Source organism: Capsicum annuum, chromosome 7 (genome assembly GCF_002878395.1).
Source record: "Capsicum annuum cultivar UCD-10X-F1 chromosome 7, UCD10Xv1.1, whole genome shotgun sequence".
In the NCBI taxonomy this organism is placed as follows: Eukaryota; Viridiplantae; Streptophyta; class Magnoliopsida; order Solanales; family Solanaceae; genus Capsicum; species Capsicum annuum.
The window spans coordinates 29,306,024-29,378,112 of NC_061117.1; the positions used below are offsets into that span (position 1 = coordinate 29,306,024).

General features: G+C 32.9%; 3 protein-coding genes across 3 annotated transcripts; 2 read left to right on the plus strand and 1 right to left on the minus strand.

The window, feature by feature from the left end:
• Positions 1-26,437: 26,437 nt before the first annotated feature.
• LOC107876401 lies at positions 26,438-27,707 on the minus strand. The gene is made up of 4 exons (XM_047393944.1): positions 27,453-27,707; positions 27,155-27,210; positions 26,783-27,037; positions 26,438-26,528 (listed from the first exon to the last, which is right to left on the minus strand). The coding sequence occupies exons 1-4, from the start codon at positions 27,705-27,707 to the stop codon at positions 26,438-26,440; spliced, it is 657 nt and encodes a 218-aa protein (XP_047249900.1).
• A 19,128-nt stretch (positions 27,708-46,835) lies between these two features.
• On the plus strand, positions 46,836-48,128 carry LOC124885695. Its single transcript, XM_047393945.1, has 2 exons — positions 46,836-47,630; positions 47,784-48,128. Exons 1-2 carry the CDS (start codon positions 46,836-46,838, stop codon positions 48,126-48,128), a joined length of 1,140 nt encoding a protein of 379 aa, XP_047249901.1.
• A 466-nt stretch (positions 48,129-48,594) lies between these two features.
• Positions 48,595-50,529, plus strand: LOC107877750 ((S)-8-oxocitronellyl enol synthase ISY1). Its single transcript, XM_016724453.2, has 2 exons — positions 48,595-48,768; positions 49,305-50,529. Exons 1-2 carry the CDS (start codon positions 48,730-48,732, stop codon positions 50,427-50,429), a joined length of 1,164 nt encoding a protein of 387 aa, XP_016579939.2. The 5' UTR covers positions 48,595-48,729; the 3' UTR covers positions 50,430-50,529.
• Positions 50,530-72,089: the final 21,560 nt, after the last annotated feature.

Consider the following 72,089-nt stretch of genomic DNA (forward strand, 5'->3'; position numbering starts at 1 on the left):
AAATTTATCAATTTATCACTAAGGGTATGTTTGGTATGAAGGAAAACATTTTCTGGAAAAAAGTTTTCCAATTTTCTCATATTTGGTTGGCTTAAAGGTTTTGGAAAATGTTTTTCAAATTAACTTATTTTCTCAAATCTAAGGAAAATGACTTCTCTTTAAAAAGTAAGGAAAACATTTTTCAAAACTCTCTTTCAACCTCAAAATCACTCACCCTTACTCCGACCTCCAATCTTCTACCCCCCACCCCACCCCCTATTACTCTATTCAAAAAAAATATTTCAAATTTTTTTCTTGCCTTATTCCCCTACCCTAAACCCAAACCCCTAGTCCTCCCCCCCTCCCCTTAAAAAAAATATATATAATTTTTTTAAAAAACTTCAAACGTTTTCTTAACCCCTACCCGACTCCACACCCCTACCAACCCTTCCCTCACCTCCAAAAGAAAATTAATTTTTTGAATTTTTTAAAATTTTTCCTTACCTCACCCTCACTCCCCTACCCCCACATCCTACCATCCTTCATTAAAAAAACCATTTTAATTTTTTATTACCTTATCCAATAATCCAAAACTCAAACCCTTACTCCTTTAAAAAATATTTAATTTTTTAAAAAATATTTAAACTTTTTTCTTTCTCGCTACCCAATCCAATACGACCCGACCGGGGACTTTGTCATAATGGGCATCTCAAATCCGACCAGGACCGGAGACCACCCCCGTTACTCAACCCCAACCTTCAGCCACCTACCCTGAGTTAGCTGAATTCCAAACATATAACAAGATAGATTTATTGTTCATGCTAAGACTCTGGGATAGGATCACAACTGTGACCGACCCAACCAAATCCAATCATCCTATACCAACCGTCCAACCATACCAAACCAAACTAATACCAAAACAAGGGCCATAAACCAGACAATTACCAACTAAATTTCAAAACATAATATGATTTAATCCCAAAATAAAATGCGATGGAACAACCAACAATACCGTCCAAGGGTGTAAACCCCAACACCAATACCAAAGCCGAGGATAACACCCATACTGATTCTGTCTATTTCAACCAATAGCAGTTTTATAAAGCTTCTAACCAAAAGAGTAATAAAATTTGGTTGGGACATGCCCCAAACCATAGCCAAAACCATAGTCCAGAAATAAATAAAAATGCCTAAAAACTTTCATAGCATGAAATAAAGCCTTCCGAAAAGATGGAAGCTCTCTACTTCAATCCAAATGATGTCCCCAAGTCAATCACTATGTAGGAGGAGTAGAACGGCTGGTTCCAACATAACGTGGGTATACAACCGCTAGTAGATGGGTTAGGGGTGAACGCTAGCATGATCTCAAGATAAGGATAAAATAATGCCATTTATAAAAGTCAAGTGAAACCATCCATATGCATATAACCATACATATATATAACCATATCGAGAAAGGGGATCGGGTTGAGCATTCCATTAAAACCTTTACCTGGGTTGCGTAGCTTTTCCGTCCTAAACCATCCACGGGCTATATGGGTTCAGCTCTCCCTGCTGAAAGTGCCCCAGTGCGTGTAGCCGTACGACCATAGAAGATACCCTGGAATGACTAGTACATCCCTCAAAATAAAGTGTGACATTATGCACAAGGTCACCAAGAACAAACCTCATACTGGAAAATATGAGTTTCCAATTTTAGTCTCCTCGGGACCTCCACCTTTCATGGCTTTCTACACATCCCGCCATTAATGTCCAATTAAAACCATTTTTCAAATAACCAAACCATTAACCAATTATTAACCAAAGCCATTGATATTGATATCGTCATACCATCCCTTACTTACAAGTATCATCCATAGCCAACCATTTATAGGTTTAAGAGGACTTTCAAGTGGCCTTTCTAATTACCATATTAAACCTCTTGGGGGATTTCCATGTATCCCACAAGCATAACCATTTAGCCATTTACCTTTTCAAGCTATTTAAACCATGCATAATTCCTTTATCAAATTTTAAAACAAGCAAGAGTTCCACTAAAGTACTCAATGCAATGAAAATATCATTATAGGCATTTTGTCAAACACATTAGGGCATAATATAACCAAAACCAAATCCAATTACCATTAAACCATTTTCATGTAATTCAATTATCCAAAACCACTATTGATGCATGTAAAGCATAAATTAAACCATGAAAAATCATAACCAACCATTTAATATCAAAACCCCCAATTCATATTTGAAAACCAAAATCATACAATCATAAAACCATGAAAACATTATGTAAAAACATGCCTTTATTTAAAATTAACAACGAAGGAAGAAAACATGCCTTAAACCAAGATGGTGATGGAAAGAAATCACTAAGAAAAGTCCCAAATTGACCCTCTAGTTGAAACCCTAACTTTCTTGCCCCAAAAGCTCTTGAGAGAATTATGGAGTATTTAGGAAGAGTTTCTAAGTATTAATGAATAGAATATTAGGGTAAATAACCTTCTAAGTGCCATATAACTCGTAGGACCTTATTTGGATAAGTGGAAAAATGTCCAGATTATCCTCACTTAAATTGCATAAATTCTGTCACAAGGATACGACTGACCCTTACTGAGTCGTATCCTCCCTATACGAGTGGTACCCACCACTCGTACCCTTGATCTTAACCCTTGGAATCAACACTTTCTAGTATATGACTCATCTAAATCAAGTCGTATCAAAAGCATACAATTCGTACCCTTCATCCATACCCCTGACAGAATCAAATACCAAGAGGATTGAACACTGACCACCATATGAGTCCGGGGTATGACTCGTACCCTAGCTTACAGCTCCAGGTGAGCCAATTGTACTCATATCAAACCTAAGTAACCAAATCGAAGATTAGGTTAAGAAACCAAACGATCTGTACCCACCAATATGACTCGTACCCCTAAGTCATATCCATTTCAGTGACCAAAATTTATCCCATCAACCAACACTGGTCAGTATACGACTGGACCATACCATTCGTACCCCTTAGTCGTATTGGGTCTAGAGACCAGAATTCCAGGAAATTTCTAAGGTCTAGAAACCTAGGTGTTTCATAACCCTACCTCTACCAACCTTCCTCTCTCCCTCCTAAAAAAAATAATTTTTTTCTTACCCTACTCTTGCTCTCCTACCCCAACCCCTACCCCTACTAGCCCCCTCTCCCCCTTAAAAAACAAAATGAATTTATTTAAAAAATTTAAAACTTTTTCTTACCCCAACCTTGCTACCTATTTTGACAACCTCAACCCCTTCCCCCCAAAGAATTATTTTTTTATTTGTTTTTTTTTAATTCAAAACATTTTTTTATCTCACTCTTCTTATCCTATCTGTTCTCACTATTTTTGTTAAATATATACAAATACTTTTAGAAAATATATACTTACTCAATTTGCATAACGAACACAAGAATATAATTAAGAAACAACTTATTTTTCTAGAAAATATTTTTCCTTCTTCATATCGAACATACCCTTAAAAAGGTATTTTTCAGGATCAAAAATTATTTTTCTAAAATGTAATTTTTACTCTTTAGCTAAACACTAAAATGAATTTTCTAAAAAAAAAAAAAATTTCATTCACCAACCAAATACTAAAAATATTTTTCATCCACCAACCAAACATAAGAAAATAAGTAAGAAATCAACTCATTTTTTAGGAAAATATTTTCTAGAAAAATATTTTTGTGGAAAAACATTTTCCTTCGTACCAAACACACCCTAAGAGTAGCATCTTGTTCAATTGATGTTCAAACTTGAATCCACCTTGTTGTCAATCCATAAGTACACCAAGAATCTAAAGACATCATAATGCATAAATAAATTATCACAAAAAATAGAAACACATATAATAAATATGAGCATTTATTTTAATTAAATGACAATATAAAATTAGTAACAAAAAGAGTCAATTTGACTTCTCAACTAAAGGTGGTTTTATTTGTTTATTTATGTAGTTGAATGTATTTGTTGTTATTATAAAAAATCAAACCAACAAAATCATAATAAAAATTATTACTTACTTGAATTTAGACCTGTATATAATAGAAAAATAGATTAACATGCAATTTGATCATCACTCATATGCATCTAAAAATTGAAAATGTTAAAATAAAGTTTCTAAGAAAAGTGAACAATAAGGAGAATGGAGTAAATTATTCATGAAGAAAGTTGATGATCAATATAAAATACTAACTTAAAAAAAGGAGAAAGATTAGGATTGCATATCATTATAGTATATATAGGATAAGTTAAGAAGTTAGAAATTTATTCCAACTCAAATTTTATTTAAATTTGAATTCAAAAAACAAACTGATTTGGATAAATATAAATTTAAAAAATAAAGTAAAACATAAAGGAGCAAAAACTTATAGTTGCTAATAAGAATGACCTAAAAAGGATTACAATTTTTCTGCCACAAAAATATACTATTAAAAAAGAGAAGTCACAACCAACTGATTTTCAATTCAAATTTAATAGTAATCTTTAGGCAAGGGACGTGTAGGTTATTTTTTTAAAATTATTATTATTATTGTTATTGTGATATATAAACTTTGTTCAAAGTTTTTCCTGTTCTTTGATCTTCTTTTTCTTTTATTTTTTTGTTAAAAATCATATTTTTTTTATAAAAGTTAATAACGATTTGAAAATATGAATTCTATTAACAAATTTAAAATAATTGGAAGTAGGGGGGTTTGAGTCCACGCTACAAATCAATATTTATTTAAATATATAAATAATTGTAAATAGATATTATTATTGTTGTTGTTGTTTTCATAGTAAGAGTTCATTTATAACTCTTCATGTTATAAGCAAATGATTTTTAAGTAAATGGTCCTTTTAAAAGGATAATGTATTTTCAAATTCAAATAATATATATATAGATTATTATTATTATTATTATTATTATTATTATTATTATTATTATTATTATTTAATACTAAAATATATTTTATAATACCAAAAGGGATAAGTAATGAATAGTTAGAGTTCTTTTAAAACTCTTCAATATTAAGTTCCTAATTTCAAGCTAATGATAATTTTTTTATTATAAAATATAATATTTTTAAATTTAAATATCTAAATATATTTAATTTTTTAATTAGAAATATTTATTACAATATTTATAACTTTATCCTAAAACTGTCACATGGTTTTCTATTATACTGCCACTTGGTTTCTTCTGCTGATTTCACTTTTGCTTTATATATATACAAGTATAAGTACCCGTGCGATGCGCGGATAATATTAAAATATTATTTTTAATCGCTTTATATTGAAATGTCTCGTTCGGCCATGTTAAATCATATTACTCGCATTACTTTAAAAAAAAAGCTCAACTATCACATTATTTTTAAATGAAATTTGAAAAAAAAAGTATTATACCCCCACCTCCACCTCCATTCCCCCATCCCCCTCCAATCTTAATTTTTAAAAATAAAAAATAAGATCAAAATTCTAACCTCCTCCCTACCCAAACCCCCAACTAAGTTGTACGAAAAATATAATTATGTAACTGCAAAAAAATTTAAGTTGCATATTTCACTTTATTATACCATCACAACTAAAAAATATTAGGTTGTTAATACCACCCCCCCCCTCCTCACCTCTAACTAAATCTATATGAGTAAAAACAATATATATTATGCTTATTGTAAAATAAAAAATATTTTAACAAATGGATAAAGCCATAAAGATCATTAATTGTTATACATTATTTCCTCCTTTTCAGAATAATTAGCAGAATTAAGATTGCATAATTTTTAAAGAATAATTAATTAAAAATGTGATTTAATTAATATATTGCTTATTAATTTTTTGACCTTCGTTAATTTTAGAATAGTTAATGATAAGGTAGAGTTGAAAAAAATAGTTAATTATTTTTTGTCTTTTAAACTGACAACTATTTTGAGACAAATATTTTTAGTAAAGGTGTCAACTATTTTCTTTTGATAACCGTAATGTTCAGGCTTGCTTTCGCACGTAAACATGCCAGCTATTTTGAGAAACGGAAAGTAGTATATTTTGAATGATGTGTAACGATTATAATATTAATATTTAACTTTTAATTAGCATGTCACTTGACTTAATATAATTATCCACTACTTTTCTTTAATACATCATAAATTCTTATTCCTTATATATGTCCTTTTTGTTATTTATTTTCACAATTCTTAAAATTTCTAAATTTTTTTAATAATATTTTTGAATAACATTTATTTACTTTATTTTATTTTTAAATTAAACTTAAATATCCTCGTCATACATCTACCCACCTCCTTTTTGTACATAGGTCATAAATTTGCTATTTTTAATTAATATCTTACTAACTTATCACCTTGCTTAATTTTGAAATATAATTTTATATTGAAAAATGAAATGTTGATTTAATATTATCTAAACAATTTATTAAATTTCACAGTTACATCATCAGTATATGAAGTCTCAATAGTTAATTGTTTTTGTGTCAAAATTCATCTTCAATATGTATTTATTTAATTGTGTGAAACAGCAAATTAACATGTACATATTACATTACTTATATAATTAATCTATACAAACACATTAAAACAATTTTAGATAGAATTCAAACACATATACAAAAATCTAATATGCCAATAAGAATAGTTTTACCTTAATATATAAATAATTTATATGTCAACTACTAAACAATTCGATCTTAATTTCAAATATATATTAAATATTGCTATGATGATAAGGAAAGACAAAACAAATCAAATTAATTAAATATATTATTTTTCAGTTTGCATACTTTCCAATCATAATTTTAAAAATGTTCATTTCAAATAAAATACTTATATTTATTAAACATATTATATTTTTGTATAAAGTAAATAAATAAAATAATAATTAATTTTTTTTTTACATTTCTAGATTTTACCAAGTATCACTATTATTCTTGGTGTTAGTGTTACTGCGAAAAATATTAATGATTTTTTTTTGAAAATTAAATTTATGAGTAAAATAAAAAAAAATCTTGAAAAAAATAAGCATCAAGAATAAATATACTACATCAACATCATAAGAAAAATTCCACCACCAACAACTAAAATTAGAGAAAAAGTGATGAGGATAATTAATACAATTTATCTCTTTGTATTTGTTTTTGTCAAAATCAAACGAACAAAATCATAATAGAAAATATTACTTACCTGAATTCAAGCTAGATAAATAGATTAGCATGTAATACCACCATCATTCATCTGCATATAAAAAGTAAAATTGTTAAAACAAAAACAACATCTAAAACTATAGAATATGAAGAATTCAGTAAATAAATTCATGAATAAATTCAACGATCAATAATAAATAATAAAACAACAAAAAAGAAATCTTGACATTATAAATAATTGTAGAAGTATATATAGAAAAAGTTAAGTAGTAGAACTTCATTTCAATTTAAATTTTATTTACATTTAAATTCAATAAGATAACTGATTAGTATATTGATTAGGATAAATATAATTTTAAAAAATAGAGGAGAAAAATTTTATAGTTGCTATAAAAACGGAGAATTAACAACCAAACAACTGATTTTTAATTTAAATTTAATAATAATCTTTACAAATAGAATAATTGGAGGTATTTTTAATTTATATTTAAATTAAACCATTACTGCTTCTACTACATATGCAGTCGTTATTGTTTATTTATTTATTTATTATTATTACTATTATTATTGTTATTGTTATTGTTATTATTACTTACTATCACTACTACTATTATTTATTTATATATTTATTATTATTATTATTATTATTATTATTATTATTATTATTATTATTATTATTATTATTACACATACGACGCACTATGCACTACTACTTTTACAATTATTATTAGTATATTTATTTAGTATTAGTATTATTATTATATTTTTATATTTTATTTAATATTTAAATAAATTATAGTTAGATAATTTTATAGCATTCATTTGAATTTTTAAAAAGATAAATAAATGAAAGAGTAAAAGTCCATTTAGAACTCGTTAACCATGAGTTTATATTTTAAGTTAATGAGAATTGTTTTTCTAATAAAGGATAATATATTTTTCAAATTTAAATATTTCTAATGTTTTAACTCATTATTAATATTAATATAGAAGATATAGATATAAATATAGAAGATATGGAATAAACATATTTAATATTATTTTTAAAAAAAATTATAAGTTTATCTCCAATTGAAATTCAAAAAAAAAAATAATAGAAAGACAACAACCAACAATAATAGTCAAATTAGAACTCTCTAGTATGATAACTAAATATTTCTAATATGTAATTTTATTTTATAATGAATTTTAATTTGAAATTAATAATTTATTACTCTTAATTATTTTTTAGTAGTTTTCCTTTTTTTTTCCTCATTTTTTATTTTCTTTTTCTTTTCTCTACTTTCTTTTTTTCTTTTGTTTGTTTGTTAATTTTTTTTATAAACAATAATTGACAATTTAGATATATAAAGGTATTTCAAGTAGTTATATATGTTGAATTTAATTATTAAATTTTAATTTATATTTAAAATTTTAAAATAATCGCAAGTAAGGATAAGTTTTAGACACACACCACAAATATATATTATTTATACTTATCAATAATAATAATAATAATAATAATAATAATAATAATAATAATATATTTATCATTATACTTGATATAGATAAGTTTATGAAATATAAGAGTTCATTTAGAACTCTTCAGGAAGTTAGTCTGGCAGGCGGCGCGGTACACCCCCACCTGACAAGATCTTGCTTTTATGGTATCAGAGCCCAGGAACTTTCATAGTAATCAAAGTAATTGATGTGAAGTATTCAACATAGGTATGAAGGTTTAATATAAATGGATATGGGAGAAGTTAGTACGAAAAGTACTAAACTTGAAGAGGTAGACTTACCTCAAAATATGGATTTATTAAATAAATGGACAATTTCAAAAGTAGATATAAAAAACATTTATGAATATGACTTTCTTGATAAATTTAAATATAAGCAGATTATAAAAACCACTGAGAAATCTATTGCTTTCATGCTGAAGAACAGACTATAAAATTACTAAAATAAGATATTGATATGTTTAAAAATCAATATAATTTTATGCATATTTTTTTTATTGCAAATTGCTTTTAAACCTTTAACTTTGAAAGGTCTTCCAGAAACATTTCTAGCTGCACTACGCGATGCTAGAAATTTAAATTTCAGACAGTTTTTGATGGGATCTATTGAATCTACTCTCGCATATGGTCCTGTATATTTTAAAACTCGATAAAATTTACAATTATCTTTGACTGATGTGAATATCCTTGATGCTTTGGCATTAAATGTAAAAACCCATGGTTATAATTATATGTCTGGATCCGAACTAATATGTTTATCCTATCGCATTTATTATCGTTTATTAGCTACAATGAATCCTCAATGTAAATTAATTGATGATGCTTCTGATTATACTATGCTTATTGAAACAAATTTTGCAAAATCCAAGGTCACTACCAGGAGACCTATAAGATGGGATGAAATTAGTTTTTCAAAAACATGGATTTTAAACTCAGTCATTTATCCAAAACGACTTGCGGAGGATGTGACAAACTCAAAGTTAACTCATGTAACTCAAAATACTTTGTCTTCAATTTGATGATAATTCTACCATTTATAATTGAAATTCTTTTTCTATGCCTAGAATATTGCCTGCTATGCATCACATCTCTCTAGTTGAACCAGTATATGGTCCAGCTAGAAACCGTGCTGAATCATTACATACTCTAAGTTCTGCAGATTTGCATACTCCACTTAGATGTATTGAAAAGATTAAAATCAATCCTAAAATAAATATTGTTCAAGATAATGATAATGTCCCATATAGAGATAACCCCACTCTCTCTAAAATGGAGTTTGATATTAATTCTTGTTAAATCACGATTCCACATCTTGTTGATTTTAGTCCTGATTCACAGGCAAGAAATTATATTTAAAAAGAATTTTTTGGTGAAAAATGAAAAATATTTAGGACATGGTTTTTCGAAACTTATAGTCCTGATGAAATAAAAAATATTTCTGAAGAATTCTATGAAATGTGTGCATTAAATAATCAAATTATTTATTTTGTGCCATGGTTTATATCGGTATACCTTCCTTTATATGTAAGAATTATTGAAAGATCATACCAAAATTCAAATGGTACTATTACTCACGCTATTTACCCTCCTCAATCATCTTTTATACTACCTAATAATACCGGTATAACTTTTTCTACTTTTCAAAAATTCATTGATAATGAAGTTGAAAAAATAACTATTTCTGAAATAAATAGTTTAATTGCTCAAAATAATTATTTGAGTCTGTATGTTAAAGTTCTTGGAGAACATATTTCTTATCTTGATAAAAAACTCGATACTATGACAACTTTGATTAAGAAGCTAAGCGATAGTCAAAAGTCATCTGATATTGCTTCCACATCGGAAAGCAAAACAGAAGATTTGACAGCTAAGCCTCATATTCAAAGACCTCTTGATATTCAAGGATTTGGAAAATCCTCTGATTTAGAACAACTTGAAAAGAAATTTTCTGGTTTAAATATAAAGCCCATAGATCTATCTAATGCTTTTGCTGATAACCTTGTGTCTACTCCAATTACAGACATAGGTGTTGAAATCCACTCAGAGTTAAATAAACTCAGAGGTTCGGTAAGAAAATAACCAGGAAAAAAATATATTGATATTCCCTGTATGCAAACTGCTTATTACCCAAGACCAACTCCTCAAGATGTTCTGATAGAGGAAAGAGATTGGTCTTTGACAAACACGTCATATAGTGGAGATCATATTTATGAATGGAATTTAGATGGATTATCAGAAAGACAATTATCTATTTTAGTCCATCGTATGTTAATGTATTCTACTATTGCCAAAGTCACTAGCCCAAAAGATAGTGAAGGCAATCCTGTTCGAAAAGATGCCACTATATGTAAAATAATTGTTGCAGGTTTTACTGACCAACTTCGTGGCTGGTGGGACAACTTTCTTTCTAACGACGAAAGAAATAAAATTTTTGAGGCTAAGAATATGGTGCCTGGTATTGACAACCTAGGTAGACAACTACCAGAAGGTAGAGAAGATATTGTTTATACCCTTATACTCACCATTATTCAACAATTTGGGGGTAGATTTACCAACCAATATGAAAATACTCATACCCTCTTAAATGGCCTTAGATGTAAACATTTAGGAGAATTCAGATGGTACAAGGATACCTTCATTAGTAGAGTTATGGATCTATCCGAATCCAGGTTAGAACATTGGAAAGCTAAATTCATAGATGGACTTCCACTTCTTTTTGCAGAAAGGGTTAAAAAATCTATTAAGGGACAATATGGTGCAATTCCTTGGACAAATTTTACTTATGGTCATCTTATTGCAGCTTGTACTCAAGAAGGTCTCAATCTTTGTAATGAGTTGAAATTGTCTAGACAAATTAAGCTGGATAGGCTTAAAGAAAAAACCCAATTAGGTGATTTTTGTGGACAATTTGGTATGAAAAATCCTATTTCTACTTCTAAGAAAAAGAGCCATAGGTATGTTGTTGTTAGAACTAATGACCCAGATAATCCTTATAGGATAAAAAAAATCCAGACATAGATCCAAAGAAGAGCGTGAAGCCAGAAAAACCCATCGTAAGTTTACTAGATTTATGAAAAATAGGTCTAAGAGAGATTTAGCAAAAATCAAGTGTTATAATTGTGGTTAATTTGGTCATATTGGTTCAAATTGTAAACATCAAAAACTCAAGTCCTTAGGACTTTCTGATGAGGTTCATGATAAGGTTTATTGTTTATTATATACTTCAGGTTCTGAATCTGATTATGAATATGAATCTGAATCCGACACTGAGGTTGAATTATTTGATTTAACTGATAATGAAAATCATGCCAATAAAAAAGCCTGCACTGATTGTAATAATAATTCTTGCGATTGTGATGACACTTTCTATAAATTGCAATCCCAGTTTGAAGTTTAGATTTAAATATTCAAACAATCACTGCTGATAGCGCTTTAGAATTATTAAAAGAAGTTACTGATGAAAAGCTTCAACAAAAAATTATTGATCTTACTTCTTCCCAAATCGGTACTTCTAAGCTTGTAGATAATAAACATGTAAAGAAAAATACTGATTCTATTATTGATATTATACCTTATTCTCTAACCGAAGTTAATAGACGCCTTGCCATTAGTCAAACACCTGGTAAAGACACGTCTTTCAATTATTTGAAGTTAGAAGTTGAAAATTTAAAAAGAGAAATTGTTTATTTAAAACAAAATCAAATGATTTCAGATCATAGAATTTCAAAAATTGAACAGGATATTCTCAAAATGATATTGTCTTTGGTTCCAAAGGGAAAGAAAAAATTGTGGAAAATTTTGAAAATTCTAACAATAATATTATTTCTAATCTAGATGTAGCAAATGATTATTTTTTGGGTATGATGCAAATAGTTACAGCCCATAAATGGTATATAAACTGTACTATTTTGATTGATAAGGAATTTTCTGTAACTAATGTGGCTATGATTGATAGTGGTGCTGATGTTAGTTGCATTCAGGAAGGATTAATTCCAACTAGATATTTTCATAAAACCACGCATATAGTCAAATCTGCATCCAGTCATTCTCTTGATATTAATTATAAACTACCTAATGCACATATTTGTAGAAATAAGATTTGCATTCCTCATTTCTTTTTCTTAGTAAAAAATCAGTTATATCCTCCTATTATTTTAGGAACGTCTTTTATAAATGTTATTTATCCTTACATGCATATTGATGCGAATGGTTTCAAGACTACTCATAAAAATCAAGAAATTTCCTACCCTTTTGTTACAGATCCAGTAACAAGGGATAAAAATACTTTAATTGAAATGAAGCATCGACAGGTAAATTTCTTACAGTTTGAAATGATGAGTATGAATGTTCATAATACAATGAATTCTGTAAAAATTCAAGAAACAATGAAAATGATCTAAGAACAAATGATTGTTGATATTTGTGCTGACCACCCAAATGATTTTTGAAATCGCAAAGAGCATATTACTACTCTTCTTTATGAAGATGATTTTAGTGAAGATAAAATCTCAACTAAATCTTGACCCTGCCAAATGAGCACAGAGTTAGTTGAATTCTATAAAACGGAGATTGATAATCTCCTACAAAAGGGTCTTATAAAACCTTCAAAATCCCCTTAGTCGTGTACTGCATTTTATGTTAATAAGGCTACTGAAAAAGGCCGTGGTATGCCAAGACTTGTAATTAATTATAAACCTCTTAATAAAATTTTGAAATGGGCTAGGTATCCAATACCTAATAAAAAAAATTTGTTATCTAGATTATATGATGCTAATATATTTTCAAAATTTGATTGAAAATCTGGTTATTGGCAAATTCAGATTTTTAAAGAGCACACATATAAAACTTCTTTTAATGTTTCTTTTGGACAATATGAGTGGAATGTAATGTCGTTTGGTCTGAAAAATGCTCCTTCCGAATTTCAAAAAATCATGAATGATATATTCAATCCATATATAGATTTTATAATTATTTATATTGATGACATTTTTGTATTTTCAAAAATATTAGAATTGCATTTTAAACATTTGAATATATTCAAGCAAATTGTGTTACAAAATAGTTTGGTCATTTCTAAACCCAAAATGTGCTTATTTCAAACTAATGTTCGATTTTTAGGTCATACTATTTTCCAAGGAAAAATCAAACCCATACAAAGGGCTTTGGACTTTGCTAAAAAGTTCCCTGATGTTATAACTGATAAAACTCAATTGCAAAGGTTCTTAGGCAGTCTTAATTATATTTCTCCTTTTTATCAGAATCTGTCTCATGATTTAGCCCCGTTATATGATAGGCTAAAAAGGATTACAAAGGACCATGGACTAATACTCACACTAATTTGGTAAGAACTATTAAAGAACGTGTCGAGTCTTTACCTTGTTTAACCTTCGCTCATCCTTCTTGGTAAAAAATAGTTAAAACTGATGCTTCGAATGTTGGTTATGGTGGAATACTTAAACAAGTAAATCTCCATAATAGTATCAAATGTCTCATTAGGTTTCATTCTGGAAAATGATTTGAAAGTCAGAAAAAACACACCACTGTGACTCATAAAATGTTGACTATTGTTAAGTGTGTTTTAAAATTTCAAGATGATTTATATAATCAGAAATTTATAGTTAGGACTGATGCTTCTAAGTTAATCTCTGCAAGGTGGCAAGCCCAATTAGCTCCTTTTAATTTTGAAATACAGTACAAGAAAGGAAGTAAAATTCTTTGCAGGATTTCTTATCTAGAGAATATTTAAGTGATTAAATGAATTTTTATACATACTTTCTTTCTGAAAAAACAATAATTAGTATTATCAAATTTCTTCCTCTAAATGAAGATATTCATTTTATTATATTAGAAAAAATCATTCATGATATGATAGAAGAAGACTTATTTCTTCCTAATTTTGAAGATATACACGATGAAATTGATTGATATGATATTGATTTATCTGACTAATCTTTTGTTACAGTATGGCTACGGATCCACCCTGGCAAATAGCCAGAGGTCGAGGTAGAGGCAGAAACCAAAGAGGAAGATACTCCTCCTCTGGGGGAGATACTACTCCCCTTCATCATCTTACGCCTTATCTTCATCTAATTTCCCAATATTACAAAGGGGAAATATGAGCTTGATAAATTCAATGATTCCACAGATTGCAGAATCTTCATCTAAGTATGAAAAAACTCAGCATATAAGCACTTCGATCCATCTAGATGATATTCCAGAGGATCATCCTTTATATGAGCAATTGCAGTCTTTTATAAATGCAAAGCAAGCAAATTCGTTTACTTCAATTGCTAAAGAAAATTTTGCTAATAGGCAACAATATGAAAAGCTTGATAATCGATAGCTAATAGTTCTCATAGAAAACTCTAAAATATGCAAAAAAAATGATCCCTGAAAACTCCTCCATAAATATTTATTGGCTAACCTTTATTTTGCAGGGGAGTCATACAAAACAAGAGCATTTTATGAAATGATATTGCAGTCCACTGGGAGTGTAGAATTAGAACATCACCAAATGGGTGATTCAACCCCATATGTACACGAATTCTCAAAGATTATTATTAAAAAACTAATTTCAATAGATGGCTGGGGAACAACTTCTATGACTGAAAAGGCTATGATGATGAAAGGATCAAAAATCTCTTTTACATATTGGGATTATATTAAGGCTTTTACCCAGACCTTATATTATAACAATATCAAGCATAAGCATACTTGGTCTTGAAGATTTGTTCTAAAATATTTGAAGAACCAATTCCTAATTGGTTTATACAATGGTGGTCATATCATGGCCCTACAATTCAAATTCTGCCAGAAGAATATTTACAACTCTATAAAAAATGGATCAAGGTATCACCATTTTTAACGGAATCATATCATTCAGACCATGTCTGTAACTTTGACAAAATTGATCAGATGTATTTCTTCATAGAATTCTCCATCCCATGAATACATAAATAGAGTGTTGAATTTGGATACACAAAAGAACAAATACCCGGACTCTATAGGGTATTTTATAACAATTTCTGAGAAAAACTGACAAGAAAATACCCATTCACTAAATTACCTCATGGTAGAGATCTGATAGAGTCCATTAATAAAAAGATCCATGAATACTCTACTACTCTTCAAAAGAAAGTCATTGAAGATAAAAATGTCAGCTACATTTCGAGATGAATTTCTATTCATGAAGGCGATAAAATAGAAATGATTGAACAATATTTAGAAGAGGTTCATAGAAATTTAATGAAAACAGTCGAACAACACTCAGATGCTTCCATGAAAAGCATTACAAGTGACAAAACGGCCGAAGATATTCCAGATTCCCAGCCACTTACTCCAGAAAATATTCTAAATAAAGAAGAAATTGAAAAAACGAAACAATTACTTTGCCAGCTCAAAAGAGGAAAAGACAAGATATGACCTAAAGGACCCATAAATTATCTTTACTATATTTGTGGGACCTTTTTAGAACAGTGAAAACACTACGCAAAGGGACCCAAATATGGGACTCGTAAGTACTGTGTGCAGATGTTTTCTTTTTCTATATATAGGTACCTTATCTGTAAGGGAGGTACAAGTTAGAAATTTTCATTTTTCTTTCTCTATCTAAACTTAGTACTCCTCCTTCTCTCTTCTTTCTCCTGTATATTATCCGAAGGTTTAAATAAAAGAAGGCAAATAGCCTTCGTTACTCTCTATTTTGGTCTTGCATCTGGCCAAATTTAAGGTACTTATTTTTTCTCTTCTGACGTACTTTCAATACTTCTTCTTTCCTTCCAGCCGTGACTATGTCCGGCTAAAAAGACTTCTCATACCTATATTGAAGATATAACTTCATTTACAAGGTAACTATGAAAGATCCAGACTCTATCAATGTATGAAGGAATTTTTCTATAGTTTCTTGACTTGCTTCCAAAATGGTGGTACAGTCAAGTTTAATATGGATAATGTTGGCTTTGTCTTAGTGTCTATGTCTAGTAAGTAGTGCCTCTTTAGCCGGTGAGAGATGAAGAAAAACAGGGCAACCTTTGGCACAGTCAGAACTTCTAGACACATGGGTTCAACATAAGTATATTAAATATCTGACAGACCCCTTGTTTGGGTAAAAAGATTAATTCTTCCATACAGTCACTAAGCTATTCGAAAATTCTTTTATATTTTGGTTGGTGATTTGGTTCGATATTTTGACTATGGCTTAATCCGATATTTGGAAGTTAGTCTGGTAGGCGGCACGGTACACCCCCGCCTGACAAGATCTTGTTTTTATCATAAAAGGAAGATCTTGTCAGGCGGGGGTATACCGCACCGTCTGCCAGAGTAACTTCCAAATATCGGATTAAGCCATAGTCGAAATACTGAACCAAAGCACCAACTGAAATATAAAAGAGTTAACCTGACTTCTCAACTAAAGGTGATTTTATATATTTATTTACGTAGTTGAGTGTATTTATCTTTGTCAAAAATCAAATCAACTAAATCATATTAAAAAATATTACTTATTTGAATTCAGGCGTGGATATAATAGAAAAAATAGATTAGCATGCATTTTCATCACCACTTATCTGCATATAAAATTGAAAATATTAAAACAAATAAAGTTTCTAAAAAAAGTGAAGAACATATAGAATTGAGTAAATAAATTCATGAAAAAAAACTGATGATCAGTATAAAATAACTAAAAGAAAAGAGGAGAAAATTTGGTATTGTATATCATTATAGAAATATTTATAAGAGAAGCTAAGAAGCTAGAAATTTATTCCAACTCAAATTCTTTTTAAATTTGAATTCAAAAACCTAAGGCAAAATGACCTTCTGGATCTCTGTACTATGTCGGTTTTGTAAGTTGGACACTTCTACTTAGATGTTTGTCATCTGGACCTTTGAACCCATTAAAAAGCAACATTTTAAATACTTTTTTGGTGAGTGTAATACACTCTCGCCACGTCAGCTACCACATCAGCTTCCACGTCATTTTTATTTTTAAATATAAAAATATTAAATATTAAAATAAATAAATAAATAAACTCCTCCCCCTCCCATTTCCTCTCTCTTTCCCATTTTTCTGATTTGCGTTTCTTTTTTTTTATTTCCTCTCTCTTTCCCATTTTTCTGATTTGCGTTTCTTTTTTTTTTTTCTTATGGTTCTCCCTCCACTACTCTTTTTTCTTTTCCTTCATCATTTTAATCTTCTTATTCTTATCACTCTTTGAAAAAATTGAAAAGAAACGCTTAAAGCACTAAGAGGTCAAAAAAATACTATTTTTTTTGTTGCACAATTTCTGGCGGTTCTTGAAGCTTTTCGTTCACCTATTTGTTTGTGTTTGAGCTTTGGTTGTTGTTGAAGATGATGATGATCTCAGGATTACTCAATTTGTAGTAGCTGGTGATTAGATTTTTGTTGTTTGTTTGAAAAAATTGAGAAGTGAGAATCGAAGAAGAAAGAAAACCACGTCATTTGTTTGTTTTTTTCTTGTTGATTCTGTATCTTCATCTTCTGATTCTTGTTGGTTGTGTTGATTTGTTTGGCAAAAAAATTCTCAAAGTTCTATTCGATTGTATTGATTTGTTTTTTTTTATGTTGTGTGAATTGTTGTACTTTATGCTTGAGAAGTTGCACTTTGCAATTGCAATTGTGATTTTACAATGGCCACGGCAGTCGGTGGGGGTAGGGGATTGGTGGACGGCGGTGGGGTGGGGTGGGGGGTTGGATCGGGCTGGGGTGGGGCGGGGGTAGCTGGGATGGGGCTGGGTGGGGTGGGGGGCTCGGAACGGGGGTTGGAGTGGGGCTGGGGGATGGGGTGAAGTGGGGTGGCTGGGATAGGGCTAGGTGGGGTGAGGGCTGGGGTGGGGTAGGGTAGTGGCTGGATGGGGGAAGGGGTTTGGAGGGCTTTTTTATTTTTTATTTTTAAATTTATTATTTTTAATTTTTTAAAATATCTTTAAATTAAAAAAACTAAAAGAATGTTTTAATCCTTTTTTTTATTTTTTTAATTATTTTAATATAAAATTGACCAAAAATTGACCCCCCACTCGCACTCCAGGCAAGTGACTACACTCTCCAAGTCCCAGTCAGCACTTTAATGCCACATAGGCAAAGTTAACAGTCAAAGGGTTTGAAATATTATTTTTTAGTGGGTTCAGGGGTTCAAATGACAAACATGTAAGTAAAAGTGTCCAACTTACAAAAACGACATAGTACAGGGGTTCAAAAGGTCATTTTGCCAAAAACTAACTGATTATGAAATTTATTTGGATAAATATTAATCTAAAAAATAAAGAAGTAAAAACTCATAGTTGCTAATAAGGAGGAGTCCAGAGGATTATAATTTTTCTGCCCCAAAAATATGCTATTAACAAGGAGAAGCCATAGTCAATTGATTTTCAATTCAAATTTGATAGTGATCTTTATCACGTAATAATTTAACATAAGGGACGTGTAGGTCACTTTTTAAATTATTATTATTATTCCTTGAAATATAGACTTTGTTTAAATTTTGCCTATTCTGTTTCTTTTATCTCCTTTTTCTTTTATTTAAATATATACATAATTTAATTGTAAATAGAGATTATTATTATTATTATTATTAATAATAATAATAATAATAATAATTTTAGTAGAGTTCAAGCTAATGATATCTTTTCTTTAAAAGCCTAATATTTTCAAATTCAAATATCTCTAATCTTTTAATTCAAAAATTTTATTACAATATTATTAGTCTTGTCATATATCTGTACACTTGGCAATATTTCATGCTACCACTTGGCTAATTGTGGTGTTTTGTCTTCTGCTTTATAATATATATATATATAGAGAGAGAGAGAGAGAGATCTTTTATTATTTTCTATAAAATAATAATGCTCTCTGTAATTTATATTAATAACTTGTTTGGCTAAAAATCTTTTTTCAAAAATGCTTATTTTTCTTTAAAAATATTAATTTAAAAAAAATTATATTTTTGGCTAAATTTTTTTTGAAATAAACATTTTTGAAGAGTAGATGAAATAATCTTTTTTATAAGGTAAAAAAGTTTTTTTTGTAATTAAAAGCAGCCAAAGTTGGTCATTTATTTATTGAAAAAGTCAAAACGAGTAGGCATAGAAATGGGTAAACTACATAAATGATTTTTATAATGGGTGACTTTGTTTTTTTGTCCCTCATAATAATGGTTTTATAAAACTAGTCTCCCTTCTTTTTTTCTTATATAGCACAATTACCTATTTACCCCTCAATATCTCAAATATTTATAAACAACTCCATAGTTTTTTATCTTTCAACTTTTATTTTGTTTCTCTTTTTTATTTTGCTTTAATTTTTATCTTTTCTTTTCTCTCTCTTTTTTTTTTTATTTTTCTCAATCCTTACTTTTTTTCTTTTCTCTTCTCAATTTCTATTTTTTTTTAAAGTTTCTTTTTTTATTTTACTTTTACTTTTATTTTTTATTTTCTTAAAAAAAATTCTCAACCCTTACTTTTTTTTTCTTTTCTCCTCTCAACTTCTATTTATTTTTTTAATTTTTCTCCTTTTTTCTTTTTTAATTTTTCTCAATCTTTATTTTTGTTTTGTCACTTTTTTTATTTTTTTCTTTTCTCCCCTTAGCTTCAATATTTTTCTTATTTTTCTTTTTTATTTTCTTTGATTTTTTAAAAAATATTTTTCTTCATTTTCTTCCTTTTTCGTAATTTTTATTATTTTTTTCTTTTCTTTGATTTCTTCCAATCAAGTTACACCCCATGAGCAAGAGTTGACACTACCACATTGTAGAGGCAAGACTTATGACTTTCAAACAAGAAGTTACATTTTATGGGCAAGAGTTGACACTATCACATTGTGTTTTAATTCATGAGATATTCTATAACTCTTACCTTAGAGGCACTCAAGGACTTTCAAACAATAAATTATGCCTCACTGACAAAAGTTGACTCTACCATGTTATGCCTTCATTTATGAGATGTTCTACAACTCTTGCCTTAGAGGTAAGACATATCTCAAGAACTTTCAAACAACAAATTATGCCTCAAGGGAAAGAGTTTACACTACCACCTTATGTCTTCATTTATGAGAGGTTCTATAACTCTTGCCTTAGAGGCAAAACTTAGCTCAAGAATTTTCAAACAATAAATTATGTCCCATGGGTAAGAATTGGTACTAAAACATTATGTATTCATTTATGAGATATTCTGCAACTCTTGCCTTAGAGCCAAGACTTAGCTCAAGGACTTTCAAACAATAAATTATGCCCCACGGACAAGAGTTGAGACTACCACGTTATGTCTTCATTTATGAGATGTTCTACAACTCTTGCCTTAGGGGCACGAATTATCCCAAGAATTTTCAAACAAGTTACGTACAATGGGTAAGAGTCAACACTAACACATTATATTTTTTACTTACGAAATTCTCTATAACTCTTGTCTTAGAGGTATGACTCAGCCCAAGGACCATTAAATAACAAGTTATGCCCCATGAGTAAGAGTTGACACCACCACATTGTGTATTGATTTATGAGATGCTTTATAACTCTTCCCTTAGAGGCAGACGTAGACCAAGGGATTTCAAGCAACAAGTTGTGCCCTATGGGCAAGAGTTGACATTATCACATTATGTTTTGATTTTTGAGATATTCTATAACTCTTGCCTTAGAGACAAGACTTAACCTAAGGACTTTCAAACAACAAATAACGCCCAATGAGTAAGAGTTGACACTATCATATTATGTTTTGATTTATGATAAGTTTTATAACTCTTGCCTTAGAGGCAAGACTTAGACCAAGGACTTTTAAACAATAAGTTATGCTCCATGGAAAAGATTTGACACTATCACATTGTCTCTTGATTTATGAGATGTTCTATAAATCAAGGACTTTCAAAAATAAGTTATGCCACATGGATAAGAGTTGACATTACCACATTATATCTTGATTTATGATATGTTCAATAACTATTGCCTTAGAGGCACAAATTAGTCTAACGACTTTCAAACAATAAGTTATGCCCCGTGGGCAAGAGTTGACACTACCACACCGTGTCTTGATTTATGAGATATTCTATAACTCTTGTCTTAGAGGCAAAACTTAGCCGATAAGTTACGCCGCATGGACAAGAGTTGATACTATCATATTGTGTCTTGATTTATGTGATGCTCTATTAGTCTTTGCCTCTAAGACAAGACTTGTCCAAGAACCTCCCAAAAGAACAAGTTACGCTCAATGGATAAGTGTTGACACTACCACATTGTTTCTTGATTTATGAGATATTCTATGACTCTTGCCTTAGAAGCAAGACTTAACTCAAGGATTTTCAAACAAGAAGTTACGCTCTACAAGCAAGACTTAACACTACCGCATAGTGTCTTGATTTATGAGTTGTTCTATAAATTTTGTCTTAGAGACAAGACTTATCCCAAAGGACTTCATAATAATAAGTCATGCCCTTAAATTTATTTTGATGTTAAAAAAAAAAAAGATTCCTTTGCGATTATTCAACTTTTTATTTATTAGCAAAAAAAAATAGAAGTTGAGAAAAACAAAAGAGAACAAACAAAAAAGAAAAAAAAAAAAAAAAAGATTGAGAAAAAAGAACAAAAAAGACAAGAAAAAATAAAAGTTAAGAAAAAAGAGAAGAATAAATAACAAAAAAAGGAAAAAAAAGATTGAGAAAACCAAACATGAGAAGAAAAAAAATAAAAATAAAGTTTGAGAAAAATAAAAAAAAATGAGAAATAATTTAAAAAAACAAAATAAAAATAAAGATTGAGCAATGAATTAAAAAAGAGAGAGAGAGAAATGAAGAAATAAATAATGTTTGAGGAAAAAAAAAGAAAAAGGAGAAAAAGGTAAAAATAAGAATAAAAGTTGAGAAAAATAAATTAAAACAAGAAAAAAAAATAAAAGTTAAAATAAAAAAATTAAAATAGAAGTTGAGAGACAAATGAGAATGAAAAGTTTAAAAATATTTGAGGCGTAGAGGGCCAAAAATATATTTGTACTATACATAAAAAAGAGAAAGGCTAATCTTTAAAAACTTTTCTTATGGATGTCAAAAATTCAAAGTCACCCACTATTGGGGTAATCCCGTGTAATTTCGTGCACAAAAAATGTCCAAAGAATCTTAAGAATCTCTCAAACTAAAATAACCGAGATTAGCCCAATGACCCATACTTGGACAAATACAAAAGATCTAAGGAACTTAAACGGAAAAGTAGGTGAAGAGTAGAGCCGTCAATATGGGCCAGGCCCGTTGGGTTGGTCCAACCAGCCTGTAATTTGATAGGGTTGGGTTACGATTTTTACAGTCCGTTTAAGAACATGACTTTTTAGCCCATCCCGGATAAGCTCGTTGGCCCGTGGGGCTTGATCAATATAGGCTGGGCTGACCCGTGGACCAAACAAAAAATGATTAAAAAATAAAATAGAGTACTAAGAATAAAAAAATGAGTCCAAACTCAAAATCTATTTTGACCATCATGGATATAAAAATATTAATTATGTTTATAAAATATATAAATAATTAAAATTGAAAATACAAAATCTTTTTCTAAATTAAATATGTTTGATAAAGATGACGTGACGATGTTGAACACGCCATAAGTGTTATGAGAGTTTTTTAAGAGTTCATTTTCACTTTTAATGGACTAAATATTGACACTTTTTTGTGTATTATTGTGATCAATTAAAATAAAATTAGGTTATTATTGCTATTTAGCTTGTTATATTATTACTCATTAAGAGCCTGTTAGGATAGGATTAAAAAATAATTTTTTAATTTAAATGATTAAAAGCTTAAAATAAGTGCTTATAAATTAAGCAAATAAGTGTCTGGATAGAAGGACTGAAACTGAAAAAAAAATTATTGATGGGTTTGGTAAACAAGTGTTGTTAAGAACTTTTTTGTTGTCAAAATAACTTAAATGTCCGTAAAGTTATTAACACTATAAATAAAGTGAATTATTTATAATTTTTAATTCTAAAATAAAAAATTTGAGCAAACCTTCAATGTATGATGATTCATTGAAAACAAAGAAAGATGAAGAGAAAATTGAAGGAAAGAGACAAAAGGAAGCAGCAAAAACAAAAAGAAAGAAAAATCATATATTTAAGCGATACAAGTTCAGAGTATTGTTGGAATTAGAGAAAAATATAAGGGATAAAAAGATAAATATTATGATCAAATCTAAAAGAATTTTAATCTAAAAAGTAAAAAGCTAAGGTACCCAACTTCTCACTTTTGGCTTTTTTAATCAGTTTTTAACCTTTTTAAACACTTTTTAATTTTACCAACACCTAAAAAAAGCTAAAAAAGAGATTAAAAGCTGATTTGACCAGATTTTAATTCTATTCAAACGAGCTCTAACTATTTCATTTATTTTTCAACATCTCTATCTGGTTTGAATTTAGTGTCAAAAGTTATTCAATTTCACATATTATTAGAATTTTTTTGTAAATTTGAGACTTGATTAACAAGTATTAACTTTATGTAATATTATATTATAAACATTTATATTATTAAAATTTTAAAACTTAAATTTAAATTATAAAAATAATATATTTTAAAAAGTGGGCTAGCCAGTGGAGGCCTGCAACCCACAGTGTGATGGATTGAACTTGTTATTTTTTGACCTGTCATGTTGATGAGCCAGTACGACCTAGCACGTCAAGCTCCAAAGCTAGTGTAGACTAGCTCGGATGGACTAGTCCGACCCATATTGAAAGCTCTCGGGAAAAATTTGGGTGTTCTTCATCTACCTCAATAATTCAGTTACTTTCAAGGTCAAATGGCTATTAGTTCTTCATTCAGTAATCTAATAACCTAAGGGGCCGTTTGGTGTGAGGTACTAATACAAATAGTCCCTGAATAAAATAATAGTTCGGGAATAAATATTTTGGTGCTTTGTTTGGTTGGCTAATTCGAAATAACTTATCCCGGTACTAATAAATAATACCGGGATAAGTTATCCCATATATTTGGTGGTATAACAACACAACAACAACAACAAACCCAGTATATTCCCACAAAAGTAGGGTCTGGAGAGGGTAAAATATACGCAGTCCATACCGCTACCTCCAAAGAAGTAGAGAGATTGTTTTCGATAGACCTCCGGCTCAAGATAGAGAATAGTAAATAGGAGCATAATGAAACATTAAGCATGATGGATGGCATAACATAAAAGAAATAAGACATAATAAAATAGAAATCAGAGCAATACGAAAATAAGGTAGATAAGCGCAATATGAGATAACAGGTAAGCCATAGGACATCTGGAATACGACCTCCACTTAGCAGTAACATACACACACATACCAGAGACACCCGCCACACCCAGACTCTCCTGACTAGGGGCTCCTATGTATGGACACAGTCCTAGGATTACTAACCCGGCTATACATGATCTCTTCTAACTACTTGCTACAACCTACGCACACAACCTACCCTTCTACCCTTAACCGCGACCTCCGCACCTTTCTATCTAGGGTCATGTCCTCAGTAAGCTGAAGCTGCTCCATGTCATGTCTAATCACTTCCCTCTAGTACTTATTCGGCCTACCTCTCCTCCTTTTGAAGCCATCTTACGCAAGCCTCTCACACCTATGAACTGGGGCATCCGTGCCCCTTCTTATCACATACCCAAACCATCTCAACCTTTCTTTCCGCATCTTGTCTTCCACCAAAGTCACTCCCACCTTCTCTCGGACAGTCTCATTTCTAACTTTATCCCCTCTAGTAAGTCCACACATCCAGCGCAACATTCTAATTTCTGCCACCTTTACCCTTTGAATATGGGAGTTCTTGACTGACCAACACTCTGCTTCATATAACATGGCTGGACGGACTGCCACTCTATAGAATTTACGTTTAATCTTAAGTAGCACCTTCTTATCATACAACTCTCCCGAGACGAGCCTTCACTTCATCCAACTAGCTTTGATACGGTTAGAGACATCCTCATCAATATCATCATTTTCTTGAATCATAGACCCAAGATACTTAAAACTATCCCTCTTACAAATATCCTGGGAATCCAACCTCACCACCACATCGTTCTTCTGCCTCAAGTCACTAAACTTGCACCTCATATACTGCGTCTTGGACCTACTAAACCTAAACCCCTTAGATTCAAGGGTTTGCCTCAAAACCTCCAATTTTTCATTCACCCCCTCCTACGTCTCATTAATCAGCACTACATCATCCACAAATAACATACACCACGGCACCACCCTTGATTACTCCATGTCAACATGTCCATTACCAACGCAAATAAGAACGGACTAAGAGTCAAACCCTGATGCAACCCTATCTTAATCACAAAATGCTCTGAGTCCCCTTTCGCCGTTCTCACCCGAGTCTTTCCTTCATCATACATGTCCTTAATAGCTCTAATGTACGCTACCAAGACCCCTCTCGCCTCTAACCATCTCCAAAACACCTCCCTAGGAACATTGTTATACGCCTTCTCCAGGTCGATGAACACCAAGTGCAAATCCCTTTTTCTTTCCCTATACTACTCTACTAATCTCCTCACCAGGTGGATTGCCTCTGTCATCAAGCGACCAAGCATAAAACCAAATTAGTTCTCCAAAATAGACATGATCCTCCTCAATCTTTGCTCAACCATCCTCTCCCAAATCTTTATAGTATGACTCAATAGCTTGATACCCCTATAGTTGGTGCAACTCTGAATGTCACCCTTGTTTTAATATAACGGAATCATCGTACTCCACCTTAAAGCCTCAGGCATTCTCGCCATCTTGAAAATGTCGTTAAACAAATCAGTCAACCACCTTAAACCTGCCCTACTTATAAACTTTCAAAATTCCATCGAAATCTCATCAGGCCTCGTCGCCCTCCCCCTCTGCATCTTACGAATAGCCTCTATGACATCCTCAAACTTAAAACATCTACAATAACGAAAATTGCGTCTCTCTTTCGAGTGCTCCAGCTCCCCTAACTCAATGCCTCTGTCTCCCTCCTCGTTCAAGAGCCTATGAAACTACTCATGCTATCTCTTCTTAATGTGGCCATCCTCCACCAAAACTATACCATTCTCCCTCTTAATGTACTTTACTTGGTCGAGGTCCCTACCCTTCCGCTCCCTAGCCTTAGCAAGCCTATACAACCTTTTTCCTTGACTTTCTCCTTTAACCCCGCATACAAGCTCTCGAACGATGCTGTCTTAGCAGCCATAACTGCTAGCTTAGACTCTTTTCTTGCTACTTTGTAAACCTTTCTATTCAACCGCTTCTCTTCTGCATCTTTACTCTCAATTAGCTTAACATACACCCCCTTCTTACTCTCAACTTTTTTCTTAACTTCTTTATTCCACCACCAATCCCCCTTATGTCGTCCTACCTGCCCCCTCGAAATACCTAACACTTCTCTAGCCGACTCCGTGATGCAACTGGCAGCCCTATCCCACATAACATCCACGTCCCCTCTACACTCCCACACCCTCATTCCTGCTACTTTCTCCTTTATATCTAGTGCACTAACTGGGTCAAGACACCCCACCTAATTATAGGCTGACCCTCCCCGACCCTTTTCATCTTGCTCTTCTTGATAATCAAGTCCATCACCAGAAGACTATGCTGAGTCGAAAGATGCTCACTTAGAATGACTTTACAATCCTTACATAAGACCCAATCCCTCTTCTTAAGAAGCAGAAAGTCAATCTGAGTCTTGGCTATCTTACTTCGGAAGGTAACCAGGTGATCCTTCTTCTTCGAAAAGCTCGAGTTCACCACCACCAGCCCAAAGGCCTTCGCAAAATCCAACAGAGCCGCTCCTTCATTATTTTTATCACCGAAACCAAAACCTCCATGCACATCATCATAACCTCCCAGAAAAACCCCAATGTGCCCATTAAATTCCCCTGCTATAACAATCTTCTTTGAACTAGGAACACTTCTCACCACCTCATCTAACGCCTCGCAAAACCTCGTTTTCACCTCCTCTTCCAAGACCACCTGCGGCGTATAAACACTACACACATGCAATGTAAATCCCCCAATGACCAACTTAATCGTCATCAGCCTATCACTGACCCTCTTAACATCTACCACCTGCCCTAAGCTCCTCATTCACTAAGATCCCCACTCTATTTCGATGCCTATCACTCCCTGAGTACCACCGCTTCCATATCCCTAGCCTTAGATCCTACCCACTTAGTCTCCTGGACACACGTAATATTAATCTTCCTCCTCTTAAGAATCTTCACCAGCTCAATGAACTTTCCCTGAAGGGTCCCTATATTCCAAGACCCTACCTTAAACCTATCTTCTCTCACCTTTTGCGTACCTCTACCACCCTTCACCGTACTAGCCCTACCTGACCTAAACCCCACACTCTTCCCTGTCCTCCCCTCTTCACCCCCACCGAAAACTGCCCCCAACCCTAACCCCCTCGGATATAACCCTACACCACTATCAACCCCTACAACCACCACTTAAGAACCAAAACAAAACCCCAAATTGATAGACAAATCAAAGAAAGCAATAATAGGAGCTCAGGAAAATAGAAAAGCAGTAGGAAAACATCAGGCACATACAAAATATACTACCCGACCTAGTAGGTAGAACAACACAACAAATATCTACCAATAACTACTATAATAACAAAAAAATAATACAAATGGAATGGTAAATAATAACTAGTAAAACTATCTAAATATGAGAGATAAGATGTCACCGGGTTACTCCTGCGTGCTGATGGTACTGTTAATTTTGATTTTAGAGTTGGTTGCTGGAAACTAGTGTCGCCAAAATTCAGCCACCGGAGCATCGCCGGCTGTTGCTGGGTCTTTTTCTAGTTGTTACCAAATTTGTGCTTTGGTGGCCGGCTATCGTCGTACCACCTGATTTGGCTGGTACTGCACCCTTACACCATCGCCGGGGTCGAGCCGATAGAAACCCTGGTCCCGTTGGCGATAACAGTGACTAGCTGGCCAAGAATAGGAAGGGAGAGAGAGAAGTAGCTCGGAGGATCTGTGGAGAGAGAGAGATCGAAGGAGAGAGGCGAAAAGGATACCCTTACCTGTTGCCAGCGCATCTACGCCATCGCCGGCCGGTCAGTCAAAGAGAGAAAGGAACGTTAGTGGAATGTTAATAAAACATTACAGGGACGTTAATGGAACGTTACTTGAAGAAAGAGAAAGATTCTCTAGATCCCTTTATACTTTTTGTACAATGTAAAAGTCAAGGCCATTTGGTGGTATAACAATCCCACCCTAATTTATCCATGGGATAAAGCCATGAAAGGATACAATTACTCTCCAAATCCTTGATTATCACTTATAATATATATATATATATATAAAGGACGTGAGATTTTGGTAGTCCTTACATCAATTTTTTTGGTCAATTTTATCCCTAATTTTAATTTTAATTACTCTATAAATTTTTATCCATTTTGGTAAATTTGAACAATTATATGAGCTTATTAAATGCTACAAAAGTGATGAGTCATGAAAAAATGATAGTGACACCATAAAAATTATTTATACAATCAAATTCAAAATTGATCCATGGGTTTATTGTCTTTCTATTTTGTAGATATGTTTATTAATCTTATTTCAATTTTTTTCTAACAAATTTATCACGGACAAGTAATAAAAGTATTTTGACATTGCCTTTTTAACTCAATACATGCTTAATTATTAAATAAAATAATATTTTTTATAATTAGCTAAAAAATATTTATTTTTTTTAAATACAGCTTGACTCTCCAAATATTAATGATACTAAATACTGAAAAATTAGAGTAATTCTTTTTCAAATTTTTTGATGATGATTTTTTTAACAAAAAATGAGATTATCAACATTTTATAGAATTTTGGACAAAATAAGTAATTTAACATGAAACATTAAAGATTCATACACATTTAAGAAATATCAACATAAATTTCTTAACATGTATTTTTAGAAAAAAGAAACTAATAATTTTTTTAAAAAAATTAATAACTTTTTAATTTCTTTTGTATGGTTTAATATGAAGAAAAATAATTAAGCTAAATTAAATAAGGTGAATGGTATTTTTGTAAACAAACTATCTATTCTTAAAAAGAATGCAATGCATAGTATTTTTAATATCACAAATGAAACAACAATTTCCCAACCAAACGATCCCTAAGTAATATGTAACTGTTAATCATCAGGCAAAAAAAATTGGAAGAAGATGATGTTCCACAAAACTATGAAAGTGTTGCTCTAATCATCGGAGTCACTGGCATCAGCGGCAATACCCTCGTTGAGATCCTCCCTCTCGCCGACCCCCTAGCGATTCTTGGAAAAGTCTGCGGTATTGCCCGCCGCACTAGACCATCGTGGAATGAAGACCATACTATTGAGTATATTCTGTGTAATATATCAAAATCAGAAGATACCCAATCCAAATTCACTCTTCTCACTGATGTCACCCACATTTTCTATGTTACCTGGGCAAATCGACCTATAGAGCTCAAAAACTGTGAAATCAATTGGCAAACTATTTCAAAATGTGCTCGATGGTATTATCCCAAATTGACTCAAGTTGTCCCATATCTTTTTGCAAACGGGTCAAGGTGTGTTTTATTGGCGAAATTTGTCGGTGTTTATCCCAAATAATTGGGTCCGGAGAATGTGGCACCAACTTAAAAATTCCAAAAAAAATCAATCTCAAAATGAGAATGGTAGTGACCTAGTAGGCGTTTGACCATAAATATTATTCACAATATTTCGTAATATGTTTTTATTTTATTTTGAAATACTTGTTTGATCATGAAAATTTTTTAAAAAACCACAATACATTTTCATAATTTTTTATTTTTTGAAAAATACTTCTTGAGACATTTTCACTTTTTTGGACTCAGTTTTTTCTATTACTCCCTCAATTTATATTAGTTGGCCCCTATGGACTTGATACACCCATTAAAAAAATATTAATTAGGGGTGTATTTACCAAATTAGTTTTATTAATTATGCTTTAGCTAGGTTTTGCTAATGTGCACTGACAACGAAAAATACCATGCCCCGATGTAGAAACACCGACAAACACACTGTGGCGGACAAGATGATAACACTGGAGGAGGGCTTGAGCTCACACCTACGCTCGCTCACCTTTGGTAGCTTTATTCCACCACAGATCCAATCTATTTTGGAAGAAAAAGATGAGGGTTAATCGGACTCGGAATCACAAAGTTCACTTCACTTGCAATCCTTTGGGGTCTCAACAACGGTGCAGGCAGCTAGACGATTGCAATTTTCAAAAGCCAGAACAACCCAACCAACTCCGGTAAATAATACTGAGAGTCAAAAGAATAGAGCTGGACAAAGGGGTAAAGCGTTGTCCTATGTTCCACCATGCACTAAAAAGGGGAAAGTAATTGTCAACATCGAGGCGGCAAACCTCAAGGAACAAGAGGAATATTGGAAGACGACCATTATTGGATATGTCATCGGTGACACACCTTATCTAAAAATAATGGAAACCTACATCTCACATACTTGGAAATTTGCTTAGAAACCTTAGATATTACAACATGATGAGAGGTACTTCATTTTTTTATTTGAGACAATGGAAGATTGTGAGAAGGTAAAGCAAGCAGGCCCGTATACTTTCCACAACAAGCCATTTGTGATCCATGACTGGGAGGTAAACTTTATATTTAATCCCGACTATATTACAATGATTCCATTATGGGTAACCTTTCCTGGGCTACCTGTGGGATATTGGTCGATTGAAGCACTAAGCAAATTTGCAAGTGCAGTAGGGAGGCCCCTTTACACAAATTTATTCACAGCCAACATAAATCGTATATCTTATGCTAGAATCCTGATTGAAGTGGATGTTGCTCAACCACTATTGAATACTATTAAACTAATCACCCCTGTTAGTAGCTTCCAACAAGATGCAGAGTATGATTGGAGGCCCAAGTTTTGTGTAGATTGCTTGAAATTTGGTCATAATACCATTGACTGTTGGAAGAAGGAAGATACCATGGAGGAGCAACGATTACAGGTAGTGAAAAAGAGGCGTAGAAGACGCAAGAAAACTAAGCCAACAGAGTCTGTTGTGAGACAAGAATGGACAATAAAAGCTGCAACCCCAGATGAGAAAGAAGTCCAAAAGAATCAGAAGGGTAAAGAGGTAGCAGACACACAGATAATCAAGGATCATATACAATTTCTTAGGGTGCACACAGTGAATGAAGCAGCAACTAGTACTAGTATGTCGCAAAACAGGTTTGCTATCTTACAAAATATTGATACTAACTTTGTTGAGGCTATGGAGGTGCAACAGAAACCTCTATGACAATCTCAACTTGAAACATAAGAGGGCTGAATTAGCCCTTAAAACAAAAAGAGCTGAAACTCTTTCTGCAGAAGAATAAGGTGGAGGTCATGGGAATCTTGGAAATAAGGGTCAAAGAAAATAAAGAACAAGGAATTATAAAGAAGATTGCTAGTGGATGGAATTACTGCTGCAACTATCTTATGGCATACAATGGTAGGGTGTGGCTAATTTGGAGCACAAATGTCAAAGTTCAGGTTGAGATGCTACATGAATAGTTTATACATTGCAAAGTTGAAATCCCAGAAAGTAAATTTCAGGCTTACCTCACCATAGTATATGCTAAGAATGAAGGTCAAAATAGAGAAATATTGTGGCATAAATTGGTTTAGCTGGGGAGCAACATTGCAGAGAATTGGTTGTTGTGTAGAGATTTCAATAATGTCTTGACAACTGAAGATAGGATTGGTTCTCCTATTCTCCCACATGAAGTTGATAAGTTTCAAACCCGCATTGATACTTTTAGTCTCACAATACTCAAATCTAAAGGTTGTTACTATACTTTTAGTAATAGACAGAAAGCTGGCAGTAGAGTATACTCCAAAATAGACTGGGCATTTGGAAACTCACAGTGGCTAGCTAAAATGGGAATATTGAGGTAGAGTTCTTGCCTGCAGAAGTATCAGACCACTCCCCAATACTTATTGCTATGATTCCATGACCAAAATCTGTCCCAAAACCATTCAAGCTGTACATGACTGTGCTGAAGCACCCTGATTTTGGTAGGATCCTGGAAAGGGCTTGGCATACCAGGGTACATGGACCAAAAGAATATATATTATGGAGCAAGATGAAAGCACTGCAAAGAGAGTTGAAGGGGTTGAATAATCATATAGCCTTGTATAGCCAGAAGCTTCAACAGGCTTGAATAAACCTAGAGCTCACACAAACCAAACTCATTGACCACCCAGTATGCTCCTCTCTGATTGAACAAGAAAGAGCTTGGCTGACTGAAGTCAAAAAATGGAATGATATAGAGGAATAGGTCTACACACAAAAAGCCAGAGTAAATTGGATTGATGATGGAGATACTAATACAAGTTATTTTCATGCTCAACTGAAGCTTAGAACCAACAGGAACTCTATAATTTCTATATATGATGATGCTGGTAACAAGCTAGAGTAGTCCTGAGCTAGAGGACCTTGTATTAGTAGAAGTTGAGTTCATTAAGTTCTTTTCTAATCATATGGGAATAGCTGCAGACCAACTACCATGACCAAACATTACAGTGATTAGAAGCGGCACATATCTCTCTTATGAACAGAAGTGCAAGTTAATCAGCCCTGTCACAGGGCAGGAAATATATGTAGTAGTGAAAAGAATGCCACTGGACAAAGCTCCAGGTATTGATAGTTATCCAGAAGAATTATCTAAAATAAGTTGGTCTATAGTCAAACTAGATATAATACTTGCTGTTTTGCGAAGAAATTTTGACTTTTTGAGAAGAGTCGCCACTTAATTTTGAAAAGGAATTAGGAAACCTTTAGAGAGTACTTCAAATTATTAAAAATAGAAAAATCATTTAAGTTAAGAGATTTTGAGTAACTGGTTCCTATTAACATTTTAGGAAGGTGTTAGGCACCTAAAACGTCCGCTAACTTATGGTTATCCAGACTATTTGAAAATCGTCTTTGATTAACTTCTAAAAGATTAATTTGTTGAAAAGTGATTGATTTTTTAGAAAAAAAATTCGTGTAAAAATAGTTTTAGACGACCTAATAGGGATTTTAACTAAGTCTACACAAATAAAATAACTAAGCAAACATATAAATGGAGAAAGAGAGGAGAAAGTAAACGATTTAGGCCATTAGGCCTAAACCAACAAAACCTGTCCTAGGCTAATTGGGCCTTCGACCCATTTCACCTGTCCTAATCTAGTTTTTCAGCCTTTTACTTGAATCTTGCTCCACCTGTATTAAGTACAACTTTGGCTTCTAGGCCCGAATGAATAAATAATTAAAATAAAATAACGACAACAATAAATAAATAAATAAATAAATAAAAGAACAAATGAGACTTTTGAGCCTCTGAGCTACTTTACCGATGGGTTCCAACCCATTTTCTTTTTCTTTTATCTTCTTGTATCCCTGTGCTATGAGATTGACGTTGAATTTACTCTTTCGAGACCGACTCGAGATTAAATGGGCCTCAATGGCCCATAATGGGCATGCAAAGGAAAAGGGGGAGTTCAAGTAGGACCCGAGCGTATCCATATGCAAAAGAAAAAAGAAAAATAAAGTAAGTAATACGTGTTCAAAGATCAGTACTTGAAGACCAATAATGTCATTAAAAGAGCATTTCACGCACAAGGATAATAGTAAGCCATGATATAAAGCGGTGCAATTTATCTAATGAAAATACAATTAATTTATCCCTGGAACAATTTTGAGAATTGAATCGAATGCAACATGATAAATTAGTCCAAACAAGTTCAAGAATTTAGATCGAATGGAATATGATTAACCAATTTTGAGGAAAGTCACAAGATGTCTAATACAGTAAGGGAATCTACACCTTATTGGCAAAAAGTATACGTGTTTAAAAATATTATCTCACAAATGAATCATCAAAATGGTATGCATTTATGGAAAAGTGGTCATATGTGATGTGCACATACTATTCTGCCACATGAGAATTCTAAAAGTATTTGTAAACAAGTTCAAGAATTTGTCTGATCACTTTCCAGAGAGCATGATGCACACACGCAATTTAATTCATATACTACACCACAACATATACACAGGGAAACCTTTTTCTATAATATAGATCATACACCCATCAAACTATACCCACACAGAAGTTTTCGATACTGTAGCATTTTTGCAAATAGGATTAATATATATTAGGCATTAGACTCGAGATCGAGACGACGAGGAATAAGTCCAAGAGATTGTCTTTAATGTTCATTAAATAAGCTGAGGCTTAGACTTTCACCACAGAGATTATTAAATCATGATAGCAAACTAAACAAGATAAGGCAGGGATTCAGCGATATGTATATACGCTGCTTCATGATATAAAATGATGGCTAATCAACACAATCAACACAAAACAGAGAGTTTATTCAAGGCATTCAATGATATATATATACACTGCTTCGTAATTCAAGGCATTCAACAATATGTATATACACTGCTTCGTAAAAGAATGGCTAATCAACATAATCAACACAAAACATGGAACTTATTCCAAGCAGCCAAATTTAAAACTATGACGTAGTAATGATTTAGCAAAATAACACAACCACAACGATCATAAACAAATCCTAAGGCCATCAACGGCTTCTACAGTAACAAACTCCAGCCTCATTCATGATTAAGATTAAAATATTAACTAGTTCTACGGAGAAAAATGGGGATAAAGCAGAAAGTGATGAAATTAAGAGAATAAGAGTATATTCACCTCTTCTGGGGCAGCAAAATGGGCCAACGAGCCAACACTGGACTCTATACCACCGGAGGATTCTTTCGTGACTCCAAAAGCTCCTAGCCGTCCCCAACCTTCCTTGGGAAGAAGAAAATTTTATACTCAAACAAAAATTTACTAGTTTTTGCTCAAAATGGCTTTTTTCACCTTCTAAGACTTGTCATTTTTGCTCAATAGTGAAACCTTTATATAGAGAACAAAATAGGGTCCTTTTTTGAGCTCCACCAATGTGGGATTAGGAAAATTGAGAGGTATTTTAGGGTTTTTGTAAAGGGTAATTTTGAATTTTGAAAAGGGGATAAGAATAATCAGTTGTAATTGTACGAATTCATACAAATCAGCCGTTTGAGATGACACCTCAACACCTAGAAGATTCGACCATTTTTCTGAGAAAATCAAAGAGGCAAAAAGGCTTATGAGTTATTGTTGGTTTAAAATGGGTCACAGACTGGGTTTTTGGTTTTTGGGTTATTGTTGAGATCACTAAAAGCTGTTGCTGTTTTGTTCGCAATTTGGAAAGGTTTTGTCGCAATTTTTCTATCGTGTTGTTTGAGGGAGAATTGTTCTTGTTGATTAGAGGAGAAAGGGGATTTATTGATAGTGGGTCGGGTCATTTTATTATTTTGGGCCTGGTTGAGCAATTGGGTTGATATGGGTTAGCAACATTTGAAAGAAAAAGAAATCGACTGCTGAAGTTGAGTTAAAAATTGGATGGATTATATAATTTGAGAATTTAGCCAATTCATTTAAGTTTTGGCCAAGTTGAAAATTAATTGGCCAATTGCATCGCGATTGTGGTCAATTTGATTTCAATTATGGCCAGCTCTAATAGATTGGTTAGATTAAGTCAAAATTCAAAATGAATTTAATATCTTCTTTAACCCCGAGCTTCTAGATTCGATAAAATCAAGCACATATTTATTCAAATAAATTATTTTTAAGAATAAATTATATTTAAATCAAGATTTTGATCATTACATTTATTTTCAAAGATTATCCTTAATTAAAATTTTATATTGATGAGTGTTCATTTAAATGACATCATTTATACAATCTCGTATATGTAAATACAAAAATATATAATTATCACTTAAATAACAAATTTAGACCAAATGCATATTTAAAAATGCATTTATTTGGAAAAACTAACTGTTGTGATTTTATTTGAAAATCAAAGAAACTCGAGATTTAACGTAGTTGTGGAGGGAAAAAAATTAGGTGTCAATAACAGTCCCCTCCCTTTGGGTAGGGTGGATGCAAGTAACCCTGGGCAAAAGGAGGTTTACGCTCCTAATTTTTGTCCGACCATAAATTTGAATCTGAAAGAGGTTGATTTTTCGCATGAGTTTCATAGAGTTATGGCCGAACTTCGGTATCAAGTTTCCTACATATCTTAGGTTACATGAGAATTCAGGCCACTTGTATGTCATAAAGCTTGATTTTAATCACGATTTTCAAGAGGATTCACCAGCTATCTTGGTTTTAGAGTTTTTGATGAAATCGAAAAACTGGAGAATAGAGGGATTTGAGGGGAGGTTGGAATGCAGTCGAGTTTTCAACCTATATCCCAGCCTACATATCCCTGAAACTCAGGAAATCAGACTGCTTGTAGTTCGACTCAATCGGTAGAAAAGATGATCTTTATTTCAGACGATCTTTGGCTCGGGATGAGTGATAAGTCAATGAGTTATGGAAAAGAAGCTTGTAACCTCTTAAACATGAACTTACCTAGACATAATTTCCAAAACTTTAGGTGTCCCATCACTCGAATTTGAAATAAAGGGAAGACTACCCTCAATATGAGTTTAGAAATATCTCGAAGGTGAAGCGGAAACCAGAATATCCTGAAAGTTATGGCCTGAAAAATGGAATCATCTTTTCATGTACCTATTTGGAATGAACTAACTAGCAATAACAAACACAACAACCCTCTTGGTTGTTGTATAATTATGTCATTTATTGGTTGAACATGTCTTCAAAGTGGGGTGGCCCTTTTGGACACCAGCAATACTTTATACAGAACGGTCCCTAAAACCATGTAATCTTGTGCTAGTGTGGCTACCCTTTTGGTTACCTATATCACTTGTTGTATGTGGAATAATAACCTCTTCGGTTATAGCCGATGATTGATTTATAAATTTCCCTTAAATTGTCAATTTTTGGATAATCTTGCGCATTATTTGATGTTTGGATACGAGGCGACTTACAGATATCCTTTGAATTGCTAGCTTGTAGGTAATCCTACAAATTATCTGACCTTGGATAAGAGATGGCTTACAAGTACCCCTCCAATCGCTAACTTTCAAGTGTTCCTGCACATCATCCAACTTTAGATACAATATGACTTATAGATATCTCTCAAATTATTAGTCCTTAGGTAATCCTGTACATAATCGATCTTGGATATGACACAGATTATAGAGAACCCTTGGACGTATCAATTTGATAATCTCATATATTATCTGATAAGGATTTAGTTGCGACTTATGGATAACCTTCAGACTATCAATTTTTGGGTGATCTTGCACACTATCCGGTTAGGATGTTATTGTGGCTTACGGATGACCTACAGGCTATCAATTCATAGGTGATCTTGCACACTATCCTATGTCAAATAATATGACTTATAGATGACCCTCAAGGAAATCTCATATATCGCTCGTCTTCATATATCGACTTAAAGGCGTCCCTTCAAATCACGTTCTCTTGATATATTCAGATATTGATTCATAAAAATATGAGATATCCTTGATGCCAGCATTTTTTTCTAGCGTGTCAACAGTAATGATAATGATATACTCGACGCCAGCGTTTATGTCTTGCGTGTCAACATATATTAAATGGCCCTCTTGGCAATAATATGTAATGGCCCACTCGGCGAGGATATGAATGGCCCTTTTGGCAATGATATGAAGTGGCCCTCTTGGCAATGATATGAAATGGCTCTCTTGGCAATGATATGAAATGGCCCTCTTGGCAATAATATGCAATATCCCTCTTGGAAATGATATGAATGGCCCTCTTGGCGATTTGAAAACAATTTTACCTGAGTTCGTTTGTCTATGTCTTACTTTCTACATGTACCTGTACTCAATATAGACAATTAGTAGAAACAAAGTCACTTTTGCTAGTGATCATCTTTTGAGAAAAATTCTAAATACCATGTTTGTAAAGAAAAGATGACGCCTTTGTTTGTCTTCCATGATCTCAAGAAATGAGATGGACAATTCAAAAGGTCATTGATAAATGGGTGTTGAGCCCGTTTTTGGGCTACCAAAAGTACCGCTCTTAAGCATTATATGCTCTGGCATGGCTCCCGACTTGCTTGGGGATATTTTGAAAGAAACGCTCATTATTGTGTATCAATCCCTGCATCCACAGAGAAATGATTAGTTTGAATAAAACTACTCCGTGTCGACCTTCTTTGATCCTTGATTTGCTCCTCATCATCTTTCAGGTGTCCCATCATATTGGTACCTCCACCCTGGGTCCCTGCTCCCATAGACGCTTAGGCAATCACTATGTAAAAGATTTGTAAAGATTTTTTTTTCAAAAGTAGTCTTATTTTTAGCAAATAGTTTGAAAGTATCTATAAATGCTTTAGAAAATCTCTGTCAGTCATGTTATGTACTAGCTCAACGAACGTCTTTCTCGTGGTTTTGACTATATCCGACAGATGATTTCCAAAACTCATGATCATTGTTGGAGGGTTCGTCAAATAGTTTTTGTCATAGCCAGAAATTGAGTCTACCTAGACTTTTTCACAGTTGGTGGCTTCAAAAGCTTGGCTTTAACCTCTGGTGCCGGGGAATTTGAAATATATTCCAGTATTTGGTGGAAATTTTGAGGCCTCCCTCAAAATTTCTGCCCAGTTAAAGTAGTCTGAGATGATATCATCTCAAGTGGATCTGAAGTCTTTGCTGATCTTCATTCTCTTTGTTGGATGTTGATCTTTTCTTGTGAATTTTTGAGATTTCTTCTCGAAAATTCTGCCCCAGTTTCCATTTCCTGGGGTTAATGACTGAGCTGTTGGGGCACCTACGTATCCCGTTGAAGTAGAAATCAGGTCAAATGTAGTTCAGGACTATGCTAAGGATATATAGAAAAATCTAATGGGTTGACCGAAGCTGACATAGGCCGCCTACGCATCCCTTTTGTTGGGAATTCAGGTCATCACATAGTTCATACATAAAAAAGAAAGGATAAATTTTTCTAAGGGGTTGACCGAAGCCGACATAGGCTGCCTACGTATCCCTTTGTTGGGAATTCAGGTCAAACGTAGTTTGTACATAAAAGGAAAGAGGTTCTAGGCAATTACACACTAGAAAACAACATTATTACAAAGGAGATTACAAGTAAACTAAGGAAACACAAAAACTATAACATCTTTCAAGCATAATATCTCTTTAGCGCATCAAAATTGATTGGCTTGGTCCACTCTTGACCATCCATCTCCGGTAGGATTACGGCTCCTCCAGGTTGGGCTTCTTTTGATTTTGACATTCCTCTATACCTTCAACTAATTGTTCCTCATCACCTTTTTTTGTTCATCATTATTTCCTTAGCTTTGTTCGTCTAACCCTTGACATGACATGACATTGGCAGGTTTTAAAATTATTGCTAGCAAAATAAACCATGCTAGATAATCATATTTTTAAAAAATAACTTCTTAAATAAAGGGAGACCTTTTGGAAAATAAATAAAAACTATGGCTCATGACCCACACAAATATGGGCCCATGCCTTTTTTAAAGTTGTAAAACAGAAAATAAAAATTTAAGACATAAAAGGGTGGATCACGGGGCCTCCTCCGAATCATCACCGATTTTAAAAACTATTAGTAATTTCCCTTTCATCTACCATGATGGGTGATAGGTTATGAGTGGAGGTCCATTTTTGCAAGGCCTCTCCTGGTGCAATCTTTTTCACCCCACCGGACTTTAGAAAATCATATGGTAGAGCATTGCATCCTTCGAACAGATCTCTTATCCCATCCCTAAGACCATCATTATTTGACATCTTATGTACGGGAAATGACTGGTACAAGAGCGGCAAGGGCCTAAATAGACTATCCTTTGAATTATATTCAATCTCATCTTCCTTTCTTGGTTGGTACTCTATTCTATGCTTAAATACTTTTTCTGAGACCATAACAGGCTTAATAATTCCTTCCAAATCCTTACTTAAGGCGGCCACAACTTTCTCTATCTTCTCCACCTCTTCTGTTCTTTTGAGTCCTTCTGAATTTACCTTAATGATAGCCTTGCTAGACTCCCATTCATGCTCTATTTCAATCATGTTAACCTTAGGTCCCCCATGGTTAGGCAATGGATTACTGTTAATATTTGGTGTCAGCGACTGAAGTGTGATGACCTTCTGATCGATCAAATCTTGGATCTTATGTTTCAAGTTAATACAATCCTCGGTACTGTGCCCCGCAACTCCTGAATGATAGGCACAATTTTGATTGGCATGATAAAACTGGGAGTTGAGATTGATAGGCTTTGGCTGGATCAGTTGCAAATAACTAGCTTTCATCAATCTTCTGAAGAGCTGGGTATGACTTTCAGCTAATGGAGTGAATTTTCTAGGAGACTTCTTTTCAAGGTTTACACGTGGGTGGTTATACTATTTTGATTAGAAGGAGGAGGTACTTGATGATAGTTTGGAGACATTTGGACGTTTATTTGGTTATTTAGAAGAGTAGCTTGAGTATGAGGCTGATAATTTGGTTGTGGAACTTGGCACTGGGGTAAAATATTTGGAATTAGAGCTTGACATTGGGGTTGAGCGTAGAATACAGGCTGAAAACTTGGTGAGGATGATGAGGAAAGAATATTCCTAGGCTTGAATTTCCTTTTTAACTTATCAACAAAATTAGTAGAGACCGCAGTCACATCCTCTCTTTTATTTTTCGAGAATACAGAAAATTCAGATGATGTTGGGGTTTTGGCAATTTTTCCAGTTCGAATGCCTTCCTCTAACGATTCCCCAATCTTTACTAAATCTGTGAAAGTTGCTCGAATCGCGGATACCATCCTGGTATAAAATTCTTCTTCCTGTGCACGAGAGAAAACCGATACCATTTCTTCCTTAGACATGGGAGGTTGTACTTTACCAGCTTCTTTTCTCCAATGAAAGACGTAGTCTCGAAAACACTCATTATACTTCTGTTTGATCTGGTCTAGTAAGTATCGGTCAGGGACTATCTCAATGTTAAACGCGAACCTGTCAATGAAACCCTTGGCCAATGCCTTCCAACCTGTCCATCTTTTCAGTTCCTGATTCATGAACCATTCTAAGGCTTCACCACTTAAACTCCGGCTGAACAAATGCATCAATAATTCTTCATTTTTCCCTACCCCCACCATTTGATCACAATACCTTCTCAGATAGGCCATTGGATTTTCGGTGCCATCGAACACTTCAAATTTAGGGACCTTATACCCTTCTAGTAAATCTATTCTAGGGTGAACACATAAATCATCATACCCTAAACCATCGTGGTCCCTCCCTCTATGAGATCTTTGATCCTCATAATCTGTTCATTCATAGCTAGCAATTTTAGTTCATGCTCGATCCTCTACTCTTTTTCCTTCTCTTTATAATGGTCCACCTCAAGATTAGGAAGGGAATTATAGATGTCAGGGGATATGATGGCATGAGAAGGATTTGGAAGGGAGGCTTGATTTTGCAGATAAAAAGAAGTTAGTTGGTAGATGGAGAGGACATTTTGGAAATTGGAAAGGTTCTGTTGAATTTGCGAGTAGCTTGGTGGAATCTGAGAAGGATTTTGCAGATTTGGAAATGAATTTGGTGAATTCGGGGATATATTTGATGGATTTTGCGGGTTTAGGAGTGAATCTTGTGGATTTGGGAATGAATTTTCTTGATTTGAAAATATGTTATGGGGATTTAGGAATGGATTTGGAGATGGGTTTTGTGGGGTTAGAGATGGATTTTGTGGATGGTAGGCATCTGGATTATTTTCACAAATGGTGTTTTGGACAAATGGAGGAGCGGAGATAGACAATATGTTATTTGGCTAATTCTCGAGAATAGGTGTACTGAGAGAAGGAATTTGGAGTAGAGTCCCGTGTCCTCCTGGAGTGGGGGCATTGACGGTGATGGCCAGGTTATCCAAATCTTGAGTGCAATTTATCTCCTCCTAAAGCATTTCTAACTTTCTTTCGAGTTTCGTAATCATCTCACTCTGTTCCGCTATTACATTATCCCTGATGGTCAATGTATTTTCTTCGTCATTTCCAGTCATTTTTGAATGATGGTCAGAGGATGGGATTTTGTGCGCTTTTGACCGGGTGAAGTAGGGATGTTCTGCCAGCTGATTTCAACACGGAGTAGTTTTCTATTATCTGTAAAGTAAAACAACTCAAAAGCAAACGTGTTAGTTTCCACATGTGATAAGCAATGCAAGAACCTGACAAGAAATAGCCACGTAGAGTCGTTTGTGTCATAGCCAAATTCATCCATAGGAGCATAGCGGATAAACTTGTCTTTGATCCAAATAAATGCACATAAACACATAATACAGTTATATCATATAAAAACATTATAATAATGCGTATCCTAACTGGGGTGACCCTTTTGAGCCAAGGGTTTGAGCCTAACGATTTTTGAAGAAAAATATATGCTTGGTTAAGGTCAATCCATTATCCCCCAACTTTTATAGACACTAAAAGGGCATAAATGCCTACAAAAGATAACAAAAGAGGGATACAATCTTTAGGGAAAAGGAAATAACATAAAAGAAGACACATTCCCACACAGGGGATAGAAAATACTAACTCCTGGGTGCTTCTTCTATCAGCCTTCGCCTTCTTAGCTTCGTCTATTTCTTATATTGGTGACATCCGTTGACGTTCAAACTATGCCTTAGATGCAACCTCCCAAATCGATCAATTTCTTGCTTAACTTGCTTTAATTCTTCTAACGGAAGTAAGAAATCAAGTTTTTTCCTGACCCCCAAAGGATAATGAATTGAATTAGACAAGCAAATATTTTCTTCCACACATAAATATGGTTCGTCTATAATTGACTCGGGGTCAATAGACACAGGGTAGATTTTCTAATGGGCCCAATACCCCGCTCGAGTACTGGGTCATCCTAGGCTCATGCCTAAAATAGGTTTTTGGTTTCGTTCTATCCTAGGTGTCTAGAGTGGGTTTGAACACTGGTTCTCAAGAGGATAACTTGAGTTTGAAAATACGAACAGCCATCAGATGACTCACGTGCTAATAATTCGTTCGTATTTCCAACACATTTTTGGAATTGAACAACAGGGGCCGGGACATCCACGAAACCACAAAACAGTTTAAATAACGCAGGAATATGCCATGAGATGCGATAGTTAAACTTCATAGAATCGAAATATACAAACACATAAACAGTTAATCAAAAGACGAAATCAAACATTTGGTTAGAACCTAATTAAATATCCCCAACAGAGTTGCCATTTCTGTTTTACGGAGAAATTTTGACTTTTTTAGAAGAGTTGCCACTTAATTTTGAAAAGGAATTAAGAAACCTTTAGAGAGTACTTCAAACGATTCAAAAGAGGAAAATCATTTAAGTTAAAAGATTCTGAGTAAGTGGTTCCTATTAGCATTTTAGGAAGGTGTTAGGCACCTAAAACGTCCGCTAACTTGCGGTTATCCGAACTGTTTGAAAATTGTCTTTGATTAACTTCTAAAAGATTAATTTGTTGAAAAGTGATTGATTTTTTAGAAAAAAGATTCTGTAAAAACAGTTTTAGATGACCTAATAGGGATTTTAACTAAGTCTACACAAATGAAATAAGCAAGTAAACACATAAACGGGGAAAAGGAGAAGAAAGTAAACAATTTAGGCCATTGGGCCCAAACCAACAAAACCTGTCCTAGGCTAATTGGGCATTTGACCCATTTCACCTGTCCTAATCTAGTTTTTGAGCCTTTGACTCGAATCTTACTCCACCTGTATTAAGTACAACTTTGGATTCTAGGCCCAAATGAATAAATAAATAAAATAAAATAAAATAACGATAATAATAAATAAATAAATAAATAAATAAAAGAACAAATGAGACTTTTGAGTCTCTGAGCTACTTTGCTGATGGGTTCCAACCCATTTTCTTTTTCTTTTATCTTCTTGTATCCCTGTGCTACGAGGTTGACATTGAATTTACTCCTTCGAGTCCGACTCGGGATTAAATGGGCCTTAATGGCCCATAATGGGCAGGCAAAGGAAAATGGGGAGTTCAAGTAGGACCCGAGCGTATCCATATGCGAAAAAAAAAAAGAAAAATAAAGTAAGTAATACGTGTTCAAAGATCAGTACTTGAAGACCAGTAATGTTATTAAAAGAGCATTTTCGCGCACAAGGATAATAGTAAGCCATGATATGAAGCAATGCAATTTATCTAATAAAAAGACAATTAACCTATCCTTGGAACAATTTCAAGAATTGAATCGAATGCAACATGATAAATTAATCCAAACAAGTTCAAGAATTTAGATCGAATGCAATATGATTAACCAATTTTGAGGAGAGGCACAAGATGTCTAAAACAGTAAAGGAATCTACACCTTATTGGCAAAAAGTATATGTGTTTAAAAAGATTAGCTCACAAATGAATCATCAAAATGGTATGCATTTATGGAAAAGTGGTCATATGTGATGTGCACATACTATTCTGCCACATGAGAATTCTAAAAGTATTTGTAAACAAGTTCAAGAATTTGTCTGATTCACTTTCCAGAGAGCATGGTGCACACACACAATTTAACTCATTGAAAATATATACTACACCACAGCATATACACAGGAAAACCTTTTTCTATAATATAGGTCATACACCCATCAAACTATACCCACACAGAAGTTTTTGATACTGCAGCGTTTTTGAAAATAGGATTAAATATAGATTAGGCATTAGACTCGAGATCGAAACGATGAGGAATAAGTCAAAGAGATTGTCTTCCACGTTCATTAAATAAGCTGAGGCTTAGACTTTCACCATAGAGATTATTAAATCATGATAGAAAACTAAACAAGATAAGGCAGAGATTCAGCGATATGTATATACGCTGCTTCATGATATAAAAATGATGGCTAATCAACACAATCAACGAAACAAGGAGCTTATTCAAGGCATTCAATGATATGTATACACACTGCTTCGTTATTCAAGGCATTCATCGATATATATATACACTGCTTCATAAAAGAATGGCTAATCAACATAATCAACACGAAATATGGAACTTATTCCAGGAAGCCAAATTGAAAACTACGATGTAATACTGATTCAAAAAAATAACATAACCACAACAATCACAAACAAGTCCTAAGGCCATCAATGGCTTCTACGACAACAAACTCCAGCCTCATTCACGATTACGATGAAAATATTAACTAGTTCTACGGAAAAAAATGGGGATGAAGCAGAAAGTGACGAAATTAAAAGAATAAGAGTATATTCACCTCTTCTGGAGCAGTAAAAAGGGGCAACGAGCTAACACTGGACTCTATCACCATCGGAGGATTCTTCCGCGACTCCGAAAGCTCCGAGCCGCCCCCAACCTTCCTTGGGAAGAAGAAAATTTTATACTCAAACAAAAATATACTAGTTTTTTTTCAAAATGACTTTTTTGACCTTCTGAGACTTGCCCTTTTTGGTCAATAGTGAGACCTTTATATAGAGAACAAAATAGGATCCTTTTTTTAGCTCCACCGATGTGGAATTAGGAAAATTGGGGGGTATTTTGGGGTTTTTGTAAAGGGTAATTTTGAATTTTAAAAAGAGGATAAGAATAATCAGTTGTAATTGTACGAATTCATACAAATCAGCCGTTTGGGATGACACCTCAACACCTTCTAGAAGATTCGACCATTTTTCTGAGAAAATCAAAATGGGAAAAAGGCTTACGAGTTATTGCACTACTATCTATAAAATCATTACCAGAATTCTTACTAATAGACTGAAGAATATTGTCAGACATATTGTGAACCCTTCCCAATCAACTTTTATAGAAAGTAGAAGTATTGTAGACAACATCCTGTTTAGCCATGAAATATTTAAATGGTACAATAGGAAAGAATTGTCCCCAAGATGTGCTATGAAAGTAGATCTTAGGAAGGCTTATGATTCCATTAAATGGGGTTTCCTGAAGACACTCCTAGCTGAGTTAGGATTTCCCAGTAAATTCATCACTTAGATCATGGAGTGTGTCACTTTTGTCTCTTACTCCCTAGTTATCAATGGAGGATTAGAAAAACCTTTTTAGGGGAGGAGAGGGATAAGACAAGGGGACCCTATGTCCGTTTATCTTTTTGTCATAGCAATGGAATATCTGCATAGAGAGCTCTAGTTAGTACAACAACATAAGGATTTCAAACACCAAACCAGATGTAAAAAACTTGAGGTGGTTCACATCAGTTATGCAGATGACCTTCTAATGTTCTGTAAGGCAGAGATAAAGTCTGTGAGGTTGTTACAGGAAGCTTTTGATAAATTTTCAGCTGTATCAGGCCTCCAGGCAAATCCTGATAAGATCTCCATCTATATGTCAGGGGTCAAACCCCAGCTGAAACAGGAACTTGGGTATGGTGAAGGAAAGTGGACTTTCAGATATCTGGGAGTCTCTCTGTCATCAAAGAAACTCACAGTGGGTCAATGCTTACCACTGGTAGAGAGAATAACAGGAAAAATTAGTTGTTGGATTGCTAAGTTGTTATCTTATGCTAGCAGGGTTCAATTAATCAAAGCAGTGCTCTTCAACATTCAGATATTTTGGGCTCAAATTTTTGTACTTTCTAAAAAAATCCTTAAGATGATTGAAGCCATCAGCAGGACATTTCTTTGGACAGGTTCCACAGAAGTCTCTCAAAAATCCTTGGTATTTTGGGACAACATCTGCATTCCCTTAGGTGCAGGAGGGTTGAACATACAGAATATGAGACTGTGGAATAAGGAAACAATCTTGAAACTACTATGGGCAGTCACTGAGAAGAAAGATTCTCTTTGGATAAAATGGGTCCAAGAGTACTATCTAAAGACTGAAGGAGCAGAGACATGCACTATCCCAGCAAATGCCACTTGGGTGGTAAGGAAAATACTGGCAGCAAGGACATACATCATACAGTGCTTAAGTTTGCAGGGTGATCTCGCAACTAAACTTCATGAAATGGTTGTTAACGACAAATTCAACATCAAGAAAGTCTATACTCAGTTTTTACCCCAATATCAAAAGGTACCATGGAAGAGCTTAGTACTCCAATAGAGCATTCATCCTCAGCATAAGTTTATTCTATGGCTAGCTATCAAAAGAAAACTTGCTACAATAGATAGATTGTTAAAATTTAGTATTCATGCGCCCCAAACATGTATCTTTTGTGACTCACAGGTTGAAACACTAGACCACCTATATTTTGGTTGCAAAGTAACACATAGCTTGTGGCAAAAACTGTTGAAATGGCTCAGTATACAGAGAACTTTGGGTGGCTGGACAAAAGAGATTCAATGGGCCTCTAACTGGGCAAAAAAGAAGTCAGCAATGGGGGTTATTATCAGTTGTGTATTTGGGATGTTGGTTGCAATAATTTGGAGGGAAAGAAACCATCTCAGATTCCAAACAAGCATATTCAATGCTGAAAAGCTATTCAAGGAGATTGCAGTGCACATACACATCACTGGCAGACGAAAACCGAAATGGCAAGCTCTATTATTGCAGTTGAACAACGTCCCATAGCAGCTTGTATTGAATGATTGAATGATGTAATAGATAGGAAGTAGTAGCAAAACTATTTTTTGTTTTTATAATTCTGTGAGGCAAGAGGTCAGCTCAAGCCTGGTTTGTAAAAACTCACTTTGGTATAAATAAAAATTTCATTTATTACCAAAAAAAAAAAAAAATTATGCTTTGAAGATATAAATTTTAAGTAAATACATTTTATTTAGCCATTTAATGTTAAGGGTAGTATTGGAAGAATATAATAAAATCCTCTTAGATTTCATTAGAGGGACAACTACATTAAAACAAATATTTAAAAAAAAATCAACTAAAATGAAACGGAGAGAGTACTTTATAAAAGAAAATCTTAAAAATCTAAAATATTTTTGAAAAATACTATTGTTAATTACCATTTTACTTATATTTTTAACTTTAAAACTATTAAATAAAATAAATATATTTTTAATTTTCATGATTAAACCTCCTTACTCCCTTCCATAAAAGATATTTTCGTCCTGACAGATCTGACTCAGTTTCTTTTTATATTCCCACCATTTCCTAAAGCTTCCTCCAACAATCACGGTGATTGGACTTCATCCCAAATCGGAAATACCAAAAGATGAGCTGCTGGTGGTCTGGAGCTATTGGTGCTGCTAAGGTAATTAATTTTCTCTCTGCAAAATCTCGCTTCAATCCAAGTCTTCATTTGGCCTTGAGAATATTTTTGGCATATAAATTGAAGTTAATTTGAAAATCATTAAAATCCTGTTTTCACCTTTTTCTCAATTTCACTTTTACTATATTTTTCCTTTTCAAATCATATCTTAATTTGTATATTATATAAAAATGACTCTATTTAAACTATATTTCATATTTGAATCATATTCTTTTTCTTTTAAAATTACATTCAAATAATAATATATTATTTGCAAAGATAACAGTTTAGTAAAATCTCAAAAAAATTATTTTTTTTTCTCATCCGATATTCGGTGCTCGCATTGAAGCTCCAACTAATACGAATCGCGCGTTGTAGCGCTACAACGCTCCCAACAGAGTACCCTTTTGTTAAGGATGGAACAGGAACACAATCATGTTGGTAAAAAAAAGATTCAGTTACTTTCAAGGTCTAATGGCTACTAGTTCTTCCTTCAATAATCTAATCTAAGTAATATGTAATTGCTAATCATCACGCAGAAAAAATTAGAAGATAATGTTCCACAAAATTATGAAAGCGTTGCTCTAATTGTCGGAGTCACTGGCATCGTCGGCAATAGCCTCGCTGAGATCCTCCCTCTGGCCGACACCCCCGGCGGTCCTTGGAAGGTCTACGGTGTTGCCCGCCGCCCTAGACCGTCGTGGAATGCCGACCACCCTATTGAGTATATTCAGTGTGATATATCGAAATCAGAAGATACCCAATCCAAACTCACTCTTCTCACTGATGTCACCCACGTTTACTATGTTTGTTGGGCAAATCGATCTACAGAGCTCGAAAACTGTGAAATCAACGGTAAAATGTTTCAAAATGTGCTCGATGCTATCATCCCAAATTGCCCCACTTTGTCTCATATCTGTTTGCAAACGGGTCGAAAGCACTATCATGGTTCATTTGAATTGTTCGGAATAGTAGCCCATGATACACCACATCATGAGGGTTTGCCCCGTTTACCCATACCCAATTTCTACTACACTCTTGAGGATATTTTGTTTGAAGAGGTGAAGAAAAAAGAAGGATTAACATGGTCAGTACATAGGCCTGGACTAATTTTTGGTTTTTCACCATACAGTTCGATGAACATTATTGCAAGTCTATGTGTTTATGCAGCTATATGTAAACACGAGGGTTTGCCATTGAGATTTCCAGGTTCTAAATCAGCGTGGGATGGGTATTCAGATTGTTCGGACGCAGATTTAATTGCCGAGCATCAAATTTGGGCATCGGTGGATCCAAACGCAAAGAATGAGGCATTTGATGTGAGCAATGGAGATGTGTTCAAGTGGAAACATTTGTGGAAGATTTTAGCTGAGGAATTTGAATTGGAAGTTGAGGAATTTCATGAAAGGAAGAAATGTACATTGGAGGAGATGATGAAGGACAAAGGACAAATTTGGGATGAGATTGTGAAGGAGAATGGATTGGTAGCAAGTAAATTGGAGGAGATTGGAGGTTGGTGGTTTGTTGATATTGCTTTGGGTGGAGAGGGTCCATTGGATACTATGAACAAGAGTAAGGAACATGGCTTTTTGGGTTTTAGGAACACCAAAAATGCCTTCATTTCTTGGATTTATAAGCTCAAAGCCTACAAAATTGTTCCTTAATTAGATTTGATTTGTCGTTTGGAATTTGTTATGTCCGAAATACTTAACGACTCTTTTGGTAGGATATTTAAGAATAATAAAGAATATGGTGTGTTAGTAATGTTGAGAATTTTTTTATTCAATGTTTGGTTTCAATTTTTGAAAAATTACATGCATTGCATAGTTTGAATAAAAATAAAATACTTGTTTAGAAAATACCTCCACAAATATGATTAAGGATGTGGAAAGTGTTTTTGAGCAACAATTATGTCTTTAATGATACTAATTTGTGCGTTGACACCCATCACATTATTAATATCATGAATTTTCTTGTAGTGATTATTTACACCTTAATATCAAATAGAGTATATAACTAAGGTCCGCGTTGACTAAAAATATGTATCAAATAAGATATTAGTGATACAAAAAGTTAATACATGCATTATTTTCAAATTCACTAGTGATACAAAAAGTTAATACGTGCATTATTTTCAAATTCACTCTGCAAACGTAGTGTTTAAGCTAAAGAAAGTGTTCACTCAATTGGTCAGATCCCTCACGTTCATTAGAAATTACATTGTTCGACATCTAACCAAGGCATTGAGACAAACTTCAATGAAGTATTCTGCGAATTCAGATAGCCTCAACGACTTGGAAAAAATGACATGATTGAGCAAACTTGTTTTAGGGGTAGAGTGTTAATAGATAAAAAATTCATAATGTGTAAGGCGATGAGAGTAAATTTCATGGGTGATTATCAAACTTTGTATTTTTTACTCAAAAGTCAGTTTTTTTTTATTTTGTTACACAAAAGTCATTTAACTTTGCCTCATTTTATACAAAAGTCATTTTGATATAATCTGGTTAACAGCCTACCTAAAATGTGAGATGAAATTAAAAAAAAAATCCCTTGTGTTTGAGAGTAGGTTCAAAATAACCCCTCAAATATACTTTTGTGAAGTTTTGGTGCCTTAAGCTTACTATATGTGAGTGCATTTAATTTTCTTCAGATGCTTAACAAACTCTAATTGTTAAATTTTATAAAATTCTAAACAAAAGAATTTAATATTGAGTCACATTTAGAGGTTTATTATCTGCAATTTTTTATTTTTTTTTGATTTATTACAGGATTTGAGGTAGCTTTCTAGATTAATTTATTTATTTGTAGAATAATTTTATAAACCTCTTCATAAATTTAATTTTTGAAAGTGGCAAAATAACCTTCTAGACCCTCGTACTGTGTCGGTTTTGTAAGTTGAATACTTCTACTTACATGTTTGTCATTTGGACCCCTGAACTCACTAAAAAACAACATTTTAAATCCTTTTTTTGTGAGTGTAACACACTCTCCCCACGTCAGTTGCCACGTTAGCCTCATTTGTCACGTCATTTAAAAAAATAAAAATTTAAAAAAATTTAAAAAATTTAAAAATTAAAAAAATTAAAAATTAAAAAAAGTATTACATTAAATTCCAAGTCATTTTTAAAATGCTAAATAACAAATTAAATATTAAAATTAATTTAATTAAATAAGAAAAATTTATAATTGTAGAAAAATTTTAATAATCATGTTTTATTTTTGCTCACAAATTAAACATCAAATTCATTCCAAATAATTAAAATTCTTCTCCAACTAATTTAAATTTTTAACTATAAATTCATATATACAAACATAATAAATTTTTTATTTTAAATTTGAATATCTTTAAAAAATTCACAAAAAATTTAACTTTTTTCAAGCGAAATTCACTAATTTTTTTCAATATTCACTATCACTCACTTTCAATTCAAATTTATATTTTAATCCAAAAAAAAAAAGATTTCAAATTTAAATTTTTATTCAAAAAAATGAAAAGAATTGAATTGAGGGAAAATTAAAATAAAAAATTAAAAGTGAAGGTAGTGACGGTGGGGGAGGGGGGCTGAAAGAGTGTTGGGGTGGGGTGTGGGGGCTGGAAGGGGCTGGGGGTGGGTAAGGACGGGGATGGGAGGGGTGTGAGGGATGGGGGTGGGTGGGGAGGGGCTGGACGGGGCTGGTGAGGTGTGGGGGGTGGAGACGGGGCTGGGGTGGATTGGAGGGGCTGGAAGGGGCTGAGGGTGGGGTGGGATGGGGCTGGGTAGGGTGTGGGGGTGGGCACGGGCTGGATGGGTGTTGGGGTGGGGTGAGAGGGCTAAGGGTGGGGTGGGATAGGGCTGGGTGGGGTGTGAGGGTGGGGACGAACTGGGGTGGGGTAGGGAGGGAATTTATTTTTTAAAATTATTTTTAAATTTTTAAAAATATTTTTCAATTAAAAAAAATGAAGGGAAAAAAAGGACCTTTTTTTTAATTTTAATATTTTTTTATTTTATTTTTTAATTACTTTAATGTAAAATTAGCCAAAAATTGATCCCCACTTGCACCCCCAGGCGAGTGGCTACACTCTCTTTGTCCCAGTCACCATTTCAATGCCACATAGGTAAGGTCAACGGTCAAAGAGTGCAAAATATTATTTTTTAATGAGTTTAAGGGTTCAGATGATAAACATGTAAGTAGAAGTGTCCAACTTACAAAACCGACATAGTACAGGGATCTAGAAGGTCATTTTACCTTTGAAAGTCAATCTCTCATGTTACATATGACACCACACTTACTTTGATTGTTTTAATTTCTTTATAACAATTCTTTTAATCTATTTATCACTATACAAAACAGTATATTAAACTAATTCTTTTATGAAATAATTGAAATACCAAGGAGTGAAATACTTTTGTAAATTTTTAAAATTTTTATTATGCCAGTATTACCAAATTTCAACAAATCTTTCAGCTCCTTCCCCAACATCTCAAAAATATCTATCATCCAAATTTTTTTATTTTTTTATTTCATAATATGTAACATTATTTTATTTTTTATTTCTTTTACTAACTCTATTTATTAAAAATTATTTCAGTTTACTTTGCATAGTCAATGTAGTGAAAATAAAATTCATAGAAATTATTACAAAATAATTTGAAAATCATATCTACTTGAACAAAATAATATGTAGCAAAAGCAAAAAAAAGTTCTATAAATTAATCAAACAAAATAGTATATCAGTAAAAGGATAAGTAAATGAAAATGTAATTATTGCACATTTATGATAAATAGATTTTAATTTATTTATTTTTTATTTTACCTTTTTTCAATATCGTTAATTTAGTAGATAGAGTTTGTCAAACATATGAAAATAAAATAATTAATTTTTATTAGCAATATAGTGAATCAAAACTGCTTAAAAGTATATGTGAGGGACCATTTTGAACCTAACTTTAAACATAAGAGATCTTTTTTTATTTAATCTCAAATTTTAGGTAGTGTTTTAATCAAATTATATCAAAATGACTTTTGTGAAAGATGAGGTAAAGTTAAATGACTTTTGTGTAACAAAATAAAGAAAAATAACTTTTGGTTAAAAAATATAAAGTTGGATGACCACCCATGAAATTTACTCAGGCGATATAAGAAAACTTTACTAGTTTATACATTAAGAAAAAACTTAGAAAAACTTGTGAAAAAGCTTTAGCGTCAGTAAATAATGCCGAAAAGAAAATAATTTTGATATTTGATACAAGTAGGAAATGATTTTGATTAGAGTGAACTTAGGTATCGACTAGCCTTTAACGATCTTCTGGAACTTGTCACTAAAAAATATGGTGTATTAATAATGCTTGTATTAGTAATGCTTGTGTTAGTTATACTTGCATTCGTCATGCTTGTATTTTTCTTATGCAGTGTTTGGTTCGATGTATTAGAAAAATGTGAATTACATAATTTTTAAATATTTTTTTTTACATAATACTCTCAATATATATAATGGAAAGGATGCGGAAATTTTTTTGAGGAGTAATAGGGTCTTTAAGCATGTTAATGCATGCTTTAGATCCATTGCATTACTAATGCCATAGATTTTGAGGTATTAGTAATACACACCTCAATACACAATAGAGTATATAACTATTGCTTGCATTAGTTATAAATCGGGTAAAAGGGTATACCAAATAAGATACTACTATTACACATTAAACTAATGCATGCATTAACATTCCAATACACTAGGGGGTCGTTTGGTAGAGTGTATTGAAAAATATAATACATGCATTAGTTAATGTGTACTACTAGTACCTTGTTTGGTATAATTTTTTGCATATGTATAACTAATGCTTGCATTAACTTATTAAATGACCTTAATACCCCTTACTACTAGTAACTAATGCTTGCATTAGTTATACACTCTACTGTGTATTGAAGTGTGTATTAGTAATACACTTTATTTTCTATGTATTAGTAATACAATGTCTTTTAACATATGCATTAACTTATTAAATGACCTTAATACCCCTCAATTTTCCTCTCAAAATATTTCATCATTCCATTTCTCGCTATTTTAATTTGGGATCGTGAATCTTTTCAAAATATTTCATAATTTTCTTTCCACCATTTTAATCTACAACAATGAATAGTTGATTTGAATAAGGCAAAATGACCTTCTGGACCCCTGTACTATGTCGGTTTTATAAGTTGGACACTTCTACTTATATGTTTGTCATCTGAACCCTTTAACCTATTAAAAAGCAACATTTTGCATCCTTTGACCATTGACCGAGCCTATGTAGCATTGAAATGATGACTAGGACAAAGAGAATGTAGTCACACGCCTGAGGGTGCGAGTGGGGGTCAATTTTTTACCAATTTTATATTAAAATATTTTTTTTTAAATGTACTCAATTTTTTTCAGTTTTATAATTTAAAAATATTTTAAAAAATTAAAAAATAATAAATTTTAAAATAAAAAAATAAAAACAAGGTCACCCCCAACCCCCTCCATCCCACCCAGCCTTGTCCCAGCACCCCCACCCCACCCAGCCCCGTCCCAACACCCCCCATTTGATACCAACAACAATGTACAAAAAATTCACTTCTTTAGCATCTCCACTTCACCATTTTCCCTTAAAAAAATTCAAACCCTCCATTGATGTCGACAACAATGTACAGTCGCCCCTCATTGTCCACCATTTGACTTCTCCTTTCGAACTCAAACAAGTCATTGCCTTCCTCATCAAAAGCAACAAACGTCTCTCCCTCCTTCCCCTTCCTCGTATTGCTTTCATTTGCGCACTCACTCCTCACTTTTCCTTCGCACAATACATCTGGGCAATCCCTGAAGAGGGTCTTTGTTTTTTGTTTTTTTTTTTGGGTCAAGTCTTTGTTGTGGTTGATATTGTTGTTGTTCATTGCAAAAAAAAATTGAATTACCCAAATCACAAAAATTTCAAAGAAAGCATAAAAAATAAATTTTTACATTGAATTTCAAGTTTCTCAAATTATCCAAATCACAAAAAGTTCAAAGAAAGCAAAAAAATTGAGTCTTTACGTTGAATTTCAAGTTTCTTGAATCAACCAAATCACAAAAATCTCCAAAAATTATTCTTTTCATACTTATTAAATTTTTCGACCCTTACTTTTTAATTTTTTTCGTAGAGCAAGAAGAATGACAAAATGAAGATGATAAAGGAAAAGAAGAATGAAAAAAGGAGGAAGAAGAATAAGAAAAAAGAAATAGAGAAACAAAGAATGGGAAAGGCAGAAAAAGAAAGAAAAAGGGGAAGAGAGAGAAGGGGGTGTTTATTTATTTATTTTAATATTTAATATTTTTTATATGTAAAAATGATGTGAAAAATGACGTGACAGATATGACAGCTGATATGGAGCGAGTGTAACACACTCACCGAAAAAGTGTTTGAAATATTGGTTTTTAATGGGTTAAAGGGTTTAGATGACAAATATGTAAGTAGAAGTGTCCAACTTACAAAACCGACATAGTATAGAGGTCCAGAAGGTCATTTTGCCTTTAAATAATTGTAACATATTTTTGCTTTGCTTCGAGGGTCTTTAAAAAGATTAAAAAAAAATGAAACTATTTCTTAATTTTACGTCTTATATTTTATTTTTGTTTCGACTACGTTAATCCGTTAGCGTAATATTTCTGCGTAAAGACGAAGGTCTTGCAATTAATCTGAAACCTCTATATACTAGTTCAACAATACTAATTATGTTTGAGATGACAAAAAAAATTTGTTGCAAAAAAGTGTACAAAATTAAAGAAGGATATTTTTATAAACAAATATTTTTTTTATAGATTTTATGTAAGATGTATTATATCTTATACATCAAACCAAATAATGTATAAGAAATAATACATGCATAATTAATACAAGCATAACTAATACAGATATTATTAATGTAAGGATTATTAATACACTATATTCTGCATTGTTCGTATATACTCTACCAAATGATCCCTAGGAGTGGATAGTCAAGATCTGTTCCTCCTGATCTTCGTTGCACTTATCTTTTTATATTAAAAAAAATATATTTTTTAGTTAAAAGATAATTGTCACTAATTAAGAAAATAATCAGTTGGGCAAATTTTTCCATCAAGGATTAAAAGTCTATTTAGTGACGTAAATTACTTTTAACTAAACTAGATAAAGTTAATTTTTTTTCAACATATAGACACGTGATTTTTGATTCTTCTCGAACTTTAACTTATTTTTTGATATTAAATATTTATATTTGGTCTGATACTATTTAAATTCTTATTTTATTTTAATAAATTTTTAATTAAAAAATAAATAACTAAATAAATTTAATTTTGAGATATTATATTTTATTCTAGTTTTTAAAATAATACAAAATTTTTTAAAAAATATAATAATAATAATATATTTTTGTTTTCTAAATTTTAATAAATTAGTAGTTTTAGTATTATTTAATTTATTTTGGCTATTTATAAATATATATTTTATTTCCTTAAAATATAAAAATTAATTAATTATATTTATATTTATTATTATTCTATTATCTTATTTAATTATTCATTTATTTTTATTAATTATTTATCTTTATTTATTATTATTAATAAATTAAAAAAAGAAAAGAAAAAAAAAACTTTATTTTTAAAATTTAAAACTCCTCTCAGATAATAACTATTCCCTCCCCCAAGATTTCCTATATTTAAGGAATCTTTCCACCCCCAGAGCGTACATTCTACACTGTATGATACAGAACCAGAAGACAACATCAGATAAAAAATACAGAAAAAAAATATAAGTCAGAAAAACTAGAGAGAAAAATAAAAATATCAGTCCAAAAAAGAGAAAAGAAGAAAGTTAAAGTTGAAGTTTCTATCGAATTTCCGGTGACGACATTTAAATTTTTGCTTTTGTTCATCAACAAATTTTTATTCAATCTTATATTATTTATTACATAAATTTTATTGGGAACCAAATTATGAATGAAGTAATTTTTGAAAAATTTCATCTATTATTCACTATGTGAGTTTGTTGCAGTTTCCTCTTTGTTTGTGTGATTATTTAATTCAGTATCTGTCCGCTTTTAATCCTGTATTACGCATATTGTCAAACATGAAAAGAAAATTGATAGTATGCATTAAAACATTTAGTTTGTCATCTGTTCATAGTGAAAACAAAATAAAAATCTTACACAGCAACATACTCACAATTTCTCATATTCTATTTTTGTATACTGTACAAATACACTGCATACGATATTAATTCACACATATATTAGAGTAAAAAAATGGAGGCAAAGAGCAGTGAAAGCATAGGGGAGGAAAACAGAAGACAACTTTGGTCCATCTTTTTCCGGCGAATTTCACCGGAAATGATGTCTTTATCACCGATCAAATATTTTCTATCACTGCCTGAGTTCGTCAGATCTCCGGCAAGACGTAACAATAATCCAGCGGGTTATTCCGATCATATCGCTACCGAAAACCATCCCAAGAAACCACCACCGCCGTCGCCCCTACCCCTCTCTCCTTATAAATCCAGCCGCCGCAGGTGAGCCACGACTGCAGCCGGCCTCCTTTTGCTCCAGATCGGCGGATAACCACCGAAAAAAGCCACAAAACTCGTCGAAAACCCCCATCTCCCTACTGCCGGCGTCCATGGCTGGCCGTTGTTGCCTCTCTTCCGTTTCCTTCTTATGGACATTTTTGGAGCGATTTTTAGCGTAATGATTGACATAATGGCTCTTAAAGCAGACTTATAATTTAGTATAATGATAATTACTGTACCAAAGGATAATTTTTAGAGATTATATAAAGAGGTTAATATTAACAAAACTTCTGGATATATAAGAGTCCATTTCTAAAATTGGGTCAACCAGTTACCCATACAACCTTTTCATGGGCCCCATTTTGTATCATTAAGTCCACGTATACTAGTGCTAATGTGACACAGTCTCATTAATTATTAATTTTAAAAAATAGTACATGAGCCATGCTAAGATTTATTTTTTTAATAAAGTTAGTAATTACTTGGACTGGAATCAATGGCTAGCAGAATCTCCAATTGCCAATCCTACACAGATGACACTATTTTCACTAAAAATATGTAACAGAAATTTCTCAATCTAAATTTTAGCATCAATTTTTTCTAGATTTTAGTCTACTTCAAATAAAGGTTTTCTTAGTACTTGCCTTTTTAATTAATAATTTTAGTGACAATCGGATTCATTTTTCAATGAACTGACTAATATGATTGAGCAAACTATTGAATATGATTTCGTATTTAAATTATCTCATATCTGTGATTTAAGTTTGTATTAAAATTAAATATAATAAATTTTGGAGATAATTTTAAATTTAGAATAATATGAGTAAATTTTTTTATTCATTGTTCTATTATTTTTATTCATTGTTATTAATAAAATTTAGTAATTATTTATTTATTAAATTAATTGCTTTAGTCTACCGTTAATAAAAAATAACTTTTTAAATAAATAAATTGTTTTGAATTTTTAAGCAGTAAATTAATGCTTTTAATATTAGATAAACTTTAGGTAAGTTTTAAAATATTCGTCTCAATTAAGAATGCAACGTACGCATCTTTTTGAGACATTTAAAAATTCAAGGATGCAATAATGCACCTTGGCAAATATTTTCTAAAAATTAATTTTCACTGATTTATTTAATATAAGAAGTATCAACAAATAATTTTAGTATATTAAAAAATAAAAGATTTTAGACCTTAACATAATTTATTAAAATAATTTAAGTCAACATAAGTCAATAAAAGCGACTGTGCTAGAACCACGGGACTCGAGGGGTGCCTCACACCTTCTCCTCGGTCAACAGAATTCCTTACTCAGTCTTCTGTTTTCACAAACCAATAAAGAGTCATTTCCTTTTAATTAGGGATTCAATAAGGTGATTTGGAACACCATAACTCAATTTCAAGTGACGACTTTGAAAATAACAAAAATAATCTCTATTCAATATCATTACTTTAATTGAAAAAATCCTTCGACTTGATCCCTCGAACAAAAAAGAAGGGGTGTGACGCAACGAACAATTTAGTCAATGATTTAGTTCATTTTGAGGTGAAAAAAGATTTTGACTCTATTCTAATGTTCTTTTACCCAATAACCACAAAGCTTAAATCATCTTTATTTTAATTTAGTGATTCATGATATGACTCGAAGAATCAATAAAATAACTTTCATAAAAAAATATGCAATGATAAAAATAAGATATTTTGGCAACAAAAAAGTTATTACTACTAATCAAATTTGTCATAGTGGGTCCTTCTTATAAGTTGATGTGGCATTTTTTAAAAAGTTTTTACCGGATTTTATATTGCCATAAAAAAGATTTCGGTGAGTCCAAGTTTAAGACGGCCGAAAAAATGACTTTTAGTTTATAAATTATAAATTGGATTATTTTAAAATTTTAAAAAGGTAGCTTCTATGAAATTGGCAATTTGATGACAAATGAAAAATGAAAAGTCATTCATTATGCCTGTATACTGAAAAAAAAGGATAAGTTTACCTACAGTGGTCTCTCAAAATTTATCTCGTCCAATAGTCCAGACTCTGAACGAAGTCCCAAAACATTTTCACCCAATATTACTTATTAAACATTCTTTATATTTTTCATTTAATGTCCATCTGTTTGAGTTCTCAATTTCTTTGAATTATCGCCACGTAAGAATTATTAAAGGGCATATACTTTCTATTCAATTATTTTTTCCATTCTCGAATGTCCAATTTAAAATTAAAGTTAATACTAAGAGGAAATTTTACCATGAAAATAAAAAAAATATTTTATTTGAAACTTTTTAAGGTTGGAGTTGAATTTGAAGTTGTGATTGACTATACTTTTTGCAATAAATATTTAGAATTTAAATGTATATTAAAATAATTCAAATGGGGATGTTTTATGAAAATAAAAAAGTGAAAGAAGAGTAAAGGAAAAAAAGTGAAAATATAATTTTGACTGTTTTTCAAATCCAAATAAATTTATTTGGAATTTTCATCGCCAAACAATAATTTTCAAATAAAGTCAAAAAAATATCTGAAAAAAATTAAAAAATTTCATAATCAAGCGGGTTATAATATTCATCCAATATTCACTCGTTATGTCATTTACTAAAATATAATCTTCTTACTTCTTTACTTTCTTCGGTATTGTATGTTCCCTTATAGTAGTATTCTTTAAATGACACGTATATTGATCTATATAACACATATTACATATTGCTAGTTTTAACATTAAATTTCTATTTGTATCTTTTTCTTTGTTTTGTTCTTTTTCTTCAGTTGCCATACTGCTAAATTCATCTTTTATACCTATTTCATATTTTTTCAATATGTCTATAGGTGTGAGTTTAGTTACTGTTGTTCCTTTTGTTTTTTTATCAGCCCTTAATACCTTTTTACTATCATTAGTTAAATTTAAATTTCATCTCCTTCTTGGGTATTTATGTAATAGTCCATAACTGAAACAGGTTTTAACTAAATTTGGGTTAGTTTTTGGTAATGCGATTAACTTGTTGTAACCTTGTAGTTTTTGGGTTATATAGTCTGTGTTTGGTTCTTGGATATTTGTGGCTATGGGTCTAAGATTTAGGTGAGTCTGTATTTTGTGGATATTTTCTATGTATGCTTGAGTTATATTGTTATAGGCTTTTTTTTATCTTGGTTTAAACTTTCTCGATATGTGGTAGTTTGTGGGGGTATGAACAAAGGGTCTTTTTGTGTTTTTGGTAGAAATGGTTTTTCAAATATCTTGTTCATGTTCATGTTCTGATATCTTTGTCCACTAACTCCTTTGCTAGTACTTGCAGTTGTAGATTGATAAACGTTATGGGTTTTATGGAGTGTTCCAACGTCTCGACTTCTTCCATATCAGACTATCGTAGCTCCCTTGAATTTGAATAGATCATTAATTGGTCTCTCGAATAGTAGCTCCATATGGGATTTCCATTGAGATAATTGTTTGCTAGTTCTTGAATAATTGTAGCTATTCCTATAGTTCGCTTATTTACATAAAAATCAGGTATCTCAACTTTAGGTATCTCTGGCTGTTGAACAATATCTTCCGGTATAATCATATCTCTGGTTAATCCTATTTTTACAACTTGTATAACTGGTTTAATTTTGTCATATAATATCTCTACTGGTGTAGTATAAAACTTTATAAAAAATAGATTTCCTTTGGTTATTTTCTTATAAGTGGAGAATGTTTACTCAAAACCCTAACTACACTTTCACTGAAAGTGGACAGTATGGGTAATGAAATAGAAAAGCTAAAGACTAATGAAGTTAAACTAAAGTCTGAAGCTATGACTCAGATAACTCAGCAGTGTGCAGAGCTATGTCGATCAGAAGACAATAAAATTCCAGAGATAAAAGGAGATGTTGGGACAATCTTACTCACATCCATTGTATATATTAAATCACGATAATTTTTTTGGTAGTTTGAAATGAGATTAGAATCCACCTTATTACTAATAATTAAGCATAAATAAATTTGTGTTCCTTCTGAAATCGTGTGGGCCATGAGATTAGTAAGGTCCGTGTCACATTCAAACTATCGCCCAAACATGATTAACACCCAACACACATCACCAACTTGGCAAACCCAACTTCCATGCCTCAATCGTAGCTTTCCAACATTTAGTAAATTAAATAAGTATCCAAACAAAATAATAACTAATTACTGTTGGATTCAAGTTAGACGTGCGAATGAAAATGGAGGGAACAATTTGGAGGAAAAATGAAAATTCACTTAAGGAAAGTCTAGTTCTCCCATATTGGTGGGAGAAAACAACTTTCTTATATTTTTATTAAGAGACACTCCTTTATGTGGATAGTAAGACAAGAATCAAGAGACGCCTCGCGCCGTTGTCCTCGGTCGCTCGACTTTGGATTTGGATTTGTCAATTGAGAGATTAATTGTTTGTATAAAATTTAATGATTGATCGAAAGATTAATTTTTTTGACAAAATTTAATAAAAACTAGAAAATAAGTGAAAGTTTAATCCCAAAAAAATTAAATGAAAATATTTTTCTCCATGTGCGGACGTATTTCGGACGCAACACAAACGCATACACAATGCACCTCGAAGGAAAGTGACCCTTCGAGGAATAGACACACTGTTTTGGCAAAAAGTATGACCTGCGCACGTAGGTCAGGCGCAAACCTGGCACAGGATGGCTCTTCCTAGCGCAGGTACAATGCAGATGCCACTGGAATTGCCCAAATGCCACCTGCGGCTACAGGTCCAGCACATGTGCAGCGCGGACCAGGCACAGACAGCTATTATTTCAGAAAAGATATCTCTTTTCGTGAACCATTGCTTCCTTTCAGAAGGGACACTTAATGGCTATAAATAGCTGAACTTATCCTTAGGTATAGGAACGAATTTAAGTTGAAAAACACTCTTCTTTTACTTTAAAAACTCTCTTATGATCGTCAAACCATTGACTGTGTTCAAAGTTTTTGAAAGTATGAGGTACCGCTACTTTTAGAAAGTGAATCATTTTATCCTGGGAGGAAAGATTCCATAACCTTGGGTACTTGAGGGGAGTAAATTCCTTAAGGACACACCGTGAAGTCGGCGGACTTAGTTCTAAATTCTGCTTCATCTTTATTTCTTAAAAAATTGATAAAACACACTTCATTTGATTATTCATTTGAACTTGTGTTTGAAGGTGTTAAACTTTATTATAGTTCTTGAAAACTTGTTCTTGAACATAGTTTGAAGTTTGTATTGTGAAACATACAGATTTTGTACCAGCGAGGACAACAATCTTAAGGAATTTAATGTATATAATGTGTATTGTTTGGTTTCTAGAGATTAAAGCTTATTGCTTTCTATCCTGTTTGAACTTAACAAGTGATTGAAGACATAAAAACTTCATCACGAGTTAAATTTCATTCGGTTAATGATTAGAAGAACATAAAAAATTCATCGTTAAACTAGAAACAAATGGTGTTTAAAGTTCTTACAACTTTATAATTAATGTTCTGACATACTAAGTTGATTGTATTTTTGTGACAGAAAAATGACTACTGAAAGTCATGTAAATGATGGATTGACAAGTGTAGCATCAACAACTGTTGCTACGATAAGCCGCTCAAATGCTGTGCCTACAATGGCTCATGCGGAGAAACCCATAAAATTTTTGTGATAGATTTTAAACGCTGCCAGCAAAAGTCATTTTTCTATTTGACGACGTTAATTCCTCAATGGTTCATCTCTAAAAATGCTCCAAAATTGTCGAAAGATACACTAAACAAGGAGCGATTTGTTATAATGGAGGCATGGAAACACTCAAACTTCTTATACAAGAATGATATCCTAAGTGGCTTCCAAGACGACTTGTACAATGTGTACAGTGGTATGAAGATCTCGAAAGAGTTGTCGAATACTTTAAATGAAAGTATATAATTGAGGATACAGGAACTAAAAAGTTTTTTGTTGCAAAGTTCCTTGACTACAAGATGATTATCGTAAGACTGACATCTCTTAAGTACAAGAATTTCAAGTAATCATCCATGATATCCTTACTGAAGGTATACATATCTAAATACCTTATTTGAACATGTTAAGTGTGTTCTTAATACTCACATGACCTTTGATGTGGGTTTGATTGTGAATGAGGCTTTCTAAATAGCGGCTATAATAGAAAAATTGCCACTTTTATGAAAGGATTTTAAAAACTACATGAACCATAAAAAGAAGGAGAAGTTAGTTGAAGACCTCATTGTGAGGTGCGCATTGAGGAAAATAACAAAGCTTCCAAGAAGAGGTTGAAAGGAAATTCCACAATTAGTGGAGCCAACACTGTAAAGGATGACCCTAACAACTCAAAGAAATAGAAAAAAACTGCAGGATAGCAAAGCAATTCATCAAAGAAGAAATTCAATGAGAAGCGCTTTAATTGTGGCAAGGTTGGACACAAGTCCATAGATTATCGGGCCCATAAGAAAGGTAGGGAAAAAGATCAAGCAAACATGACTGAATCCAAAAATGAAATGGATGATCTATGTGCTATGCTTTCAGAATGTAATTTGGTGGGTAATCCTAGAGATTGGTGGATAGATTTTTGTGCCACCCACCTTGTCTGTGCTAACAAAGAGTTGTTTGCTTCATACGCTCCAGCTCAAGATGAGGAGAATATTTATATGTCTAACTCCGCAACACCAAAGGTTGAAGGGACGAGAAAAATCTTATTGAAAATGGCGTCATGCAAAGTGTTGACTCTCAACAACGTCCTTTATGTACCGGAGTTGAGAAAGAATTTGATTACTTTATCACTTATGACCAAAAATAAATTTAAATGCGTATTTATTTCTGATAAGGTTTTAATTAGCAAAGGAAAAATGTATGTAGGAAAAGGCTACCTTGCCGAGGGCCTTTTTAATATGAATGTAATGACTGTTGAGATCAATAAAAGTTCTATTTCTTCTTACTTTCTTGAGTCTAATGAGTTGTGGCATGAACGATTAGGACATGTCAATTATAAAACTATACAAAAACTGATTAGCTTAGAAGTTTTGCCAAACTTTGATTGCAATAAATTAAAGTGTCAAACGTGTATGAAATTAAAGTATGATAAACATTCGTATAAGTCCGTTGAAAGGATTTCCAATCCCTTTGACTTAATCCACATAGATATTTGTGATATGAAGTCAACACCATGTCCCGGTGGAAAAATTATTTTATAACTTTTATTGATGATTACACTAGGTACTATTATGTCTATTTGCTGAATAGTAACGATGAAGCAATAGACGTGTTTAGGCAATATAAAACATAAGTTGAAAATTATCTAGAGAAGAAGATCAAAATGATGAGAAGTGATAGGGGTGGAAAGTATGAATTTTCTTTTACGGAGATATGTGTAGAGAATGGAATTTTTCATCAAACTATTTCCCTCTATTCACCTCAATTAAATAGGATTGCATGATACGATACAAACTTGGAAACACAAAAAATGCATAAAAATAGTCCACAAGCTAGCTAAACCCGAGAGCCCTTTTGGAGACCTAGTCTCGGCCAACTTCAACAACAACAAGAGTGACACAATATCAAGTTATTTTAACACCAAAACAACGAACCAACAAACTAACAAGGTGAATAACAAGATGAAACAACAATGAGATGAACAACAACAACATTAAACGCCCCACATGACTTACACTAAACAAGAGGAACAATACGCAATTACAATAAAAGTAAAGAGATAGATAGATTAGACTACAGAAGGTATAATCTTAAGAACATAAGAATGGTAACTCTTGGACCCTTAACACTCACACAATGATTCACCTATCTCTTACGAGACACAAGATCGGATTCCACCTCTCTAGCATTACCATTTCCAAGCAAAATACAATCACTAATGATTCCACACTAGATCTTATCCTAGTTTTGGTTTAGGAGCCTCAAAGAAGAGAGGACTTGATGTTCCTTGTGTATTATGACTTACAACAATATCAAAAACTAAGAAAAGAAACCCTACAATGTTCCTTTTATAACTATTACAAAATATAAGTTAAAATAACCAAAAGTCCCTTCAAAGAGTGGACGCCCATCAAGTGTAATTTATGGATTGATTTTGGTGCATTTTGGACCTTTTTTACCCTTTAATTGCACACACCAAGGCTCGAGTCCAACACACACTCTCATAAGTCCATATCCATGATTATTCTCATATTATTGTGGAAAGAAAGAACCGAACCTTAAAGAAAATGATGAATGCCTTACTTATAAGTTCAGATTTATCGTAAAACTTGTGGGGAAAAACTATTCTTATAGCTAATAGAATACTCAATAGAGTACCCTATAGTAAGACACTTTCAATTCCATATGAAAAATGGAAAGAAAGGAGACCCAACTTGAAATATCTCAAAGTGTGGGGGTGTCTAGCGAAAGTCCAAGTTCTTATGCTTAAAAGGGTAAAGATAGGACCTAAGACCGTGGATTGCATGTTTATTGGATATGCTAATAGCAGTAAAGCATATAGTTTTTTAGTTCATAAATCCAAATATTCGGATATCAATAAAAATATGAAAATTGAATCAGATAATGCTAAATTCTTTGAACATATTTATCCATATAAAACTGGACACGAGCAGTCTAGTGGGGGTCTAAATGACCTCGATATGAACCAAGAGAGAATGTACATAATGATGAGAACCCAAGGAGTAGTACACATCAAAGAACATTAACTTCCTGTGGATCAAATTTTGTGACATTTCTTCTTTAAAATGATCCTCAAACATTTAAAGAAGCGATGTCTTCTTCGGATGCATCCTTTTGGAAAGAGGCAGTCAATAATGAGATTGATTCAATCTTGAGCAATCATACTTGAGAATTGGTTGATCTTCCTCCTAGAAATAAATATGTAGGTTCTAAATAGATCTTCAAGAAAAAATAAAAATGGATGATACTATTGAAAAATACAAAGCAAAACTTGTAGTAAAAGACATTAAACAAAAGAAAATCCTGGACTATTTTGATACATACTTGCCTGTAACGAGGATAATGTTAATTCAAATGTTAGTTGCCTTGGCGGATGTATATGATCTTGAAATCCATCAAATGGATGTGAAAAATAACATTCCTAAATGGAAAATTGGAGGAAGAAATTTATATGAAACAACCCAAGGGTTTTGTGGTTCCTGGTAAAGAAGAAAAGGTGTGCAAACTTGTTAAGTTACTTTATGGATTAAAACAAGCACATAAACACTAGCATGCAAAGTTTGACCAAATTATGTTGGCAAATGGATTTAAGATAAAAAAATATGATAAATGTGTTTACATTAAAGACACACTACATCACAAAGTCATTATTTGCTAATATGTGGATGACATATTGATCATCAGTAGAGACATTTCTGACATAAATCCAATAAAATGAATGATTAAGCACAAGTTTGATATGAAAGACCTTGGATTTTCGGATGTGATCTTAGGAATAAGAATCCATAAAATTCCACAAAGGTTTTGTAATACCCCAAAGATTTCTAGCAAATTTCATCCCCAGAATGCCCAGTATTAGCTTCTGAAGTGAAGGATAATTATTCCATGAGGAATTTTTAAGATTTTCACTTTTTATCATGTGGAAAATTAAATAAGATTTCTATCGATATATGATTAGCCTAAATTTGATAACCGAGTAAGAAGTTATGACGATTTCAAGTTCCCATCGTAAAACAACGCCATATTAGTCAGTGGCGCTCCGCGCCACAATAGGGAATAACATTTGGAAATTTCCAGTAGGTGTCCGCGATTATGGCACATCGCGCCAGCACTCAAATTCAGAATAGTCCTTTTTCCAGTGTCTCGATGTGAGTTCCCATGCGTTGTGCCAAAGTTCCAGGTCATGAAGGAAGGGGCAACACAATGGCTCTGCATCGCGCCATACCTCAATTTCCCAATTATCAATTTCCAGTGACACAATGCGATAACATCGCGTCGCACCAGGGGCCCAGTTCAAGGAGATTTTACTGAAATTAAATGACGCATCCAGGGTTAAAAGGGTCAATTTCCTAACCCTATTTAAACCCAATAACACATGATTTAGTCATTCTTCACCAAAAATATACTATTTTCTCTCAAATTTCTCTCAAGAATAAGATAGGGTTTCTATTGGGGATTCAAATTCAAGAAGGTTTCATCATCAATCTTTACAAAATCATGAACCACGGTATGCGTAGTGTTCATTCATGGACTTCTTTCATCTATGAAGCCCAAGAATCTCTTTTCTAAGTTTAGGTTTATGGATTTCTTTTTGAATTTCATGTTGGGTTTGTTTTGTTTATGTTGAGAATGATCAGTTGAATTCAAATCAATGTTGGGTGATCAATTTTATGTGGAAATTGATTTGTATAGATGTATATTCATGTGAACCAATGAATAAACCCTAGATGATGAAATTAGAGATGAATTATGATGATTAATTATTGTATAATATTATGTACATGTGCTATGCCTACCATGTGTTTGATTAAATGCCTAGATGAAGGAACAATGCCCAACTAGTATGATATCATGAAATTCCTATGTATGTACAAGTTATGCCTATCACATGTTTTGATGGAATGCTTCTATAAATGTATTATAGATTATGATGTTAGTTATATGTTCCTGTAAGTTATGCTTGGTCAGTTTCCTTCCATAGAGTCCTGGGGGTACTTGTATCCAAAACATTAGTTGTGTACCTAGATCCATGTTATATTTTTACGATACTCTCAGTTAAGCTATAAATCCTTAGACTTCAGATAGTCTTATGACTCAAGAAAAATCTCTATGATCTCAAGACTCAGTCAGTTGTCAGATATCAGTAGTATTCCATCAGTCAATGAAACTTAGTAACTCAGCTCATGTTCAGTTCAGTAAATCATGTTCAGTTTCCATTCAGATGGGAGTAGTAATCATAATCGAGTGAACCCAAGAATGGGAATGCACACGATCAGATGAGGGTGTGATCCTTAGAGTCATCCTTGCATTTCAAAACTATGTAGCCAGCATAGGTTAAGATATTATCACTGTACAATGAGGGTTGATGAGGTAGATAAGAACTGTCAGATAAGGGACCCACCATTCTCTTTTGGGGACACTATCAGATAAGGGTCACCCACAGCTTGTCCTTACCAGTGGCGCGGTATTGATACCCTTCCAATTGGGGTTACAGATTGGACTCCAACTCAGCCATAATGGCGTATCAGGGGCATGTTAGTTAAATACTACCTCCTACAGTTTTAGTACTAGTCTCAGTAAAAGAACTCAAATAGTCCTTCAAATTCAAGACTGTGAGATATAGTCAACTTAGATACAGTAAGAAACTCAGATAGTTCCATCAGATTCGGGACTGCCAGATACAATCACCTATTTTATTAGTTACATTCAGATACATTTATTTATTCTATCAATTATATCAGTTGTTACTATGTCATGTTATCAGTATTCAGATTTAGTAATCACGATATCACAGTGTCAGTTACAGTTACGTATTTATGTATGCATTCTCGCATTCATGTTAGACACTCAGCTAGTATTATTCATGCATGTTAACCCTTGAATTAACCTACCTCACATGTATACTCAGTACATTTCATTATACTGACGCATTTGCGCTATGGTGCTTTCTTTTTATATCACACTATAGGTTCAGAGACACGAGTTCCAGATCAACAGTAGATTTCAGTCTCAATAGTCTTAATAGAAGTGAGTCCTCATCCTTCGAGGACATGATTATTTCTCTACTATTTCATTGATTAGTTATTAGTTGGAGTTAGTTTAGGACATATCCCATCAACTCTTTATTCATATTATTCAGACAGTAGAGGCTTTCAAACTAAATGCAGACTATTATGTTTTAGACTTCAGTGTTTACAGTTTTGTTTTGAGTATTGTATTATCTCATAGATGTTATCTCATCCATGTTATGTTCAGTATTGAACCTTATGGCCTTTCAGTGTATGTTTCTGCATTATTCAGTATTTTATGCAGTATACAGGTATGGATATCAGTCATGGGTTACCTTGTGGTCCTTCGGGCTCATGAGCACCGTGCAATATTTTGGTTCAAGAAATCAGGGTGTTACAAACTTGGTATCAAATCCTAAGTTTCAATGGAGTCCTAGGAAGTCTGAAAGCCGCATCTAGTAGAGTCTCATGCATGGGTGTGTTGCGCGCCACATTTATATGCAAGAGGCTATGAGATGTTTAAGAATAGTTTCCTTTATTTTAGTATTTATATCATGCCAGTGAGTATAATCATAAGTCAATCTCTAAGTCTAATCTGCTTTTTTTTTTTAGAATATGCCTCCTAAGAGACGAAATCAGTCAATCCCTCAGCACGAAGTACCTTTGGGTGATCATGTTTCTCATGCGGAGATCAGGACCGAATTTACCACTCTTACTCAGTCAGTAGCTGCCCCTAATGAATGACCAACTATCATTCCAGTCAAACCAATGGCTAACTCAGCTGCAGCTAGGATTCGAGACTTCACCCGAATGAATCCTCTGTCCTTCCATAGGTCTAAAGTAGATGAAGACCCTTAGGAATTCATTGATCAAGTTCAGAAAGTGACAGGCATCATTGGGATGACTACTATTGAGAGTGTTGAGTTAGCCGCATACCAGTTGTAGGATGTGACTAATACTTGGTTCGAACAGTGAAAGTTAGAAAGTTCAGATAATACAGGTCCTATAGTATGGGAGGAGTTTGTTACTGTATTCTTAGACAAATTCTTTCCCCTAGAGCTTAGAGAGGCTAAGGTGCTAGAATTTATTAACCTCAGGCAGGACAATATGATGGTGAAAGAGTATTATCTAAAGTTGACTAAATTAGGCAGATATGCCCCTCATGTGGTTGCAGACGGCAGAGCGCAGATGAGTAAGTTTGCTTCAGGGGTAAATGATAGCGTGGTTAATGAGTGCTGATCTGCCATGCTAAATAGTGACATGACTTTAGATAGATTTATGAACCATGCTCAACAGATTGAAGAGTAGAAGATAAGTAGAGGAAAAATCAAAATAAGAAAGCTAGGACAGCCAGCTTCAATTTTTGTCAGCCTAAATTAGAAAGAGAAAATCGTTCTCAATTTCATCCTATGTCAACAGTTCCAGCTCCTTCTTCAGCCAAAGCTCTAGTTTCTAAGTTCAGAGGTAGAGTGCCAGGCTATAATTCTCAGGGTAGTGTCAACAATGCCCAAACTAATCCCCTTTGTCAGACTTGTGGTAAGAACCATAAGGGTACTTGCAGAGCTGGAAATGATGTCTATTTTGGTTGTGGAAAGATAGGACATAGAGTCAGAGACTACCTTAGTCAGGTTATCAGAGTCATCTCTACTCTTCAGCTCAGTTCGATCACCTAAATCAGCAGGGTGCCACCACTAGTGCTACTAGCGGGCAACGCCCAAATAGACTATATGCTCTTCAGACCCGACAAGATTAGGAAAATTCTCCTGATATAGTTACTGGCACATTACAGATCTTTCATATGAATGTTTACACTTTGCTAGATCCAAGATCTTCTTTGTCTTTTGTTACTCCTTATATAGTAGTTAATTTCAGAATCAATCTGGAAATTCTAGCAGAGCCCTTCTCAGTCTCTACCCCAGTGGAAAAAACCATCATAGCCCAATGGGTATACAGTAACTGCCTGGTTATGATATTTTAGAAAGTTACTTTAGTAGACTTAGTCAAATTAGAGATGGCTGATTTTGATGTTATTCTCAGCATAGATTAGCTTCATTCCTGCTATGCACAGTCGATTGTAGAAATAGAATAGTCCAGTTTCAATTCCTAAATGAACCCATCCTTGAGTGAAAGGGTA

Bases quoted from the DNA above. Each gene is read 5' to 3' on its own strand.
- LOC107876401 (XM_047393944.1), bottom strand. From the start codon at position 27,707: ATGAGGAGCTTAGGGCAGGTGGTAGATGTTAAGAGGGTCAGTGATAGG. The intron at 27,038-27,154 runs GTCAGCCTATAA...TATGTGGGATAG, and splicing joins GATGAAAAGGGTCGGGGAGG to GGCTGCCAGTTGCATCACGG. The intron at 26,529-26,782 runs GTATGCGGGGTT...TCGTTATTGTAG, and splicing joins ACAGCATCGTTCGAGAGCTT to ATGTTTTAAGTTTGAGGATG.
- LOC124885695 (XM_047393945.1), top strand. From the start codon at position 46,836: ATGTTCTGTAAGGCAGAGATAAAGTCTGTGAGGTTGTTACAGGAAGCT. The intron at 47,631-47,783 runs GTACCATGGAAG...TGTGACTCACAG, and splicing joins TTTTACCCCAATATCAAAAG to GTTGAAACACTAGACCACCT.
- LOC107877750 (XM_016724453.2), top strand. From the start codon at position 48,730: ATGAGCTGCTGGTGGTCTGGAGCTATTGGTGCTGCTAAG. The intron at 48,769-49,304 runs GTAATTAATTTT...ATCATCACGCAG, and splicing joins GAGCTATTGGTGCTGCTAAG to AAAAAATTAGAAGATAATGT.